This window comes from Lactuca sativa, chromosome 6 (assembly GCF_002870075.4).
Source record: "Lactuca sativa cultivar Salinas chromosome 6, Lsat_Salinas_v11, whole genome shotgun sequence".
Taxonomy (NCBI): Eukaryota; Viridiplantae; Streptophyta; class Magnoliopsida; order Asterales; family Asteraceae; genus Lactuca; species Lactuca sativa.
Window position 1 is genome coordinate 37,573,720 of NC_056628.2, and position 72,089 is coordinate 37,645,808.

At 38.6% G+C, this 72,089-nt stretch overlaps 3 protein-coding genes across 5 annotated transcripts; 2 read left to right on the forward strand and 1 right to left on the reverse strand.

Annotated features, from left to right (window-relative positions):
* The first annotated feature begins 1,788 nt into the window (after positions 1-1,788).
* On the forward strand, positions 1,789-2,830 carry LOC111894210 (zinc finger protein ZAT5). Its single transcript, XM_023890291.2, has one exon. The coding sequence runs from the start codon at positions 1,838-1,840 to the stop codon at positions 2,681-2,683; it is 846 nt and encodes a 281-aa protein (XP_023746059.1). The 5' UTR covers positions 1,789-1,837; the 3' UTR covers positions 2,684-2,830.
* A 30,094-nt stretch (positions 2,831-32,924) lies between these two features.
* LOC111894116 (uncharacterized) lies at positions 32,925-34,400 on the forward strand. Of its 2 annotated transcripts, none has more exons than XM_023890199.2 (6): positions 32,925-33,173; positions 33,433-33,524; positions 33,644-33,722; positions 33,801-33,895; positions 33,999-34,094; positions 34,170-34,400. In XM_023890199.2, exons 1-6 carry the CDS (start codon positions 32,996-32,998, stop codon positions 34,236-34,238), a joined length of 609 nt encoding a protein of 202 aa, XP_023745967.1. In that variant the 5' UTR covers positions 32,925-32,995; the 3' UTR covers positions 34,239-34,400. The 2 variants fall into 2 exon arrangements, with proteins under 2 accessions (XP_023745967.1, XP_023745968.1); XM_023890200.2 differs by having other exon boundaries at positions 33,999-34,084.
* On the reverse strand, positions 34,380-36,411 carry LOC111894115 (ras-related protein RABC2a). Of its 2 annotated transcripts, none has more exons than XM_023890198.3 (6): positions 35,968-36,411; positions 35,427-35,495; positions 35,144-35,209; positions 34,932-35,053; positions 34,712-34,840; positions 34,380-34,622 (listed from the first exon to the last, which is right to left on the reverse strand). In XM_023890198.3, exons 1-6 carry the CDS (start codon positions 36,095-36,097, stop codon positions 34,593-34,595), a joined length of 546 nt encoding a protein of 181 aa, XP_023745966.1. In that variant the 5' UTR covers positions 36,098-36,411; the 3' UTR covers positions 34,380-34,592. The 2 variants fall into 2 exon arrangements, with proteins under 2 accessions (XP_023745966.1, XP_023745965.1); XM_023890197.3 differs by having other exon boundaries at positions 34,380-34,638.
* Between the last annotated feature and the right edge of the window lie 35,678 nt (positions 36,412-72,089).

Consider the following 72,089-nt stretch of genomic DNA (forward strand, 5'->3'; position numbering starts at 1 on the left):
ACTGACATGGATGGAAATGTGCATACGTTCAAGGCACGACTGGTTGCGAAGGGCTTTACCTAAGTCCCACGGATTGACTATGATGAGACATTCTCACCAATGGCTAAGATAAAATCTATTAGAGTATTTCTCACCATAGCCGCTTTTCATGATTATAAAATTTGGCAAATGGATGTCAAAACCGTTTTTCTTAATGGAAAGTTGGTTAAGGGTGTTTACATGAGTCAGCATGAGCGTTTTGTTGATGCAAAGTTTCCCAATAGAGTGTGTAAGTTTGAGAAATCCATTTATGGATTGAAACAAAAATCTCTTAGGTGGAATCGTTGATTTCATGAGAAAGTCAACGAATTTGATTTCTCTAGAAGTGAGGATGAGTCCTGTATATATGTCAAAGCTAGTGGGAGTATAGTAACTTTTCTAGTGTTGTATGTTGATGACATACTACTTAAAGGAAACAACGTTCCAACCTTGCAAGAAGTAAAATCTTGGCTTGGAAAGTGTTTCGCTATGAAGGATCTAGGAGAGGCTGTCTATATTCTCGGGAAGGATTTTGAGAGATAAAAAGAGAAGACTAATTAGACTTAGTCGAAATACATACTTGGACAAGGTATTCAGAGCAATGCCAAATTGAGTAAGACTCAATACCCAAGTATAGATGAAGAGATAGTTGATACGAGTCGAGTCCCTTATGCTTAGAACATTGTTTAGTAACCTATGTTCTCCATCAAATAGGACATTGGATGATTTTAGGGTGAGGTGGTGGAGGATGGAAAATGGTTTTCCTTTTTTTTTGGCTTATAATATTAATCTAATATAGTCTAATACTAAAAAATATTAGAAAACAAGAATTTTGTTTGATATCGTAACTGTTTTAAACATGAACTTTTTAATAAATATTAAAAATATATATTGTTCAGTTATTAACATTGATTTTTTAAATTAGAAAAAAAATGTCTCCAACTAGAAAAACTAAATTGGCTTGTTAAAAGAAACGAAAATTAGGATAATGTTTTTAGAGTCAAATAGGATCTATCAATCTATTTATCATCAAACAAATGTCAGAATATCATTTGTAATGAAGAATCAGTTGTGGAAGAACATAATGAAGAAGAAACTGAATTGTATGTGCCAGAAAATATGGATTAAATTCATGAAGCTGTTGAAAAAATCTAGAGAATAAGAAGTTAAACCGTTAGTGTGAAAAGATAAGTCTTGTGTAGATGAAGACATAGTTATCTTCAATGGTAATGGTAATGATAAAGAAGCTCTTCTAGTGAACATCTATGATTCTAAAAACTAAAATATTTAGTGAATCAAGACTTGATGTTATGGTAGTGATTTTACGAGATATTTGTTAACAACTTTAAGTTTTAAATTTAATGGTAGCAAATTTAATTATTAATATTTTATAAGAAAAGTTTTCGGGCCTCATTTTGATTTCTATATCCAAAATGTGAGGGCCGGATATATATATATATATATATATATATATATATATATATATATATATATATATATATATATATATATATATATATATATATATATATATTACATGCATTGTTGCATAGCATTGACAAAATATGAAATAGAGCTGTCTTTGTATCATTGCAATTTTGCATAAACTTAATCATATACTACCAACATACGTATATTCATATTTTCAGTTGCTTTTTTTAATGGTAACTTCGAATGTTGGAAAGGCAAAGCTTGATCGGTGGACTTACTCACGGGGGCGGCTTCTCTTTCTTACACTTAACACTTTTTCTCTCTCATATATATACCTATATACTATACAGCGCATATACACATACATATAACTGTAACCCTCAACTATATGGCTTACTCAACCACCCCCATCCCTTCTGTTAAAGAAGGCTCACATATGGAAGCTCATCAAGATGATGATATCATGATCATGGAGGACATGAAAAGCCACATCAAGGGAAAACGCACAAAACGTAGGAGACCTGCCTCATCGGCCCTTACTCTAAGCATAGCCTGTACCACCTCCTCATCCTCCACCACCACTACTTCAACCACCACCGGTGCTCCAGCCAACCCTACGTTCTTCCACATGCCCACCACAACCTCCATTGATTTCACCAACATCCTTCACGACAATGACGAAGATGTCGCCAATTGCCTGATCCTTTTGGCTCACGGTCACAATCTACCAGCAGCACCGTCACCGGTAAACGCCGTGGTGTCGCCTCCATTATATGTTTATGAATGCAAAACATGCAACCGTAGTTTCACCTCCTTCCAAGCCCTTGGTGGCCATAGAGCCAGCCACAACAAACCCCACAAGGATGTTCATTGTCAGCCTTCCAAAAATAGAACATCTCTTTCGATCAGTCCAAACAAGAACGTAATATGTAGCCCTAGTGGTTTGATCAAAGGCCCCAAGGTTCACGAATGTTCGATATGTGGATCTGATTTTACATCCGGCCAGGCATTAGGTGGTCACATGAGGCGACATCGATCCATGTCTATGGCTACAACAACTTGTAGCACATCCAACGGTTGTCACGAATCTAAGAAGCACAAAACCCTACTATCGTTGGACTTAAATCTTCCTGCTCCTGTAGAAGATGATCACAAGGAAACCAAATTTGGCTTTAGCTCGAACAACCAAATCATTGTATTTTCGGCACCCTCTTTAGTTGATTGTCATTTCTAATCACACAATTAGGGTATGTTAACATCATTATTCATTATTAGATTCTTTCAAATTCTTATAATTTGTTCATGTTCATCATGATTGTAACATTAGATTCTCTGACGAAGTGGCAAATTAAAAATTAATGTATGAATTTATCTTTGTTTATCATGTTCTTACGTTATGATTCTTTTCTTAATCAACAATTGTTAAGTTCTCAAGTAACCAAAATACAATAATGGTCTTTGGAAATTGATCACGTAAACGTGTGATACTTTTTGGCTTTTTTGCTTTTTTTTTTTTTTCTTGATAATGGTTTTCGTGAATCAGATTCTGTAGTGCAGTCTAGTGGATATGGTATATGTTGGCAATAAAATGTTTTTAGAATTGTTTAAGTTGCTAAAATTAGTATGATAATTTAGGATTCAATTACCAAATCTATATTTTGATAAAAGAACAACAAAAATTTCATTCATAACTTTTGATTCTCAGACAACCTTGGGGAAAGGTCGTTGCAATGGCACGCGATTTTGGATTTTACAAAAAAAAATCATTAACGTTGTATTAAATAGCTTGTTATGAGTATTCTCAAACAAGATCTAAAAAATCAAATATATAAATATAAAAAAGTTAAGAGCGTGAATAATACTAGAAGAACATGGTTGAGGACAAAATACATACGTCTCCAAGTAACTAACTTTCAGCCATCAATAGTCGTGACAATTTTTTTGGATAGTAGAGACAAAAATTAAAATACATTCGTTGGAAATAACTAACCTTCAACCACCATCTATTTCTAGAAAATGAAAGAAAGATTAGCATCGTCCTTCAATGGATTATTAGCGATTACCACACTTACTTTTTCTTAGAAACAACGAAAATGCATTAAAAATTGATGACAACTTGATTTGGATTCTACAACTAAGTTGTCCAATGAATGTTGGAATTATGTTTCCTACTAGAAATATTGGAAGCCATGTTGATTTTTTGCCCGTTAAGTTTGTTATGTTGTTATCCATCTAATCCGTTAAGTCGGGTTTGTTAAAAGGAGTTATATCGGGTAGTTAGAAGGTGGTCTATAACCTCAGTTAGTTAACTTAGCTAGAATTAGTTAGCTGTTAGATGTTGGCCAATAGTTAGTTAGTTTGAGTATGTATAAAAGCTTTCTACTTTGTAGTCGTTTTCAAGATTCAATTCAATGAATATTTTTGTTCTTCTCTCTTTAATTTCACTCTCATATTATGGTATTATAACATTTTGTTCGTTATGCTTCCGCATCTATTAATTTTCTGATTCACGATCATTAATTTTCAAGTCTTTTTTATTGTTTGTTATTCATATTCTGTTTTTCTTCGATTTTTCATGATCTGATCATGCCAAATCCAGTTTCTCCAACCTCTACTCCTAGTTCTTCAGAAAATGGTGATCGATCATATGATGATCCATATTATATCAACCATTTTGATAATACTGGTGGACTGCTTGTTAGTCAAGTTCTCACATGGGACAATTATGCTTCCTGGTCATGTTCGATGACGATGGATTTATCCATCAAGAACAAACTCGATTTTGTTATTGGTGAGTTGTCACGATCTTCGCCTACTGAAGTTGATCGTTTGAAGTCCTAGAAGCGAAATAACAACATTGTTATTTCATGGATCTTAAATTCGATTTCAAAAGAGATCTATGCCTCTATCATATATTTAACTAATGCATCTGCCATTTGGAAGGAGCCTAAAGAACATTTTCATCAAAATAATGGCCCATACATTTTCCAAATTAAGCGTGATTTGATGAATCTCACTCAAGGAGATGACCTAGTGAGCACTTATTTTACCAAATTGAAGGTTTTATGGGAAGAGCTGTCTAATTTTAAAGTTCATTGCACCTTTGATTTTGTGTACTTATGATGGTGCGAAATATATTGATCATACTATGATGTTCTTGATGGGATTACAGGAGAAGTATGCTCAAGTTAGGGGACAAATTCTCCTAATGGATTCAATTCACACAGTTAATTGAATTTTCTCTCTATTGATCCAGGAAGAACGCCAAATAGAGATACACCAAAGATAAATAAGTATTCATTCTACCAACAATTCACCTATTGCTTTTAATTTTCAAAGAAATTTAGGTTCAAATGAAAAGTTTAGATCATTTTCCAAGAATCGATTACCTCCAGTTTGTTCTCACTACAAAAGAGCATTTCACACTGTTGACAAATTGTAACATTCGGATTCCCAGGTATCATAATTTACGTATTTGTTTTGAGATGAGAAGAGGGACTCGACGAGTTGACGCCTAAACTCGTCGAGTAGGATCGCGACTGATGACTCGGATTAATGAATAGACTTGACGAGTCCGCACTGTATGTAGAAACCCTAAATCTTTGGGCTTGTGCCCAATTTAAGGGTCCTTATTGCCTTCATTTGCGACCACTCATACCCTTGAGAGACACCATTGGAACTAGAGAGCATAGAGAGAGAGAGAGTGTGTGGGGGGGGGGGGGAGCTAATTTCTTCACCTTAGAGCATTCTTGCAAGGAAGGAGGGGGTTCAAGCTAGGCTGACTGAGGAGCTCAGATCTTCTATCACTTTTTCAAAGATTGATGTTTGAGGTATGAATCCATGCCTATTTTCGTTGCCCCTTCTTTAGTAGACCTCATGAATCTAGGGTTTCTTTGCCCCTTCTTTAGTTGGAATATGGAGCATGTAGAGTCCCATTGAGGAATAGACATTGGATCTGGACCTTAAGAGGTCCAGAGAGTCCCAACCATCTAGCTTTATGCAGTCCCATTGGGGTTTTGAGTCTAGGTTGTCATTTTAAGGGCTATTTTTTCAAATAGAGCTTGATGTGTGGTGCATGGACGTAAAGATTGAACCTTTACGTGACGTTTGGGTGCTAAAAGGCCAGATCTATAAGTTAGAGAAACAAATCTGACATCAGAAGGTCAAATGAGTGTTGCCATGGAGGAAACTCGTTGAGTCCATAAGAGGACTCGACAAGTCGGATCGGGTTGCCCCGCGATCCGTGATCATTAGTAACCCGTCGAGTGAAAGGTTAACTCGACGAGTCGAGTAGGGCCTTATGAGGATTCAGAGGACACACATGGACTCGCCGAGTCACTCGAGTGCACTCGACGAGTCTAGTCAAAATGGGACCGTTGACTGGAGTTGACTTCCGTTGACTTTTAGGGGTTGGTCAACAATTGGACATTTGGATCGTTGGAGGGGTAAAATGGTATTTTCCCTTTCTGAGAGACTAGAGGAAGGGATTAGTCTAGACTTTGAGAATCATTGTTAATTAGAGGTAAAATTACTTTATGTGATTAAGCGGAGGCAAGACCGGTACCTCGAGTTTGAGACCATCCAAGATTACCCGAGGTGAGTCTTCTTACTATACTTTACCTAGAGTGGTATCTATGTGCTGACCGGAGGGTCTTATGTGTATGTGTATGTTTGTGATTTATGTTCAATGTGTTATATGTATGCCATGTGTTATATGGACCGGGCCAGAGGGTCCTCAACCAGACCGGATCAGAGGGTCCAACGATTTAGACCGGACCAGAGGGTCCAACGAGCTACGGGACTGGAGGGTCTCGCTGAGACACATTGACTGGAGGGTCATACCGAGTTATAGTCTCGAGTAGCTTATGTGTTGTATGTGGTATTTTGAGGAACTCACTAAGCATTTATGCTTGCCAGGTATTCTTCATACGTAACCTGGATGCATAAACTAAGGAGTCATGGAATTAATAATGAATGTTTGTTAGTTGAATAATAAATCAAGTATTTGTAAAATACCGATGTTTACCCTGGAAAATCCTATATTTTCCCTAAGTGTAGGTTATTGAATTATCGGTTCCAAATCGTGGAATATAAGTATCTACCATACTTTTGTTGATTAAGTATTGTTCTGTTTTGAAAACCTTTATATGAAAACCTTCATATAGAAACCATTGTATGAAAACCATTGTATAGTAGTCTTATTACATAAATAAAACTAGTTGAAAACGTAGTGTCCTGTATCCTGAAAGTGTTGTTAGTACCCTCCTGTGATCACTCAGTACATACGAGTTATAGGAATCTAGATCGAACAAACAGTCGATTGGATGATTCTGCCCTAAGCCCACAACCAAACAAGGAACAAGGAATGAGGCAAAGATCACACATCGCACTGCAAGTCGGATGTTAATTTCATATTACCCTAATGTACATACTAAGTAATCACATAGTTACTAACCCTGTTGACTGTTTGTTAGGTATATTATTACGTGAACGAGTCGTTGTTTCCCCTGTGGATTCTTATAACCATACTATTGACGATCAACATGACGACGTACTCGGACGTCGCTAAAAATGATGGTTGTCACCCTCGGTTGACTGTAGCTAATAGTCAGGGTACGATATTGTCACTCCCATATAGATCTATACACAAAATCACACTCTCCCTCTAGGAGACTCTGGTTACAAGGCGTCTCACACTGTACTTCTCTCAACGAATTCACGAATAATACTAAGAAAACCCTTTTGTTATTAACATGAAACCCTATAAAATAATATCTTTTATTTTATAATTCATAAGTTTGTTCCTTTGTTCTGAAAACTGTGTTTGCAAAGTTTGCATCTTAACATGTTTATAAAACTGTCCGCAAAACTATGTTCATCATGTTTAGTAAGTTCTATGTTCGTTGTATACCAATGATAGGAAAATATAATAGACCAAATTATATTTTTAAACACAATATTTCGTGTGCTTTTACTTGTATTCCCCCTGAAAACATTAAAAAAACTCGGAAAATATAGGGGGTATGAACTCACTGTTTTTGTTGTGTGTAAACGTTGAACTGAAAGATCCTCAAGTTGTTGTACGTGGCTCTTAACGGAATCCTAATATCAAATAAATACATACACACACACACACACACACACACACACACACACATATATATATATATATATATATATATATATATATATATGTAATAAATTAGAGTTTTCGTTAGATAAAGTGTTAGAAAACACTTGCTTTCAGTTAAGGAATGTTACCGTGACTTGGTTAAATCGAGGAAATGGGTTTTTTTACCACTTAGAAGGTGTGTACGACCATGAATAGGGGTGTATGGCCGGACAAGGGTGTACAGACAGACAGGGGTGTACGACTGTGAACTCCTTTTTGAAGGGTCTACGGCCCTTTGAAGGTGTACGACCGTACACTCAAGAACAAGAGTGATGGAATCGGTGAATACGTGTCCTAGATGTTCCGAAATGAATCCCCAATGGTGTTTTTCGATGTTTATCGGAAGGTTTAGAGTGTTTGAGGGGTGTACGTTCAGGAGTTCTAGAGAGAGAATGAAAGAGTTTTCAGCCAAGAGTATTCAAATGAGGGTGGGGGTCCTGTATTTATAGGCTGGGGGTATCGTCGGTGGGTGGGGTCCACCTGACACGTGGACGGGTGTGCGGCCGTATTGTAGCACCTGGTTCCTGGTACGTAAAATTTATCTTAGTGTTTTTCTTTTTAGCCTTGGACTCGGCGAGTCGTAGGTCCGACTCGCCGAGTAGGGACGGGATCCGGAACACGTTTAAGTTGGCGACTCAGCGAGTCCATATTCTGGACTCGGCGAGTCACCGCTGTCTGATGAAACCCTAAAATTCAAGGGTTTACACCCTATTTAAACCCCTTTTTCCGCCCCAAGCTCGCCCCCATTCACCCTCAGAGCTCTATACCTCGTTCAAGCCTTGTTCCTTGTGAGTTTGAAGCAGTTGGTGTGTTTTCTTGAAGATTTGGAGTGGGAAGGAGAGTAGATCAAGAAGAAGAGGAGGAGGCCAGGCATCTTTGAGCTATCTCAGTGTTTTCCTTAAGGTATAACTCGATTTCCCCTCTGTTTTCATGCTTATAGTCCCTTTTAGCTCCATGGAATTCCTTCTTGAGCCTTTCCCCAAGCTTGTTTGTGCTTTGTGGGTTGTAATAAGTGGTTAGCCTCTAGATCTAGGTGAGATTGAGCTCCAGGAGCTTAGATCTACTGTCTTTATGGAGCCATATTGCATGAAAGCCCTAGATCTACTCTTTTGGTGCATTTTGAGCCCTAAAACCTTTATTGGTGATTATTTACACGTAAAGTTGGAAACTTTACGTGTTATTAATGCCCTAGAAACCCAGATCTATAAATGGCATGAGCTGGATCCAAGCAGAATCGCGTGTATAGTTTTTGCATGTGGCCGACTCGGCGAGTCGAGTCGCGAGTCCCCGAGTTTCCCCCTTTTTGCATTTGCGGGTTAGGAGTAGTGAGTTATTGGGTGTGACTCAGTGGGTCGGAAGCCAGACTCACTCATGAAGTCACTCGGCGAGTTCAAGGCAATCTTCTTGTCTCAAGAACAACTCTGCGAGTTGTTCATACAACTCGGCGAGTCACAGCTTAGAGTGTTCTTCGGATGAAGATGAACTCGGTGAGTTGTTCATACAACTCAGCGAGTAGGATGAAGGACTATTGGCCTTTGGTTAGAAGGAAAACCCCATCGAGTCAATGCCTAACTCGACAAGTAGAGACGGGCTCATGGTCAGACAAAGGGATAGGGACTCGGCGAGTTGGCAAGCCAACTCGGCGAGTCTGGTCAACTGGCAGTTGACTGTGACTTGACTCTTGATTTGTTAAGGGTAAATGGTAAATTTACCTTGAAGTCGGTTAGTAGTATTTGACTGAGTATTTTGTGGGAATTATAGCCGGAGGATTTCCGGGGCGGCAGCAGTAGCGGACAGTCAATTTGTCACACCCCAAAACCGGAACGGCAGAAACGTTCTGGGGTGGATGACGTCATGTCAAGTATCACAACACATGCATTATAGTAATCAAAGTACAACAAAACATTGCATTAATAGTAATAGTTTTACATGGTTACATTACAAAATACCAAAGTAATACAAGTAATACAGACAGATATATGTAAGTACAGCGAGGCACTAAACCATCTTCATCAACTGCTCCGGGGATGTACCTGTCTAATGCTAACCTGAGAATACAAGTTATTTGAAAAGCGAGTATCAGCATTTTTACAATGCTGGTGAGTTCATAAGTATTTAGTGTCATTTTGTCAAACAACTATATGAAGTAGTAGTTAAGTGTTTACTGTGTATTAGAGTTCTTTCCAGAAAATCCTATATTTTCTATAAATAAAGCAGCCTTCTACCAAGACTGGTCAGTGTTATGTGGTAAAAAGTAGTTTTCCCTAAATTGCTATCATTATCAAAATACTGAATTCGATTATTAAAGAAAGCAACAACATCAGGGAATAACATATACCTCAGCAGTGAGGACTGCTGACTAAGGCAAGGAATCATAGACTCTAGGAGAGTATCGAACGAACGACACGCCTGGTTTAGTCTAATCAAGTGGAGACACAGACCCCAGGCGGTACCAAATGAAAGGTACAACTGGTAAGGTCCAAAACAGTGAATACAAACCGCAGCCAGTATCAAATGAAAGATACGTCTAGCAAGGTCAAAAACAGTGACCACAGCGAATACAATGAATACAGTGGATTATGTGAATACAGTGGATACAGACCCCAGACAGCATCAAATGAGAGATATGTCTTGTAAGGTCAAAACAGAGGAGACAGACCCCAGACAGTATCAAATGAAAGATACGTCTCGTAAGGTCAAAACAGTGTGACTCCGAAATGAATTACCAGCATACAGTGTAAATTGCTGGCGAAATACCGTTACCTTAAGGCCAAAGAATTATAAGGTAACCTGGGATACTCGTAACCATACTGACTAGAGTTCCAGACGCCCTACAAGCGTCTATAAGATGTGACATTTGTCACCCGTTGGCTTGGTAGGCCGGGACTGTAGCTAGCAGTCTGGGTGCGGGGTTGTCAATCCCGTATAGATCTATACACACAATGTCCGCCCTCCCTACAGAAGATTCTGGTTACCGACTAGACGACGGAGAAGGCCGTGTCGTGAAGATGCATCCCAAATAGTGGGTAGAGACTTCCAGATAGTGGGTAGTGTGTAAGTGCTGAACAAGAGGTAGAGCCTCTTAACTGAACTGACTAGAGAATTCCTATATGTCCATGCTCATAATACATAATATATAACTAATGAGTCAAACGACCTTCGGATGGCCATCCGATCCCAACAGACCACATCTCAACGAAGAAAAGGAAATAGGGCAGAAGAGCCTTCCTAAGTCTTTCAATCATTACTTATATGTACCTATATAAGCACAGATATATATCTAACTACGACTGAGTGTGTATCAAGTAGAAGTGATCTTTGTGAAGTAGGCGTGTCTAACAAGTGAAGTAGGAGTGGTCGCAAGTGAAGTAAGAGTGTCGAACAAGTATAAGCGTATCACGAAGTAGAGACGACAATAAGTGAAATAAGAGCGTATCGAGTATAAGTGAAGTAGAGGCGATATCAAGTATAAGGGAGGTAGAAGTGTATCTCTAAGTAAGAGTATGAATAAATATAAGCGTCCATCAGGTATAAGCGACTACAAGTATAAGTGAAAGCGTTACAGAGTAGGAGTATAAAATAAGTATTAGCGAAGCAGCAGTATTTAACAAGTAAAAGTATACGCCGTAAAAGGGAAACTTTGATGAAAACCTTTATATCCGGAGAATATCACAATTTGTATTGTTTTGTAAAATATGTTTGAAAACCTTAGAAAATCTATCATGAACTAGTTTAGAATGAATTTAGATAAAACAGTATAAGTAAGAGTTTGAAACAATTGAAAACCATTATAGTGTCCTACTCGGTAAAAATAGTGTATAGTGGTAAAAACTTGTGCATGCGGGTTATCAATCACGTGTGATTGATATGATAACTGGCATGTTTAACTTGTATTCCCCCCTATAAAATGTAAAAACATTGAAAGGTTCATTCACGGGTATGAACTCACCTGGTGTAAGTAGGTCCGACGAAGGTGCCGTTTGGGCGTTCGGTGTCACGCAAGGACTCGAACACACACAATGACCTATTTAACATATGATAACATATGTTCACATACAATTAGTATATTTAATACTAATTAAACAAATATACGCACTCAAAGGAGCGGAAAACACTTTAGATAAGTGTTTGGGTGTCCCGGGTAGCGTCTAAAGGTGTGTATGGCTTAGGAATGGAGTTTACTCTCCGAGAGTAAACCCTTAACACTTAGTTTACGGCCCAGGGACTACTACCCATGAGTTTACGGCCGTAAACTTGTGGTGAGGGTGTCCTAGGTTGTTTTAATGCTTTTACTTGCTCATGGAATTATCCTAAGTCCAAAACCATAAAGTGTGAATGAGTTTAAAGCATGAAATGGCCCCTTTGAGGAGTTTACGGCCATAAGCAAGGGAGCTTACGGCCGTAAGCTCCTATACCCTCTTTCTTTTGGTGTTTTAAGGGCTTAGGTGGTAGTAGGTAAATTCCTAAGCATTTTTCCAAGTCAAATGGGGAGTTTAGGGCACCAAATAACCCCTTTGTGGGAGTTTACGACCCACGTACCCTTCCATGAGGGTTTTATGGCCGTAAACTCCTTATGGAGTTGTTTTAATTGCATTTAAGGTCCCTAGCTTGTTTTTGGTCAATTCTAGAATATAATCTAAGGCCATTGGTGTGTTTAAGGGCATTTTTAACACACAAAAATGGGTTTACTCCCCATTAAGAAGAGTTTACGGCCCAAGCATGTTCTTGGGCATTAAACTCTTGTTTATTCTTCCAAATGCTAGTTCAAGGTGTTCTAAACCCGATTCCATAAGCCTACAAGTCATATCTAAGCCTTAGGGACAATTTAGAGGGGTTTTGGGGCTTAAAAACCCCATTAATTGGTGTTCACGGCCCAAGAGTGTTCTTGGGCCGTAAACTCATGATTATGTCCCTATCTTATGTTTTGAACTCGAATTTGTACGCTAGATAAGTTATACAACGAGTTAGGATAGTTTACCTACTCGTTTGGGGCTCGAAACGGACGATTTTTGGCTCGAATTTAAGTTGTAGAGAGAGGGATATGGGAGAGTGTAAAAAGTCTCCAATGGACTCCACTCACCCTTATATAGGGGTTGGAGTTGGGGCTCAGTGGGATTCTACCCGATATTGTCGTTATACGGGGCTTTTGGTCGCACCCGATTTAGTGGTCGTAATAATAAAAACTAACTTTTTCTAAATTACTTTGGAAATGTAATTTAAGTGTTTTCATTTACCTTATTACGTAAAAAAATAAACAAATAAAACATTTATTTAATTAACGACCTCTTATTAACGGAACCTTTATACAGTGGAATATTCCGTTAACGGTAACAGGGTAATGTAACGGAATAAACTTTGGGTTGTCACATCATCCCCCCGTTAGAGGGAATTTCGTCCCGAAATTCAGGTCTAGGCGAGGAAGTAGGTATGAATGGCCAATTAGAGGTAATAGAGTACTTCCTATATGGTTTTCCTCGCATTCCCAAGTGAACTCTAGCCTGTGTTTGTCATTCCGACAGACCTTCACGTACGGGATGCAGATTCCGTCTCGTGTAGCTAGTGGGTTCCAACTAATGTATCTACAAGGTTAGGGTTCTCAATGGATTCTATCAAGATGAGTGAGGCACGAAGAGTGATGTCGGGAAATCACATATCAAGTCTAAGAAGTGGATCGATCAGGTGTGAATCTTGTGGTATATCCGAAGGTAGTAGCGGCCTGAATAGGGTTGGACCAAATCTCCATGAGAATTCTCATATGGTCCTAAGCTCTCGGAATGGTAGAGCTTTTCGGTACTCAGAACATAGTGTACTTCTATGGCAAGATCATCACTGGCGTGATCGCCATTCTGAAGTTCCCAACGTTCTCACTTGTACTGTGCGTGTAGTCCTTCAGGTTGGTTCTTAGGAATCTCGAGTGGTCTTTGGTTTCGTGTTTTCTGTCAACTGGCTGATAGAGACTTTCTACATCGTCGAGTGGGTTGCGTGACTATGGTTATCGGTTTGCTGTAGAGTGTCTATCTCAATCTTGTGCAAAAGGAATCTGCACTAACGAAGCTTGAGATGCGGAAACCCTGGAGGTCGGGAATATAAGGTTTCACCAGACGAGTGTTGGACTATCTCGGGAGGTGGTTCTACTATCTCTGCGTGAGATAGTATTCGTGGAACACCTAATAGTCCAATGAATCTCTAAGACTGTGGTTTATTCTAGCGTGGAAAGTGTATGCTCCTGCATAACCCTTCGACTAACACCAGGACTGGTGTCAAGTCTATAACCTCTTCGGGATCAGGGTCATGAGGCTTAACGCAACTACTTTCGCTCTTTGATCAAGTATTCTTGGCTGCGAAGGTTATCCTGTGGTTCTTGGTATTCTAGTGTTTACTTCGGAAAGTGTGATTCTTCGTCTACCGGGCGACGACGATTTCCTCCGTGTGAGAGGGTGGAGGATGATAAGCACCACTTGTCTATAACTGGGTGGACGAGGTGCCTGAGTAGTGCGAACATCTACTGCAACTACTCTTCCGAAGGTTCTGAGTTCTCTCGGTCTAGGTCAAATCTAGATGGTATAGGGTCTCATTACTCGGAACTTTACTAGCTCAACCCGTAGTGATTCTCTTGATTCCGGCTCCTATGTTATGGAATATGGTGAAGGGCTTTTCTAAGAGGTTCATGGTAGAGCTCATGCTTAGCCTAATTACAAATACCGGGTGTATGCAAGTAGTATATAATTGAGGTCGGCAGGATGTTCAGCTGACCCCAAACCCACAACCCAACGAGGAACAGGGAATAGGGAGGAAACACACACCTTAAATCTTTTTTATCTCAATTATATGCCACCTTTATGCATATACCTGGTTATAGTGGTCAGTCTCATGAGTTCTGTTCTCTGGGTTCACGAACCTGATGTGCGAGGTGCGAAGGGTCTTTCTAGGGATTCTTCTGAGTATGCTCCGGATGGTTGTCGTCTTCTGGAGTATCTGCAATGTCGTTCACTTCGGTGTTCATCTGACTACGAGGGGTCGGTCAACGGCGCACGGTACCCTCTCTTGGGTACTTTGGAAGGTTTGAGATAAGAGAGACGATTGACGGGTCGCATTAGGTTTGATTCATTTGTGTTAGGTTTAGGTTTGGGAGAACCTTTAATTGCCGACATGGCAATGGAGAAAGTTCTTTTTACACAGCACTAAGAATGTACACATGGTTGCACGAAGTCAAACCATGATCAATAGAGTCGTCAAAGTTGGCACACTTCGACATGATATATAATGAAGATCGATAGAGTCATGTGCCGAACAGGCGCACAAGTTCTACGCGTCTCGGGTTTCGTCCTATGTATCACTACCGCGGATACCTGGACCGATAGAGTCGACGCGGAACTATAGAGAGTTCTAAGTGTTTCCGAATAGAGTACCTTTTCATGAATGGATTCTCACAAGGCATTTCTATAATCGCCTCACATATACTAGTCATGTATATTTAAGGTGGAGAGGACTGTTGACTGAGTGACCCCGCCCTAAATCCACAACCAAACGAGGAACATGAAATGAGGCGGCATTCGCTCACTCTAGGTCTATCCATCTTAAATATACATGGTCGTAACGTATATGTTTAGCCATTATAGTTTTACCTAATGAATTTTAAATTTTATAATAGTGCTGCGACTTTTGCCTTACTGGGAAGAATCTACATTTGAATTAGTCTTTTATTGTTCTTAGTTTAGTTACCCGAGATCGAGAGACGTGCCAAAATCTGACGAGTTCCTTGATGCTTCTCTCTAAGCAGTAGAGTTAGGCTCCTCCTGTGTCTTTGTTGTTTCCTTCAGCTGGGCAATCCTTCTTGAAATGTCCCATTTCACCACATAGGTGACAAACTGGATTGGTCGCCGCATTAGTGATCGATGCAATACGCTCCACCGGAGTTCTGCATACACGAGCAGTATGCCCCTTCATGTTGCACCTAGCACATAAGAGTTCCCGGCAGGCACCATGATGATGGTAGCTGCACTTGCTGCAGTGGGGAAGGTCTCCTAGGTATGGTCTTCTTGAGGTCGGGAAGGAAGGATTGACAGGGGTATAGACTGCCTCAGCTCGTTGCCTTTCAGAAGGTCCTTGAGCCGAGGTACTTTCCTCCTCAATCTTGAGTTTTCTCTTTAGTGGGTTCGGTGAAGGTTTTTGGGTGACTGGGTATGGAAGTGTTGGTTGTTGCTGTCCATTTCCAGGATTGGAAATCCCGACAGGGCCCTTGCTAACATTGGCAGTGTTAGCATTCAGGTGAGCCATGACAGCTGCTACGGCTGCTAAGACTGCAACTTGGAATGTAGCTTCATCGAATAAGAGTGTAGGTTTCTTGCTTGTGGATTGGTTACGCTCCTTCGGTGGCATGGTTTTCCTACACGGAAAGGAATACAAGGTAATGAGAGACGATGGTTAACCCTGGACATTTCTGTCCTGAACGTATTAGGCATAAATTTTCCCGTGCCTCGGGTACTGGTCGTCTGAGTGTCGACCTACATCCCTATGATGTAGTCCTGGTAATCGAAGTGGGTGTATGCGTATCGGAAAAAGGCTATAAGATGCGAGTCGTTCCTACTAAGTTACCTTTATACTGGGAAAGGTTTCACTCTCCGTCCTGGAGAGATTTGAGAACAGTTCGGAACAAAACTGCAGAAAGAAAGGCTCACAAGGGCAGATGGCTAAAATTCTCTCAATAGAGATGCGGGGATCTGCCCTAATCGTGTATCTGGCAACGGGAAACGACGATTTACCTAACACATAGCGTGAGTAGTGTAACCACTAACTCACTAAATTGTATTATTTTATGGGTGTATTAGCGTGACGAACACGAGGAAAAGACACTTCTCGGGTTCCATGTACTGGCTCCCTCGGTCTGCCTCGTATCTTTGACTGGAATCGACGTTGGTTTCCTTCGGGTAGTTACCTAGGGTTCTTTTCTTGTGAAGACATATTGAATTTCTACCCCGCTTTCCTTCTGATTCCAACTCTGGGTGTCCTCACTTCATGATGGATGACTGGGAATCTCCAAAGTTTAGGTGAATCTCTCATCACTGTCCCTAAAAGAATATGGGCACTTGGTGCATTCAATAGTCTCGACCCAGTTCATTTATTTCCGAACAGGAAATCTTCTCAATGAACCTCCTCGGGGTCGGAATCAACTCTTCTGTCAAGCACTGAAGTGGGTAGGGTTTTCTACAGGGTTCGTGCGAGAATGGAAATGTCTAAAGAATCCTAAGAGATTATTAACATTTCACTGGATGATCCATATCGAGTCCTGCTACGATTACACAGGGTATACAAATCATATATAGCTTAGATCCGATTGGCCTTTGAATATGTGATGCTACTCTAGAACCACATCCCAACGAGGAAAAGGAAATAGAGCGAAACCACACATTCTTAGCCTATGGGATCCTTATTATATATAACCTTGGGAGTACACCCTCTGTAGTTGTAGGTATATCAATAAGGATCTTTTTAGTTATTCACGCAAGGTTGTTTATGGATTCTAAAATATCCCTATGGTGTTTTAATTCTTGTTTGATTCTTATCTTCTGAGTTTCATTCTGGGATTAGTGTGGATCTTTTAGTGTTCTAAAATACTCCTATAGTATTTTAACTTTGTGTTTGGCTCTAACATTCCTAGTTGGTAAGTTTCAGACCTGTTGTACACCACTATCACTCCCAAGCACACGTTCATCGCATCTCGGATAAATGTAGTTGATCAGGTTACATTTATCCCATCATTACGATTACATAACTGCCCAGGTTTGACGGTAATGCTCAACATCCAAAGACTTTTATTCTTGTTCTTCTTGTGATACTTTTGTTCAAGTGTTTAGATTTTGGATGTTATTATACTTTGGTAAAATATGGTTATCTTTTAAAGTATAATTCTTGGTCAGAGTGTTTTATCCCTTTGTGTTTATAGGTTGTATATCTTTTATGAATTGATATACTTAGCTCACTATAAACAATGCTCTCATACCAATCTGTCACACCCCAAAACCGGAATGGCGGAAACGTTCTGGGGTGGATGACGTCATGTCAAGTATCACAACACATGCATTATAGTAATCAAAGTACAAAAAAACATTGCATTAATAGTAATAGTTTTACATGGTTACATTACAAAACACCAAAGTAATACAAGTAATACAGACAGATATATGTAAGTACAGCGAGGCACTAAGCCATCTTCATCAACTGCTCCGGGGATGTACCTATCTAATGCTAACCTGAGAATACAAGTTATTTGAAAAGCGAGTATCAGCATTTTTACAATGCCGGTGTGTTCATAAGTATTTAGTGTCATTTTGTCAAACAACTATATGAAGTAGTAGTTAAGTGTTTACTGTGTATTAGAGTTCTTTCCAGAAAATCCTATATTTTCTATAAATAAAGCAGCCTTCTACCAAGACTGGTCAGTGTTATGTGGTAAAAAGTAGTTTTCCCTAAATTGCTATCATTATCAAAATACTGAATTTGATTATTAAAGAAAGCAACGACATCAGGGAATAACATATACCTCAGCAGTGAGGACTGCTGACTAAGGCAAGGAATCATAGAGTCTAGGAGAGTATCGAACGAACGACACGCCTGGTTTAGTCTAATCAAGTGGAGACACAGACCCCAGGCGGTACCAAATGAAAGGTACAACTGGTAAGGTCCAAAACAGTGAATACAAACCGCAGACAGTATCAAATGAAAGATACGTCTAGCAAGGTCAAAAACAATGACCACAATGAATACAATGAATACAGTGGATTCTGTGAATACAGTGGATACAGACCCCAGACAGCATCAAATGATAGATACGTCTTGTAAGGTCAAAACAGAGGAGACAAACCCCAGACAGTATCAAATGAAAGATACGTCTCATAAGGTCAAAACAGTGTGACTCCGAAATGAATTACCAGCATACAGTGTAAATTGCTGGCGAAATACCGTTACCTTAAGGCCAAAGAATTATAAGGTAACCCGGGATACTCGTAACCATACTGACTAGAGTTCCAGACGCCCTACAAGCGTCTATAAGATGTGACATTTGTCACCCGTTGGCTTGGTAGGCCGGGACTGTAGCTAGCAGTCTGGGTGCGGGGTTGTCAATCCCGTATAGATCTATACACACAATGTCCGCCCTCCCTAAAGAAGATTCTGGTTACCGACTAGACGACGGAGAAGGCCGTGTCGTGAAGATGCATCCCAAATAGTGGGTAGAGACTTCCAGATAATGGGTAGTGTGTAAGTGCTGAACTAGAGGTAGAGCCTCTTAACTGAACTAACTAGAGAATTCCTATATGTCTATGTTCATATACATAATATATAACTAATGAGTCAAACGACCTTCGGACGACCATCCGATCCCACCAGACCACATCTCAACGAAGAAAAGGAAATAGGGCAGACGAGCCTTCCTAAGTCTTTCAATCATTACTTATATGTACCTATATAAGCACATATATATATATCTAACTACGACTAAGTGTGTATCAAGTAGAAGTGATCTTTGTGAAGTAGGAGTGTCTAACAAGTGAAGTAGGAGTGGACGCAAGTGAAGTAAGAGTGTCGAACAAGTATAAGCGTATCACGAAGTAGAGACGACAATAAGTGAAGTAAGAGCGTATCAAGTATAAGTGAAGTAGAGGCGATATCAAGTATAAGTGAGGTAGAAGTGTATCTCTAAGTAAGAGTGTATAAGCGTCCATCAGGTATAAGCGACTACAAGTATAAGTGAAAGCATTACAGAGTAGGAGTATAAATAAGTATTAGCGAAGCAGCAGTATTTAACAAGTAAAAGTATACGTCGTAAAAGGGAAACTTTGATGAAAACCTTTATATCCGGAGAATATCACAATTTGTATTGTTTTGTAAAATATGTTTGAAAACCTTAGAAAATCTATCATGAACCAGTTTAGAATGAATTTAGATAAAACAGTATAAGTAAGAGTTTGAAACAATTGAAAACCATTATAGTGTCCTACTCGGTAAAAACAGTGTATAGTGGTAAAAACTTGTGCTTGCGGGTTATCAATCATGTGTGATTGATATGATAACTGGCATGTTTAACTTGTATTCCCCCCTATAAAATGTAAAAACATTGAAAGGTTCATTCAGGGGTATGAACTCACCTGGTGTAAGTAGGTCCGACGAAGGTGCCGTTTGGGCGTTCGGTGTCACGCAAGGACTCGAACACACACAATGACCTATTTAACATATGATAACATATGTTCACATACAATTAGTTTATTTAATACTAATTAAACAAATATACGCACTCAAAGGAGCGGAAAACACTTTAGATAAGTGTTTGGGTGTCCCGGGTAGCGTCTAAAGGTGTGTATGGCTTAGGAATGGAGTTTACTCTCCGAGAGTAAACCCTTAACACTTAGTTTACGGCCCAGGGACTACTCCCCATGAGTTTACGGCCGTAAACTCGTGGTGAGGGTGTCCTAGGTTGTTTTAAGGCTTCTACTTGCTCATGGAATTATCCTAAGTCCAAAACCATAAAGTGTGAATGAGTTTAAAGCATGAAATGGACCCTTTGAGGAGTTTACGGCCATAAGCAAGGGAGCTTTTGGCCGTAAGCTCCTATACCCTCTTTCTTTTGGTGTTTTTATGGCTTAAGTGGTAGTGGGTAAATTCCTAAGCATTTTTCCAAGTCAAATGGGGAGTTTATGGCACCAAATAACCCCTTTGTGGGAGTTTACGACCCAGGTACCCTTCCATGAGGGGTTTACGGCCGTAAACTCCTTATGGAGTTGTTTTAATTGCATTTAAGGTCCCTAGCTTGTTGTTGGTCAATTCTAGAATTTAATCTAAGGCCATTGGTGTGTTTAAGGGCATTTTTAACACACAAAAATGAGTTTACTCCCCATGAAGAGGAGTTTACGGACCAAGCATGTTCTTGGGAAGTAAACTCTTGTTTACTCTTCCAAATGCTAGTTCAAGGTGTTCTAAACCCGATTTCATAAGCCTACAAGTCATATCTAAGCCCTAGGGACAATTTGGAGGGGTTTTGGGGCTTAAAAACCCCATTAATTGGTGTTCACGGCCCAAGAGTGTTCTTGGGCCATAAACTCATGATTATGTCCCTATATTATGTTTTAAACTCGAATTTGTACGCTAGATAAGTTATACAACGAGTTAGGATAGTTTACCTACTCGTTTGGGGCTTGAAACGGACGATTTTTGGCTCGAATTTAAGTTGTAGAGAGAGGGAGAGGGGAGAGTGTAAAAAGTCTCCAATGGCCTCCACTCACCCTTATATAGGGGTTGGAGTTGGGGCTCAGTGGGATTCTACCCGATACTGTCGTTATACGGAGCTTTTGGTCGCACCCGATTTAGTGGTCGTAATAATAAAAACTAACTTTTTCTAAATTACTTTGGAAATGTAATTTAAGTGTTTTCATTTACCTTATTACGACTATAACGACATAAAAAAATAAACAAATAAAACATTTATTTAATTAACGACCTCTTATTAACGAAACCTTTATACAGTGGAATATTCCGTTAACGGTAACGGGGTAATGTAAGGGAATAAACTTTGGGTTGTCACACAATTCCTACACAGATCAGTAGCTATTTCGAGGTGAGTTACCTTCCAATAGCGGTGGGTCTATGGCCACAATGTCGGCCCACCAGTAGGAGTTGTATGATGGATGATTGTTTTTGTGATATCATCTAGGTTTGCTACTACCTGATACGTTATATGTTGGCATGATATGTTATATGTGATAGTAGTAGAGTTCGGTTGTTAGGACCGAAGGGTAGGTCAAACACCCCAGATATGTCTGACAGTATGTGATGATATGATATATGCTGGTATGATATGTTATATGTGATAGTGGTAGCAGGAGGGGAATAGTCCCCGAGGGTCGGTTGTTAGGACCGACGGGTAGGTCAGCATCCCAGAATGGCTTGACATGGGTAGGTCAGCGCCCCAGAATGGCTTGGCACGGGTAGGTCAGCACCCCAGAATGGCTTGACATGGGTAGGTCAGCACCCCAGAATAGCTTGACACGGGTAGGTTGGCACCCCAGAATGGCCGTACCGGGTAGGTCGGGCACCCCAGAATTGTCCGGCAGTATGTATGATATGTGATTGTATGGTATGTGGTATTTTTGGGGAACTCACTAAGCTTCGTGCTTACAGTTTTCAGTTTTGGTTTCAGGTACCTCTTCTTTGAAGGGGAAGGAGTTGGCGCGGTAGCGGTACATCACACACTTGCTTGTATTCCGCATTCTAATATTTTCCTGGGAAATTGTACTCTGGCACTTTTATGATTATGACAATGTTTTCCGTCGTGCAACATATTTTGTGAAATGAAATGATCATTGAATGATTTATTCCTAAATGTTTTGCTAAGTACATGTTTTAAAAACGAAATTTTTGGCTCGTATTTTTGGGATGTTACAAGTTGGTATCAGAGCCCTGGTTTGAGGGATTCGAACACACCTTCGAGGGTGTTTGAACTCAAATCGAGGGATTAAAAGATTTTGGAAAAAGAAAATGTTTTCTAAAAAGCTAGTAAAGGGTTCTAAAAAAGAACGAAGTGTGTGATGTGCGCGACCGGCCAAGCTCAAGTAAGTATTCCCCAAAGTACCCATACAAGCTTATGTTATGCTTATCAGTTTCAGTAGAACAGTATGCTAGAATAGGACTAAGGATCTAGGAGTGATGCCTTCTGTGCGTGCTTTATGTGCTTCAGTTTGTGAAAAGTTGCATGCTAGAATTGAGTAGACATCAGTAGGATGGCCTGTTTAGGTTATGCCTCATAGTGCGAGTTTAGCATTGTAAGCTAGTTCAGTTTTTCCCTACGAGGATAGAGTTGCTTGAGATTGTTTTCTTTATGTCCAAATGCTGTTTGCTTTGTGCTATGTGGGCTTTGAAGTGATGGGAGTTAGCTGTTAGATGAATACGTTAAAGTCACATGTGATCAGGGTTGAATAATCTCAGAGTGTTGGATTTGACCCTATTGCGTAGCTCTTGTTTGAGTCCTAACCGTGGTAGGGATGAGTCCCTTACTCGAAGGATTATCCGAGCCTCGTCACATGTGATTGTATTCAGGTAATAGCTAATTGGCATCACCAAGAGGCCTTTGGTACCTGAGGACTGGGTTGGGTGGAGTCAGATAGGGTAAGCCTAGGATAAGAGTAGCAGAGACCAGCGGTAGTGAAAGGGACCTGGTGGAGTCAAGGCAGTCCTTGGAGAAGGTACGGATAGATGTGGAAGGTAGTATGGGCCCGTACTACTTAAAGCAGAGGATCTGTACCCGAATCAAGGAATGCCAAGATAAGATCGGGGAACTTATAGTAGGTGTGATCCCTCCAGAGGTATTAGTATCGCTAACAATTGTTATTTATTTTGTATTTCAGAATGGTGGTACTGCGATCGAGGCCAGCAGTAGGCAGTACAGGAGAGGGATCGGGTTTGGGATCAGGTTCCGAGCCAGTAGATGAGGGGCTACGCGAGTTCATCGCGTCTGAGATCACCATAGGCATCCTTGAGTCGACCCCCATCATCTTCGGGTCGATGAAGGAAGGGATATTGGAGTTGATGGAGGATCGCCTCCGGGCATTCAGGAGCGACATGGCATCTGGCTAGTCGGGATCTCGCACGCTGTCCTTCAAGGACTTTCGGGGCAGTGGTGCGCCAGATTTTCATGGGGCGAAGGACCCCATAGTTGCCAGACGATGGATTGTAGACATTGAGTCTGCACAGTTGACTAGCTTCTGCCCTGAGGGGTCAAAGGTGAGTATGCAGCAGGATGTTTGAGAGATCAAGCTAGGGATTGGTGGGAGTCCGTCGGTGACTCGTTGGGAGCCTCGGCTGTCGAGGCTCTGACCTGGTCGGACTTCGTGACCAGGTTCAGGGCAGAGTTTGCGCCGGCTGTCGAGCTTCAGCAGCTGGCCGGGGAGTTCCTAGATATGAGGCAGACGATGGAGACTATGGCTGAGATCACCGCCAAGTTCCGGGGGAGGGCGTTGTTGGTGCCCCAGTACGCGGGTGATGAGGATATGAGGAGGACCCGCTATCATGATATGCGACGAGCTGATATTCGGGAGCATGTCAGTTTTTTAGCTTGCCCTACCCTGGACTCTATGATTGCCAGGGCGAGGGAGAGGGAGATAGACCTGGAGCACATTAGGAAGAGGAAGTCAGAGGAGGGACATATAGGAGGGGCTTCGGGGAAGAAGCCCAAGGGATCCGATGGTAGGCCGAAAGGCCAGTCAGGACCGAGCCGCTGCAGGAAATGCGGCAGACCTCATGAGGGGGCATGTAGACTGGGATCGTCAGGCTGCTTCAGGTGCGGCAAGTTGGGGCATATCAACAGGGATTGTTCCGCCCCTGCACCTATGATTCATACATCGGAGTTGTTGTGTTTTCACTGCAACCAGAGGGGCCACAAGAAGGCCAATTGCCCCCAGTTGACAGCATCAGCGCCGGTTAAGGCGCCGGCTCCAGCTACCCTGCAGATTACTGATGGCCGACAGGGCAAAGTAGAGGCTCCAGTGGTGAGGAGCCGGGCGTTTCAACTGACGGCAGAGGAGGCACGCGCCGCACCCGATGTGGTGACGGTTATGATTCTTTCCCTCTACTTTATTTTTATGATGTTATGTTATTGATATGTGCTCTATGTATATGCATTAGGATCGTTCCATGTGAAAGATATTCCTGTTCAGGTGTTGTTCGACTCGGGTGCCACCCGATCATTTGTTTCCCTTGCTCTTAGCAAGAGGTTTATTGAGTCTTCGGGTATGTTGGATTGCCCTTTAGAGGCAGAGATTGCCGATGATCGGTCGATGCGAGCATCAGCAGTGTTCAGGGATTGTGTTCTGAGGTTATTTGAGGAGCGCTATTTGGTGGATTTGGTTCCCATCCTGTTGCGGGGGAACAAGGTAATTATAGGCATGGATTGGTTGATCCCTAATGGGGCGGTGATAGATTGCGCACAGCAGCTAGTGCGGATCAGGACCCCGAGTGTGGGAGAGTTGGTGATTCACGGTGAGAGGCCACAGCGTGGGCCTGTAGTATGTTCAGCAGCGAGAGCTAGGTGCTACCTTCAGCAGGGATGCGCGGGGTATGTCGCGTATGTTATGGAGATACACGGGAGATGGGTAAGGCGACGGTGAGCGAGGTTCCAGTGGTGCGAGACTACGCTGATGTGTTCCTGGAGGAGCTTCCTGGAATACCTCCGGAGCGCCAGGTGGAGTTCAGGATCGATCTAGTTCCTGGTGCGGCTCCAATAGCCAAGGCACCCTATCGGTTGGCTCCTCCCGAGATGCAGGAGTTGTCTACGCAGCTGCAGGAGCTGCTAGACAAGGGGTTTATTCGACCGAGCAGTTCACCCTAGGGAGCCCGATCCTCTTTGTAAAGAAGAAGGACGGGTTGCACCAGATGTGTATAGATTACCGGGAGCTGAATAAGGTAACGGTGAAGAACCATTACCCACTCCCGAGGATTGATGACCTCTTTGATCAGTTGCAGGGTGCATCTTGGTTCTCCAAGATAGATTTGCGTTCAGGTTATCATCAGATGAGGGTCAGAGAGGAGGATGTGCAGAAGACTGCGTTTCGGACGCGTTACGGCCATTATGAGTTCGTGGTGATGCCGTTCGGGCTCACCAATGCTCCTGCCGCGTTCATGGACCTCATGAACCGTGTGTGTAGACCAATGTTGGATCGGTCTGTGATACTTTTCATTGATGACATCTTGGTTTATTCCAAGACACAGGAGGAACATGTGGAGCATCTGAGAGAGGTTTTGGAGACCCTGAGGAGGGAGAGCTTGTATGCCAAGTTCTCCAAATGTGAGTTTTGGTTGGGCACCTCGTCAACCAGAACGGGATTTCAGTAGACCCGGCCAAGGTGGAGGCCGTGATGAGGTGGGAGGTTCCGAAGTCTCCATCTGAGATTCGGAGTTTCCTAGGATTAGCAGGCTACTATCGGAGGTTAATTCAGGATTTCTCTAAGATAGTCGTACCCCTGACACGGTTGACTAGGAAAGTCGTGGTCTTTCGTTGGGGGCCTGAGCAGCAGGCAGCGTTCGAGATTCTGAGGCAGAGATTGTGCGAGGCGCCGATCTTAGCCCTGCCCGAGGGCGTAGAGGATTTTGTTGTATATTGTGATGCGTCGATCTCAGGCCTAGGCGTAATATTGATGCAGAGGGGGCATGTCATTGCTTATGCCTCGAGGCAGCTGAAGCCTCACGAGGCGAACTACCCGACGCATGATTTGCAGTTGGGGGCGGTGGTTTTCGCCCTCAAGATTTGGTGACATTACCTCTACGGGGTTCGATGTACCATTTACACGGACCACAAGAGTTTGAGGTACCTCATGGATTAGCCGAATCTGAACATGAGGCAGCGTCGGTGGTTGGACGTCGTGAAGGATTATGATTGCGAGATCCTTTACCACCAAGGGAAGGCCAATGTGGTGGCCGATGCGCTTAGCCGCAAGGCGGCGCCGATCAGAGATATTTGCATGATGATGACTGTGGTGACTCCCCTGTTGGAGCAGATTCGGGAGGCTCAACAGGAGGCCATGAAGGAGGAACATTGGAAGAGTGAGCGAATAGTGGGTCAAGTCACCTCCTTCGATTATGATAGCCGGGGGTTATTGACACTACACCGTAGGGTGTGGGTGTCGTATCATGGAGGCGTGCGCTAGATCTTGATGGAGGAAGCGCACAAATCCCGATTCTCTATTCATCCAGGGGCAACGAAGATGTATCGGGATCATCGCCTAGACTATTGGTGGCCCTGCATGAAGCGGGATGTGACGTGGTACGTCGAGCGGTGTTTGACCTGCAGGAAGGTCAAGGCCGAGCACCAGAGACCGCACGACAAGATGCAGCCGTTGGAAATCCCGTTGTGGAAATGGGAGGATATTACGATGGATTTTATCACAAAGCTTCCCGGACGGCGCGAGGAGTAGATTCGATTTGGGTCATCGTGGATCGATTGACCAAGAGTGCCCATTTTATTCCGATTCAGGAAAGCATCTCGGCCGAAAAGTTGGCCGATATTTACATCAGGGAGATAGTGGCGCGACACGGGGTGCCAGTGTCAGTGATATCGGATCGAGATGTGCGGTTCACTTCCAGGTTTTGGAAGAAGTTTCATGATGAGTTGGGCACTCGTCTGCACTTTAGCACCGCCTTTCACCCGTAGACGGATGGTCAGAGTGAATGGACCATCCAGACTTTGGAGGATATGTTGCGGGGATGCATGCTAGACTTCGGTGGTAGCTGGGATACCTATCTTCCCTTGGCTGAGTTCTCGTACAACAACAGTTACCACGCGAGTATTGACCGCCCTCCATTAGAGATGTTGTACGGACGGAGGTGCAGGACCCCGATATGTTGGGGTGAAGTTGGCCAGAGGGTCATGGGGAGCATCGAGGTGGTGCTCAAAACGACCGAGAAAATCCAGCAGGTTCGGAGCAGGATTCAGACTGCGCAGAGTCGGCAGAAAAGTTATGCCGACAGGCGTCGATCAAACCTAGAGTTCCAGGTCGGGGATATGGTTCTCCTGAAAGTATCGCCTTGGAAAGGCGTCATTCGATTCAGGAAGTGAGGCAAGTTGGGCCCGAGATACATTGGTCCGTTCAGGGTTGTAGCCCGGGTGGGCAAGGTGGCATATAAGATGGATCTGCCAGCCGAGCTCAGCCAGATCCACAGCACCTTCCATGTCTCCCAGCTGCGGAAGTGTCTCGTGGATGATTCAGCGGTGGTGCCATTAGAAAATATACAGGTTGATGACAACCTGAATTACATTGAGCGCCCAGTCGCGATCCTCGACGGAAGTCGAAGGATCTAAGGAACAAGAGGGTGGAGTTAGTGAAGGTGCAGTGGCAGCACCGAAAAGGGTCCGAGTGGATTTGGGAGCCGGTAGAAGAACTGATGGAGCATTACCCCGAGCTGTTTCAGGATCGAGCAGCAGACTTTGAGGACGAAGTCTAAAATAAGTGGGGGAGATTTGTAGCACCTGGTTCCTGGTACGTAAAATTTATCTTAGTGTTTTCCTTTTTAGCCTTGGACTCGGCGAGTCGTAGGTCCGACTCGCTGAGTAGGGACGGGATCCGAAACACGTTTAAGTTGGCGACTCGGCGAGTCCATATTCTGGACTCGGCGAGTTACCGCTGTCTGATGAAACCCTAAATTTCAAGGGTTTGCACCCTATTTAAACCCCTTTTTCCGCCCCAAGCTTGCCCCCATTCACCCTCAGAGCTCTATACCTCATTCAAGCCTTGTTCCTTGTGAGTTTGAAGCATTTGGTGTGTTTTCTTGAAGATTTGGAGTGGGAAGGAGAGTAGATCAAGAAGAAGAGGAGGAGGCCAGGCATCTTTGAGCTATCTCAGTGTTTTCCTTAAGGTATAACTCGATTTCCCCTCTGTTTTCATGCTTATAGTCCCTTTTAGCTCCATGGAAGTCCTTCTTGAGCCTTTCCCCAAGCTTGTTTGTGCTTTGTGGGTTGTAATAAGTGGTTAGCCTCTAGATCTAGGTGAGATTGAGCTCCAGGAGCTTAGATCTACTGTCTTTATGGAGCCATATTGCATGAAAGCCCTAGATCTACTCTTTTGGTGCATTTTGAGCCCTAAAACCTTTATTGGTGATTATTTACACGTAAAGTTGGAAACTTTACGTGTTATTAATGCCCTAGAAACCCAGATCTATGAATGGCATGAGCTGGATCCAAGCAGAATCACGTGTATAGTTTTTGCATGTGGCCGACTCGACGAGTCGTTCATCTGACTCGGCGAGTCGAGTCGCGAGTCCCCGAGTTTCCCCCTTTTCGCATTTGCGGGTTGGGAGTAGTGAGTCATTGGGTGTGACTTAGTGGGTCGGAAGCCAGACTCACTCATGAAGTCACTTGGCGAGTCAATGCCATGACTCGGCGAGTTCAAGGCAATCTTCTTGTCTCAAGAACAACTCGACGTGTTGTTCATACAACTCGACAAGTCACAGCTTAGAGTGTTCTTCGGATGAAGATGAACTCGCTGAGTTGTTCATACAACTCGGCGAGTAGGATGAAGGACTATTGACCTTTGGTTAGAAGGAAAAACCCGTCGAGTCAACGCCTAACTCGACGTGTAGAGACGGACTTATGGTCAGACAGGGACAGGGACTCGGCGAGTTGGCAAGCCAACTCGGCGAGTCAGGTCAACTGGCAGTTGACTTTGACTTTGACTCTTGGTTGATTAGGGATAAATGGTCATTTTACCCTGAAGTCGGTTAGCAGTTTTTGACTGAGTGTTTCGTGAGAATTTTAGCCGGAGGATTTCCGGGGCAGCAGCAACAGCAGATAGTCAGTTCCCGTACACATCAGCAGTTACATTGAGGTGAGTTACCTTCCAGTAGCGGTGGGTCTACAGCCACAATGTCGGCCCACCAGTAGGAGTTGTATGATAGATGATTGTCTCTGTGATACTCATCTAAGGTTGCTACTATCTGTAACATGTTTATGTGTTAGTATGACATGATTATGTGCTATGTGTTATGTGGTAGTAGTAGGGGGTGAAATAGTCCCCAGTATCCGGTCGAGAGGACCGAAGGGGTAGGTCGGGCACCCAGATATGCTCGGCAGTGTCCGGTCGTAAGGACCAAAGGGGAGACCAGCACCCAGATATGCTAGTCAGTATCCGGTCGAGAGGACCAAAGGGGTAGGTCGGGCACCCAGATATGCCCGGCAGTATATGTTTGTTATATGATTATTTGGTATGTGGTACAGTGGGGGAACTCACTAAGCTTCGTGCTTACAGTTTTCAGTTTTGGTTTCAGGTACCTCTTCTTCGAAGGGGAAGGAGCTGGCACGGTAGCGGCATATCACACACATGCTTTGTATTCCGCATTATGATATCACCTGGGGATTTGTACTCTGACACTTTTATGTTTTATAAAAATGTTTTCCAGACATGCAATATCTTTTGTGAAATGATATGATCGTTGAACGTTTTAGTTCTAATGTTTTGCTAAGTACATGTTTTAAAAATGAAATTTTTGGCTCGTATTTTTGGGATGTTACATGAAGAATGCATACTTGTAAATAAAACGTTGGTATAGACTCATGAATGAACTGACTCTTGCGTGATTCCCTGTACTTGGAATTGTAAGTAGTATCTCCTAACTATACCTATAATAGTTACTACAAATGTACGAGTATAACCGGAAGTATACCTTTGCTACCCAAAGGTGCTGAACTGACTAATGGAACCTTTATACCTATATATGTATACATGATATATATTTAATATTTAGACGATATTCGGACAAGCAACCGATGCCCTAAGGCCACATCCCAACGAGGAAAAAGAAATAAAGCGAGGTAACCGTCCTAAGTCCTTTAAACATTAGTTATATAACTATACATATGTAGGCATGCATTTGACAGTATAAAAGCGTAAAAGAAGTTTTGTAAAACCTTTGAAAAGTTTAATACTAAGAAACGATGACCTGATCTCAGTTTATAAAACGATTGAAAGTATTTTTTTTGATAAGACAGTTTAAGTATAAGGAAAACCTTTGTTTGAAAATACCTTTGTAACAGAGTTTGAAAGGAAACTTATAGTGTGTAAGATAGTTTGATAAGGAGTTTTTAAACATGTAAAAACGTTTAAGAAAGTCATTTGAAGGGATCTATTTGGTAAAACGGTTAACGCATAGTAAATCCATTGGCATGCTAGTTATTAATCACATGTGATTAATATAATAACTAAACACAATTCAACTTGTATTCCCCCCCCCCCCCATAAAGCATTTAAAAACATTTAAAAGGTTAATTAAGGGGGTATGATCTCACTTGATTGATTGGGAGAAAGCGAGATGATAGTCGAGCAGAACTTCGACTTGGAAAAGTTGATTTTCTCGGGAATCTCGGGAACGCAAAACCTTACTTCGGAACTTGAAGGTGAAAACCGGGGCTTTGGGAGGGATTCAGGAGCTTAAACGCAGAGTTTTAGCGCGAGAAAGAAGAGAACTGAGCAATGAAACTCGGAGCCCTTGAAATCTATTTATAGGGGCATATTTTGGGTGCCACGTCGTGGCAAGCCTGACAGCCTCGGATTTCGGGCCTCAAACTTGTAAAATCCGTAACTTTCGCGTACGAGCTCCGTTTTCGACGTTCCTTATATGCACGCGTAGCTGAAAATATGCTCTACAACTCTCGTTTAGACTTCATCGGCAAATTTTGACTTTATTTTTAATTATTTATTTTTAACGGGCCGAGACACGAAAAATCCATTAAAAATCCATAACTTCTTCATCCGATGTCCGTTTTCGTCAGAATTTTTACCGTTGCGCTAATATTGTTGAGACCTTCAATTCTCATTTAGGTTGTTTCGGCGAAAAGTCTCTCGATCTCTATTTCGAGTTTTTAGCTGTGTACTGCTATATCCGGATCTTGGAAAAATCATAACTTCCTCATACAAAGTCAGATTTGGACGTTCTTTTAACATACGTTTACGGTTTAATGTTATCTAAAACTTTCATTCAGATACTTAATGTTAAAAACTATTTTTCGCATTTTTCGTTTAATCGGTGTTGCCGGTTTTGTTGGGAATCTTAGAATGGTTATAACTTTTTCGTTATAACTCAGATTTTAGGGTTTTTTATATGTACAAAAACCTTGATGCAATTCCTACTACTTTATTTAACCCAAATAAGATTTTAGGAAAGTTAAATTTTGACCTAAATTTGACTGGTGTTACATTTTATTGTCTCAAAATATTGGGTTGTCACATAACTAGACGTTCGCACTGATCTTCATGCTGACGTTGATAGTGTCTTGAGATGCTGACATTGATATTTGCGCTGGCGCTGACGGTCAGCATATAGAGTGTTTGACTCACTAGATCATAAGGTGTGACCTTACACATGAGTTGTACATATATCATGGATTCTACTTTTATTAATGCCATGGCAGAACAACAAGAAAAAGGAAATAATATATTGGAACTTTTACTACACAAGCATATGTATGGTGGATGAATTCAATGGAAACTTCAAATGAATCCAACTAAAAATATTCTAAAAAACCATTTGAAAAGTTTGAACACTTCTTTTTTGCAATGGTATGATATGTTTCGTGGAACTTCATTGAGTGGGTTCGTTTGGAATTCTCAAACCCAACTAATTGAAGGAAATGATCAAGTGTCGGATCACTTAATTACCGTAAGTGTTCGAGGTGTTACATTTTACTTTGTTATATATTTATGTTATTATTCACAATTTTAATTGTATTTTGGGTTTGTTAAACAATCAAAGCCTGAGGTAGTTATATTGAAGACAAAAAGGTGTCCAATTACGATCAAATATTGGTGTTATTTGCTAAAGATAGAGCTTCGGGAGCACATGCTAAAACAACAAAAGAGAAAAATGTCCAATTAAGCAAGATTGTGGACATTAAAGTAGAAAGTATTACATAAGTTGATGAGTTATTAGCAAGTAATGATGCTACACTGAGGACCAACATATAGATGATGATGAAAATAAAATTCAAGTGGTATTTTCGACATGTTTTTCACTTGAAAGAAGTTCAAGTGTGAAAAGGTAAAATAGTAAAAAAAAAAAAAAGTTTTATATGAAGACGGAGATGAAGCTGAACGTAAAACTGAATCATTTGAAACAAAGATTATTAATGTTGTTGGTGACGTGACTAATATTATGAGGGAATGTAACATAATTTTTAAACGAGCTTACCTTCATCACTATACCGGTGATGAAATTTATCAAGAATTGCATTCAAGTAAGAAAGAGTAAAAAAATGTTGTATATGAAGATGGAGATGAAGCTAAACCTGAACTTGAATCATTTGAAACAAAACACAATTTTTTCCCTCTATTTCCTTCGAACTCGAGAACATGAAAGTAGTTATTGCTTTCCTTCCACTTATTTTCTCTTTCTTCAATATTTTAATTTTCTTTCTTTTCTTTACTTTATTAAAACTCGGGAACTAGGCATAAGAGTTAACAATATGACATTCTCTTACAAAAGTGTCACAACTTGTAATAACAATGTACTTTATAAGGTTAGCTACACCATACATTATAATGCATGTGAAATTGTTGAAGTCCTCATAAATGCCATGCTACATTGTATACTATTAATATTATCCCGTGTTTGTAAATAACTACGAATAAATAAACCCCATAAGATGTTTGCTCAAAACAAGTCATCGTAACAACACAATATTTGTTTGAGGATAGTTGAAGGACCTTTAATGCTTACCATGAATATAGAGGCTCTTTATTGCAATTTCCCAACAAATATATTCCCCTGTTCCCTTCCACCCTTTTCAAACTTCTCTTCAGCGCAAACCTTCTTTCTTTCTTCTGGGGTTTTAACATTCACCGGCGGAATATGGCGGTACCGGGAAGGCGCAACGGCATGATGGACGAAGACGACGAAGAAGACGGAATCCTCATCTTAGAAGAAGACGCGTTGCCGGAATCTGATTTCGAAGACACCCCTCCCCACCTCCGCGACCTCGCCGCCGCCGCCAAGCACGGCAACGTCGATGCACTTCGTCAAGCCCTTGGTATTTCATCATCTCATGCATATCTTTATGTTTTCCTTCACATGATTCAGATGCTTGATTAGGTTTCTTTTGGCGAATTGATAATCGATTGTTTGTTAAAGGTGGAGAATGTTATTATTCGATTATTTCTTTCCATGGTGCGATTGGGGAAAAGTTTATAACATGAAATTATTATCTTAAACAAATCTAATCGATATAGAATTTGAGTATTCTGCTCAAAACTAACATAATTTTCGATGTTCATCATCAACAAAAATAGATAATTTGGATGGAAGCATCGATGAACCAGTTGAAGATGGTGATACTGCTCTTCATCTCACCTGCCTCTATGGCCATTTATCTTGTGTTCAGGTGAGTTTCCATCTCTTCATATCTTCATATATTCACAACATCTCAACTCAAATCACCAATTTTGACACTATTTTTTACATGTTTGACTAATAATCATGAGTGTTATCTTGTTCATGTAGCTATTGTTGGAAAGAGGAGCTTCAGTAGAGGCTAAGGATGAAGATGGTGGGATTCCTCTTCATGATGCTTGTGCTGGAGGTAAGTTAAGAAAGAAATCCATAACCTTTGACCTTAACAGATTCATGCCTAAAATTTCTCCCGACTTTTTCATTTTAGGGTATTTGGAAATAGTTCAACTCTTGATTGGTAAAGCCGATTCTCCTGATTGTTTAAAGAGAATGCTTGAATCAGTTGATGTAGAAGGTGACACTGTAAGTGAATCATCATCAATTTCACAAATTAATCCTAGAAATATATCTTTTTGAATTTTTAATTTGATGTTTGTATAACAATGTGTAATGTGTAATGTTTTAGCCTCTTCATCATGCTGCTAGAGGTGAACATGAAGAAATTGTTGGATTGTTGCTTTCAATTGGGGCTTCACCTACCAAGACAAATGTGTATGGAAAGGTTTGCTTTTGAATTTGTTGTGTTTTGTGATTTTATGTTTTTTTATTTTAAAATAAATATATTGAAACTTAACAGAAACCAGGAGAGCTAGCTGAGGTGGATACAGGAGCTTGGAATGTTTTACACTCTGCAATGGCTACATAAAATGTAATGGTAACATTTTAAGTTATTGATTTGGTTTTTGGTAGATGGTATTTTTGTCTTTCATTCCCAAAAGATTGTATGATTAAGTGGATTTTTTTAGTAGAGTTATACTCGGGAATTTTATTTTCAAATTTGGGAAAATACCAAACACTAATTCCAGCATACCATGGATAGAGTATTTACAAAGCATTATGAAGATGACACAACAATAGGAATTTAAGGCAAACATCTTTACACAAAGCCTTATTACCCAAATGAAAATAATAGATTTTTACATTTATGTTTTTTTCTTCTATGAGCAACATCCACCATTAGAGTTGTTGTGTTCTGGTTTCTGTTTAATAATGTTTCTCTTCACCACTGTAGACCCTTCTTCCAAAAGCCCTGGAATCTCCATTATCTATCATAATAAATAATCATATAAAATGCTAAAACAATCCATTTTGTCAATATATAGAAATTAATGTTTTTACCTTTAATGCAAGCTCTTCAAAACATTGATGTACATTTTTCTGAGTTGTAGCACTACATTCAAAAAACAAACAACCAAGTTCTTTTGCAAGAACTTCACCTTCTTCCCTGGTTACAAATCTTTCAGAGTCCTGTATTAATCAAACAATTTTGAAAAAAATAATAATAATTAATGAACTCATTGAAGCATATTAAGTATTGAAAGAGAAAGAAAGAGGTTACTTTGTCGACTTTATTTCCAACTAGCATTTTGACACAATCTTGATTAGTGGAGTGAAGATTTACTTCATTAGCCCATATTTCAGACAAATTGGTGAACGTTTCTCTTTTTGTAACATCGTACACTATAATTTGATAAATAAGTTAGAAAAAAACGTTGCATGAATTTTTTTATGTTTATATATATAATATGAGAGTTCATGATGTAAATATACCAAGAATAATCCCTTGGGCACCTCTGTAGTAAGAGCTTGTCAATGTCCTGAATCTCTCTTGCCCAGCTGAGCAACAAACATAGAAAAAACAAATCATTACTCAAAATAATAAACATGTCTTTTATTATGAGTAGGTTAAAAAATTTCAATAAGCTCGATGAAATATTAGTGTGAATAGTTTTTTAAAAAGTTAACTCAGATTTTTTTTTTTAAAGAAATAACATAAACAAGAAAACACGTGCATTCAATAGAATAATTCTATTGATTTATTGTTGATGTTTACCTGTGTCCCAAATTGTAAGTTTTAATCTTTTCCCATCAACTGTAAGCTGCTTGATTTTGAAGTCAACACCTGTTCGATGATTGCGGATTAAAATTAGCATCAAATACAAACGAAAGAGGTTAATTTTGACTTTAGAGGTCAAAATTGTCACATTTCTAACTTGAGATCGATGTGATTCCTAACGTTTTGGAAGTTATTGTTTCTATTATTGTTGGGATCTTAGAAAAAGAAAGCAATTATTACTACTTTTGCTCAAGGAAATACTAGGTTTCACATCAAATTCAAGCTCTATTGTTCCACATTCGGAAGCATAGATCATAGATGAACCTACATTTTTGGTAATTTACCTTTGAAATACTTCTAATTAACAAAAAATCAACATATCGAATATCGAAGTGCTAATATATATACGAAAAGTAAATTTCTGAATATAAGCACCTAAGTTACGTTAATTCAGTAAAGGAAATAAGTGTTCGTGAATTTCAAAACAAAATTGGGAAAATCCCGTGAATCAATCATAGTAGAACTTGATTAAAATTACCGATTGTAGGAGCTAGATCGTCGACGGAGCCAGAAATGAAACTGACGAGCAGACTACTCTTGCCGACACCGGAATCTCCGATCAGTAAGATCTTAAACGACAGATCGTACTGACCTGAGGACGAACCCATTTTGATGATCCAAAATAAGCTTTAGTTCTCTAGATTTTTTGAATAAACGGTGCGTGTGATCAATTTCTGCAAAAGTGGGGTTAATTCAGAAGCAAAACACGTACATGAGACTTCAATGGCAGCAAATTTAGGAAGAAATCAAGAGCAAAAGTGGGAGTTATGAGTGTGGGAGATGGAATCTAGAGAGAGAAAACTTGGGGGGAGAAGAGGAGGAGCTGTTTCTATCTGGAGACTGGAAGTAAGATGCGAATCCAGTCATGAAGCGCACGTTTCAGTTTTTTTGGTCATTCCGTAAGTTTTATTTTATTTGAAAATCGAAATAATATATTGTTCTTCGAAATGTTCAAAAATAATTAAAACATCAATTAAATTTAGATAATATATTAATATGTATGGTTGGAACTTGGAAGTGAAGTTGTTTTCATACATTTTAAAACGATTTATCTTCTAGTGATTTTAATGCCATCAAACCATTTAATATCATGAATTTATTCAAAACAAGTTGAGTTCAACTTAAGTTATAATGCGGGTTTGAAGGTGTGGGAGTGCACACACAGATAAATTAAAGTAATCTCGAAAACAGGGGGTGTGGGGGCAACACCCTTATTGGGTTTCTAAGTGGCATATCCCATGGTGGTCGTCCTTGTTGCGGATTGCGGGACAATGTCCAGACCCGAAACTGGATCTATATGTAAAGTAAATACACGAAAGTTGAATTCCCGACAAAAACCTAATTGTCGAACCAGTTGAGAAAAGACGCTACTTTCCCTCCTATTTGTAACTGAAAAAAAGCTATTGTTTCTATATATCTTCAAGTTTTCGATTGTTACAAAGATATAATCTTCTCTTAACGTTACTATGCAGAATTGTTGTCTTAAAGAATACTAAACAAAGCAAGGTACTTCATGTTCGAATCTTAGATTTTGCATGAAATCCAGATTACATCTCTTTGTTTGAATCTTAGATTTTGCATGAAATCCAAATTACATGTTTTTCTTGTATTATCCCAAATTTGATTACAAAATACCCTAGGCAATAATGTTGAAATCACAAAATTTGGGAAATGTTCATTCACGATCCTTAAAATATTCAAGTTGTTATTGATCTTTTATCCTTATTTTTTAACAGAGCCCAACTACATTGTGGTGTACCAGGTAAGAAACTAGTCTCTCCATATAGGAGGTTCAATGTTCGAAACCTAGTGGTTTCAATTAGGATTTGGTCAGTAGATGGTACATGATGTACTATGGTGTATTAACATATCGCCCAAAGGACGAGCCCTTTTCCTTTATCCTTGCACGAGTTTTGGATCCTGATTGGATATTTATAAGATATAAGGGACTATAAGAGAAGTATGATGGGACACATGGTCATTATTAGTTTTCTTGTGAAAAAAGACGTGGGATGGTGACAATATACGCCGAAACTTGGGCATACATGAAAACATAGGGTTATGACATGACAAAGATGTTTAAGGTTACCACGTTAACAAGATTATATTGGGATATGTGATCAGATCAAGATTTAGAACAGAAAGAAGGAAATTGACTCCCAATTGAATACTAACTTAATCTCCACGCCCCATGTGTTTGTCATAATAAGGTTGAGACTTCATTCATAAGTTGGGGTCGAAACTGCAAGAAGGATTTAAATGAAATCCCTTTTCACCGCTTCTTCTTATATATAAGTCTCATGTACCATTTTAGGGCTTTCAATAACCAAGGTGCACTATGTGAATACCTTTCTAGAATGTCAACAATGACCAGTGTCGTGTCAAATGGATATCCATATTACTTCTAAGTTGTTGGACCACACTTGCTTCCACCCATAGCCTTTTATGACTGAAAACATAACATGCATAAATTTTTATTAGTGTTCTATGACTGACCCCCCCCCCCCCCCCCCACACACACATTGGCCTTAGGGTGGGTTAATCTAGATTGCTTAGATGGTGCAATTTTCCATTTTTTAGGATCATCCTCATTTCATCTGTTAATGATGTGTTAGGCGTGACTATGATCTATATAAGAATCACTTAAACCCTTCATATGATCCTTTAGTTCTTCACTTAGAAAACATGTCTTCACATTTAATATAAGAATGGTATCTCTACCATATATCTTGTAACATTTAGATCCATGAGGTACATAATTCCTTGAATTTATAGCTTTTGGAGGGGGGTTACGACATGTGATATGACGACCACGTCGTGAGTATTAGTTGACCAAGTTGACCATATTTTTGAGTCTCACAGCGTGAGGATAACCTGATGATTACACCCCTAATATTTTGGGTATTTAAATGAATGAGAGGCTAGGGTTGCACATCTTCAGCCTCTTTCACTCTCTAAGCCTTTTGGAAACCCTAAATTCAACCCTCTTTGAGATCCTTAGTGTTTTGCTTGTTTGAAGGAGAAGAAAGAAAGATAAGAAGCACCATTATGAAGGGAGCTACAAGGAAGCATCATTGTCATCATCTCTTCTCTTGTTTGGACCATTGTATATCAAGACTCAAGCTTTATTTCATTTCATGGCTAGATCTAGGTTTTTGGTCCCATTTCCTTATGTTATAACTTATTAGAGTGAAGAAGATTCATAAAGTTAGCAACTTTATCGATTCAATTATACTTGTGAGTCTTATATTATTCAGATCTGGAAGTTGGTAGAGTATTAAAAGCTTGCATGAGAACTTGAGGCCATATTTCTACTTTTTATCTAAAATGGTGTAGGGACATGCATCGTGTATGCATGTCCATAAAGCGAGCATTTCTATGGATAATTAGGGTCACCTTAAGCTTCTGAAAGAGTTGAAATTGAAGGTTGAATGGATTAAGAACGTTGAATCGATGGTTTGGGCTTCAGATCGTTCTCACGATGTGAGACATGAGGTCTCACGACGTGAGCAGGCAAAAACCCGTCTCTTGCTGAGTTGTCTGAGTCAAGAGCGAGTCTTTGGAATCAGAATAAGTGACTCTTACGACGTGACCATGGATTTGGTCACGACTAGAGACGCGATGTTGGGTTTTGGGCCTTGTTGGGCCACTACTTTTTGACTTTGGGTCTCTATGGGACTTTTAAGTATGGATTGATTTTGACTTTGACCAAGTTTGACCCAAGGGTATTTTAGGTAAATTGAGTGGTATTTGAGATTGGTCATTAGTTTGTGTTTAGGTGATCAGTCGAGCTGCCATTTGGAGCTTTATTTTGTCATAGTTTTTTTTCAGACTAAGGGGTGAGTTTTCCTCACTGTACTTGCAGGTCGAAGGCACCAAATCCGGCCCATTGATTTGATATCCTGTTATACACTATTTGATGATATTTGAGCATATGGTTTATTTATATGATCGTATAATAGCTGCGGATAGGTGTTAGACTAGTAGACCTGTAGGACTATCCATGTTTACTGGTTGTATGAGTATTTGGCTGATGAGTATGTTATTAACTGTTATATGTTGACATGTTATATTGGGGTTGAGACTACTGCTTTGTGTTGACAGTCAATAGACCATGCAATCCAACCGTAAGGTTATGGGCCAGGGGTAATCTAACCAGGAGGTTGTGGACCAATTATGTATTAGGCAATCCAACCGAAAGATTGTGAGTCGGGGCATTCCAGCTGGAAGGTTGTGGGCCAGGGGTAATCTAACCGGGAGGTTGTGGACCTGATACCTATTGCTTATATTGTTGTGTGTTGGTACTTTGAGGGAACTCACTAAGCTCTGGCTTACCATTTCAGTTGTTTTTTTCAGGTACTTTAGATGAGCATGGAAAGGCAAAGGCGTGATCGTGCACATCCTTCAGTTTTATGTTATTTGGATTTTGGGATACTCTGATTACATAAATACACTTTTGAAACAATGGTTTTGTAAACAATTATGGTTATGGGTTATTTTTGAAAAAGTTAAAAATTTTTGTGATTTTTGGTATGTTACAAATTGGTATCAGAGCCTTTGTTTGAGAGAATTAGAGGAGCATTCATGTGAATCCACACTCAAACTAAGGAACTGCAAAAGTTTTAAAACAGTTTTCAAAAGTGACCAAGGATGGATGTGATGTGTACGATCAGTCGGAGCTAGAAAGTATACTCCAAATTAGCACACTATTATTTGATATGACATTTATGATAAAACAACATGTTAGTGATAGGCTAGGGTTCTTTAGGAATTGCATGATAGAATTGTTTGTTATATGATGCCTAATAGCCTAGGGGTAATTCTTGTATGAAATTGACATCATTACTGTAGTTGTTTTGTGTATGCATCGAAGTTGTACATAACTAATATTTTATAGCATAAGAATTTTTGGTTTGGCCATATTTCCTGTTCCTTGTCTAGTTGTGGGATTAGGGTTGAATCAAGTATTCGACTGTCTATAGGATCCAGCGTTATGTATGATTAGCATACACGAGGGCTATAGGGTTGGTGGAAGTTTCATGAATGAGTATATGTGTGAGAAACCGGCCAGATGAGAAATGTTTAGCCACTCTCGAGAGGGTGAGGATAGGATGTATGCGTACCCTAGTTGTTGCAAATGTTTGGGCGGTTGTGATGATCCTTTGGGACAAATACGGGTAGGTGTGGAAGGTAGTATGGGCCCGTACTACTAAAAGCATAGGACCCGTACGCATCGCACGGAAGTCACAAACCCTGAGGGTTCGTCTATTTGGGATAGTAGTGATGTTATGAATTATGGAATTTCTGATATATTTTGGTTTATTTTCAGTATGGTATTCATGAGGAGATCATGTTTTGGATTTGGAGCGAGCGGCGAGGATGGGCCAGGGATGACTGACGATCCGATTCGGGAGGTCATCGCCTCTGAGGTGGCTGCTGCTGTCCGGAGATATATGTCAGAGACATTTGGGTGTCTATTAAGACCGCTATGATTAATCTCTTTGATGATCAATACACTGCTCTTACTAAGGTTGTCGTTGTTGCAGCTATCATAGATGTTGCTGATGTGGGGACTAGTTGGGGGGAGAGCCTTCCAATATCGGTATTTCGACAACATGAAGGCCCCAGAGTTCGATGGAGTTTAGGAACCGATCATGGCGATGAGTTGGTTATCTAATATGGAGGGTTGTTTATTCACAAGCTCTTTCCCTACAGACCATAAGGTCAAGTGCGCCCTGAACCTTCTTTAGTTAGGTGCGAAGGATTGATGGAGATTGGTGACCGGCTCGTATACTCTTAAGCAGAGGGTTGTTGTTACGTGGGGCCACACTTGTGGCAACCGAGGCAAGGTTCATGATGATGTTTTTCACTCTTCATCTAGTTTCCACAAATGTGGCAAAGAGGGGCGTTATGTCAAGGAATGTCGTCAGCAGGCCCCAGTACCGAGCGCCAGGATTTGTTATCATTGTAATCAGGTGGGCCATATGAAGGCCTAATGCCTATTGCTTGCTGCTAAGCCGGCGCGGGCTTCATCTCCAGCCACTCTGAGGATCACCGATGGACACCATGGTAGGGAGGAGTCCCCTAGGGCTCGAGGTCGTGCTTTCCATCTTACTATAGAGGAGGTCAGGGTGACGCCAGACGTCGTTACTAATATGTTTCTATTTATATTATGTCAAGTTATTTTATGATATGCTTATGTTTATGATTCTGTTAGGTACCTTCTTATTGAACTCTTTTCTTGCTCTTGTGCTTCTTGACTCGGGTGCGAGTCGATCTTTTGTATCCCAGATGTTTAGTGAGAGATTTGATATGTGCTCGTTGCGGGTTGCTATCGCTAACGAGTATGGGGTTTCTGCATCCATGGTTTATCAGGGTTGTCCCCTGGAGATTTATGGGGTACTTTACCTGATTGATTTGATTCCTAATTTCCTATCCCCATGGGGGATGCGTGTGTGATAGTAGGGATGGATTGGCTGAGTAGGCTTGGTGCTATGATAGACCGCGAGGGTCAGCGGGTGGTGGTTCGAACCCCAAGTAGGGGAGAACTGGTTATCTATGGAGAGGGTACTAGGATTGGGACAACTTTTTGTTCTGCTGCTAGGGATCGACAATATATTCAACATGGTTGTATAGGTTATGTTGCATATGTGGTTGATACTCGGGTTGGGAATGAGGCTTCGATTTTAGATGTACCAATTGTTAGAGAGTTTGCTGATGTATTACCGGAGGAGTTACCTGATGTGCCTCCCAAGAAGCAGGTTGAGTTCAGGATTGATTTAGTTCCAAGTGCGGCTCCAATTGGAAAAGCACCATACCAATTGGCACCGTATGAGATGGATGAGTTACCCTCAAGCTTCAAGAGCTGTTGGGCAAGCAGTTTATCAAACCAAGTAGTTCGTCGTAGGGAGCATTGATATTGTCCGTCAAGAAGGACGGTTCGCACCGGATGTGCATTGATTACCCGGAGCTGAACAAGTTGATGGTAAAGAACCGTTATCACCTTCCATGGATTGATGACCACTTTGATCCGTTTCAGGGTGAATCTTGGTTCTCCAAAATCGATTTGAGGTCAGGGTATCACCATGTGAGGGTTAGAGAGGAGGACGCAGATAAGACCGCTTTTCAGACTCATTATGGACATTACGAGTTTGTGTTGCTGTCGTTTTGGCTCACCAATGCGCCTACGACATTAATGAATTTGATGAATCGGGTGTGCAGACTAATGCTCGATCAATCAGTTGTTGTTTTCATTGATGATATTTTGGTATTCCAAGATCAGTGTGCAGCATAAGGAGCACCTTCGAGAGCTTCTAGTGGTTTTGAGGCGAGAACGGTTGTATGTCAAGTTCTCGAAGTGTGAGTTTTGTTTACGGTAGGCCCATTTCTTGGTGCATCTCATTAACTAACATGAGATTTTGGTTGATTAGGCCAGAACGAGTCCTTGATGCAGTGGGAGGCTCCGAAGTCTCCTTCGAAAAATCAGGAGTTTCTTGGGTTTGGTAGGGTACTATCGGAGATTTATTCAGTACTTGTCACACCCCTAAACCAAGGATGGCGGAAACGTCCGGGGGTGGAGGACTTCATGCGTAGTATCATAACAACAATGGCAATAGTGATGAAAGTAAACACAACCAACATATATATAATTGAATGAGTTACATCATTGTATGAATTACATGTTTCAAAATCAAATACAATATGTTGTCAAAATATGATAAGTTTGACGCCTCAATGCCCCATCCTCAAAAGTACTTTGTTACCTGTTTAGCGATTTCCTGAGAATACAAGTAGTTTGAGAAAGTGTCAACACAATGGTTGGTGAGTTCATAAGTTTTTGTATATAATTATGAAAAAAAAAGCTTGTCTCGTAATTATATAGTTATTCTAGAAAAATCCGATATTTTCCTTACAAAAGTTATGTGGTCCTAAATACCAGGACCAAAAATGAACAGCTATTTGTCATACTTAAAGATATAAAAGTGGTTTTAAATCGGCATAAAACCCTTTTTGATATGAAGGCGTGTAAGTATTTTTCCATACTTAAAGTAATTTCAGTGAGCTAAATAGACATAACTCGCTAATTTAAAGTTAGAACCCGTAAATCTTATGATTGTTAATACAACATGTGAGCTATTATAACCATACTTGACATAGACGGCGTCGTAATGCGACGTTCTTCAGGCGTCGCTGTTAAATGACACTTGTCACCACAGACCTGCCGGTCTAGCTGTTGCAAGCAGCTCTGGTGTGGGTTTGTCAAACCCAATATAGATCTATACACAACTATCACGTTCTCCCTACAAGAGACTCTGGTTACAATTTACAGGACTTTTTGACTTTGTTACTTTGGAAGTAACCCGAAGGGAATGACTCACAAATTTATTCATTAACAGATTTACGTGAACTAAACGAAAAACCTTTGGTAAATAAGTTTGAGAAGTAAATGATACATAAACTATACCTATTATAGTTTATCCAAAACGTTTGTAATGTATAAGAATTCTTTTATGAATGCTTTAATGCTATGAATCCATAAACTATGCTCATTATAGCTTAATATACGTGTTCTAAATGAATGAATAATCTTATCATGAATGACTATATTTCAGTTTATGATGATAAACTAACATGGAAACACATTCAATATTTGGAACTTATCGTTATACACTTTGCTCAACATAATACAAAGTGTTATGAAAGTTATAAGCTGTTAACAAATTTTCAACCTTTCTACACTGTTTTTGAAAATTCATAGAAAAATCATACGAAGCTGAAAACTAAATCCGTAAATTCTGAGAGTTCCCAAAATGTGTTTAGTTTACTCATAATTTTTATCATGATTTTTAATGACCTCCAACTTGTGTGAAAAAGTCCATAATCACAGACTGGTCCGGATTGGTGTTTGAAATGATAGGCAGTTTTGTAAAAATCACCATAAATTGTAGAAAAATCGCATGGAGATGTGAAAGTAGTCATTTTAAAGCTAAGAACTGGAACTACTTACACCTAAAACAGTATTGAAAACTAAAATGTTTAAGTTGTCCAAAACAGTCCGTGAATGGAGTTGTACTTTTCTGATGAAGGCTGTTAAAAAAGTGTAGTTATGTTCTTGGTGTTTTAACTTGTATTCCCCCCCCTAAAAACTTGAGAAAACATGAAAATATAGGGGTATGAACTCACCTTAAGTGTTTTCAGTAGATGATTGTTGAAGAATGGAGGTATTTAACTCAAGAACACTTGGAGATGCCTTGAAGATTTTTGAAAATCTAGCATCATAGTTATGGAGTTTGTATAAGCTATCAATGATTTGAGTAGGATGAAGTGTAAAAATCACAAGGAGGATGAATTACACTTACCAAGAGTGGAAGAACACTTGATGATCAGCCTTGGGATCTTGAATTAGAGAGAAAAGTTGGAGAGAAAATTGGAGTTGGATCTTTGGTGGAATGAGAGTGATTGAAAGAAAATGAGGAGATAGGTTGAATGACCAGCCCTAGAACGTGGGGATGGCTTGTGAGAGGGGTAAAAAGTACAAGGAAGTGACAAGGTATGGTGGGGAGGAGTGTGGGTTAATCATGGAGTGGGTATGGGGTTGCTTGTGTCATAAAATAAGGTAAAGTCAACACTCTACCTTTGTACTTTACCTACTCTTTTTTTGGATAAGGTTTTATCCTTAAAATATGATTAAATCATTAATTTAGGGGTCTTATATTTTAAAATAAAGTTTTGGGTGAAAATCATGTGTTAAAACAATTAAAAACGGGCTTAGAACGCGAATTTAATCGAAAACCGGGAGAAAAAGGCTTCCCAGCGAGACCTCTCGGTCCTAGGCCGAGGTTCGGTCCTTGCTGGTGCTGAGTCGGAAGCGAGAGGCGTGAGCCAGAAGCGAGAAGCGAAGGGCGAGGGTTCGGTCCGAAGAGAAGTCAGAACCGAAGGAACTGTAGTGAACAGTACCTTCGGTTCGGTTCTTCCTTTTAAGCGAGGTTCGGTTAGTAGTGAACAGTACATTCGGTTCGGTTCTTCCTTTTAAGCGAGGTTCGGTTAGTAGTGAACAGTACCTTCGGTTCGGTTCCTCTTCATCAGGAGGTTCGGTTCCTAAGAGGACTTTCGGGTCCTAAGAGGGGTTTCGTTTCCTGAGAGGGGTTTCGGTTCCTTAAGTCCGTTTTTCGCGTAGACTTCCGTTTTTGGGCTGTTTTCGCCAAATTCGAGGGTCGGGATGCCCCGAGTGATTATAGAAAGTTGGGAGAGATTTCGAGAGAGATTTGAGAGAGATTCCACATACTCAGAGAGATTTGGAGATTTGACATACTTGGAGAGATTTCACATACAAAGAGATATTTGGGAGAGATTTCATATTCTTAGAGAGATTTGGGAGAGATTTGACATACTTGGAGAGATTTCACATACAGAGAGATATTTGGGAGAGATTTCACATACAAAGAGATATTTGGGAGAGATTTCATATTCTTAGAGAGATTTGGGAGAGATTTGACATACTTGGAGAGATTTCACATACAGAGAGATATTTGGGAGAGATTTTTGATAAGAAGAGATAGAGTGAAAACGATTGAGAGCGTTTTTGTGTGTGATGAATGTGAGTGTCCGGCTTCGCAATGCAAGGTCCTTAGACCCCGTTATGCCATGTTTTAGGATCTTACACACTCCCTATGAGTATGCAACATTGTTTTATTGTTCTTGTTCATTGTTTAGCACTAAGGTTAAAGAAATTTAAACACACGAACTTTCCCAGTGATGTTTTCTCATTAAGATAGTAAGTTATGCAGAAATTACATAATACAAACCCTATTATACAAGGTTTAATTGAGTTGACCGGTTTGACTCGTTGACCTTGTCCGGCTTAGACTTGACCCGAATTTGACTATTGTCACAGTACTTCTCCAAGATTGCAACATCCCTCACTCGTCTGATGAGAAAGGGCGTGGAATTTTGTTAGGGGCCCGAGCAGCAGGTTGCGTTTGAGACGCTGAGACAGAAGTTGTGCGAGGCCCCAACGTTGACCCTTCCTTAGGGTGTGGAGGATTTTGTGGTATTTTGTGATGCATCCATCACCGGTTTGGAAGTAGTGCATATGCAATGTGGGAGAGTCATTTCCTATGCTTCTCGGCAGCTGAAGCCACATAAGGTCCGATATCTGACACATGACTTGGAGCTAGAAGCAGTGGTGTTTGCTCTCTAGATTTGGTGGCATTACTTGTATGGGGTCCAATGTACTATTTACACGGATCATAAGAGTTTGAGATATATCACGTATCAGCCGAATTTGAATATGAGATAGCGTAGGTGGCTTGACGTGGTCAAGGATTATGACTGTGTGATCCTGTATCACCCAGGGAAAGCCAATGTAGTCACTGATGCTTTGAGCTGCAAGACATCTAATTCAGCTGTTGGGAGTCTATGTATGAGAATATTGATTGATTCTCCGCTTCTTGATCTGATTAGGGAGGCTCATGCTAAGGGAGTCAAGAAAGAGAATTGGAAACATGAGAGAATCAGAGGTGAGGTTGACAAGTTTGCTACTGACAGTTGTAGTTTATTGACTCGGTATGGACGGGTTTGGGTGCCTGAATTTGGTTGGATCAGGCAGAATTTCATGGAGGAGGCGCACAAGTCTCTATTGTATCTGATCGAGATGCTAGGTTCATAACAAATTTCTGGCAGAAGTTCCCTGAGGAACTGGATATGAGGTTACATCTCAGTGCACCTTACCATCCGCAGACAGATAGACAAATTGAGCGGACCACCCGAACGCTCGAGGATATGTTGAGAGCCTATGCGATTGATTTTGGTGGGAGTTGGTACTCCTACCTTCCTCTAGCTGTGTTTTCTTACAACAACAACTATCATTCCAACATTTGTGCACCACCTTTCGAGCTTCTCAATGGGAGGAAGTGTCACACCCGAGTATGTTGGGGAAATTTTGGTCACTAGGTCATGGGAAGGACTGAGGTAGTCCTTAAGACGATAGAGCTCATCTAACAGATCAAATAGAGACTTCAGAAAACTCAGAGTCGGTAGAAGAGTTATGCTGACAAGTATCGATCCGATTTGGAGTTCCAGGTCGGGGACATGTTCTTACTGAAGGTATCACCCTGGAGGAGTGTAATACGCTTCAAGAAGAGGGGCAAGTTGGGGCCATGATATATTAGGCCATTTTGGGTGATAACCAGGGTTGGCAAGGTAATGTACATATTTGATTTGACTAAGGAGCTTAGCCAGATCCACAACACCTTCCATATGTCTCAGCTTCGGAAGTGTGTGGTTGATGATTCAGCGGTGGTTCCTTTGGATGATGTTCAAGTTGATGATCGCCTAAATTACATTGAGAGGCAAGTGGAGATCTTGCATCGAAAGTCGAAGGCTCTGCAAAACAAGGTGGTGGATCTTGTTAAGGTGCAGTGGCAACACCAAAAGGGTTCAGAGTGGACATGGGAACCCGATTCAGAGATGCAGGAGCATTACTCTGAGTTGTTCACAGTAACAGACTTTGAGGACGAAGTCTGATTCAAGTGGGGGAAAATTGTAACATCCAGATCCCTTAGGTACATAATTCTTTGAATTTATAGCTTTTGGAGGGGTGTCACAATGTGAGATATGATGGCCACGTCATAAGTATTAGTTGGCCACAATTTTGAGTCTCACGGCGTGAGGACAACCTGATGACTCAAAACCCTAATATTTCGGGTATTTAAAGGAATAAGAGGATAGGGTTTCACATCCTCAACCTCTTTCACCCTATAAGCCTTCTGGAAACCCTAAATTTGACCCTCTTTGAGATACTTAGTGTTTTTCTTGCTTGAAGGAGAAAAAAAAGAGAAGTAGCACCATTGTGAAGTGAGTTGCAAGGAAGCATCATTGTCATTAGCTCTTCTCTTGTTTGGACCATTGTAAGTGTCCAAACTCAAGCTTTATTTCATTTCACGGATAAATCTAGGTTTTTGGTCCCATTTCCTTATGTTATAGCTTGTTGGTGTGAAGAAGATCCATAAAGTTAGCAACTTTATGGATTCAATTGGTCTTTTGGGTTTTATATCATTCAGATCTAGAATGGTGTATGCATGTACACAAAGCAAGCATTTTTATGGACCATTAGGGTCCCCTTAAGCTTCTGAAAGAGTTGAAAGTGAAGGCTGGACGAATAAAGAATGTTAAATCGTTGGTTTAGGCTTCAGACTGTTCTTACGATGTTTGAAATAGGTCTCACGGAGTAAGTAGGCAAAAACCCATCCCTTGCTGAGTTGTCTGAGTCAGTAGCGAGTATTTGGAATCGGAACGAGTGACTCTCACGATGTGACCAGAAATTTGGTCATGACGTGAGACATGATGTTAGGTTTTGGGCCTTGTTGGGCAACTTGTTTCTGACTTTGGGCCTCTATGGGACTTTTGAGTATGGATTGATTTTGAATTTGACTAGGGTTTCACTAAGTTTGACCCAAGGGAATTTTAGGTAAATTGAGTGGTATTTGAGACCACTCATTATTTGGTGTTTAGGAGATCAGTCAAGCTGCCATTTGGAGCTATATTCTGCAAGAGATCTTTTTCAGACTGAGTGGTGAGTTTTCCCCACTGTACTTGCGGGTCGAAAGCACCAAAGCTGACCCATTGATTTGATATCATGTTATACACTATTTGATGATATGTTAAACATGTGGTAGATTTGTATGATCGTATGATAGTTGCGGATAGGCATTATACTGTTAAAATTGTAGGACTATCCGTGTTTACTAGTTATTTGAGTATTTAGCTGCTGAGTATGTTATTAATTGTTATATGTTGACATGTGTAACACTCAAAATTTTCAACCAATTTTTTTTGTTTTTCATTAAAAAAATCCAAAATCATAGTTTTAATACCATCTCATATCAAACATAACTGTCAAATACATAACACAAGAAAACAAAGTCATAATATCCCAAAATCCACATATATCCCATCAGCAGACGAATGTGTATAATCATGCCGGTGCGTTCCCACGATCCTGAGATGTACCTGAAACACATTTACACCAACACTGCAAGCACGAAGCTTAGTGAGTTCCCAAAAATACCACATACACAAAATAATTAGCCTCTCATGGTTGTATCACGATAAGGACCCTACGGTCATGTGTCTCAGTGAAGACCCTCCGGTCTCACGCCTCAGTATGGACCCTCTTGTCACAACTCAATATATACACAGAATCGTATAACAACATAAGTCAAAAAGACAGAATGCATAAAACATATATCTTAGTATAAGCAATTAAGACCCTCCAGTCAATACATGCATCATCACATAGGTAAGTATAGTGAGAAGACTCACCTCTCGTAGAAAAGCAAGTAACCTTGCACCCGAACTATCGGTCTAGACTCCTCCTAAACGTGCCACATATAATTATCGTTAATAATAATATCAATAACCCCAAATTGCTAGACTAAGCCTCTTAACTAAATCTCAGAAGGGTAAAAGACCATTTTGCCCCTCCTTGGTCAAAAGTCCTCAAATTGACCTAAACTCAAAAGTCAACGAAAGTCGACACCTAGCACGTATGTTGGGCATACAACCCTCTATGTTGGGTGTATAGCTGGCAAAGCATGCAGCGAGGATTCTCCACCCTACGCTGCGCATAGCTGGGAGTACGCACGACGTACTCCTCATTCTCCATTTTCTCACTTCTTTTGGTCTTAACCTGTTAAGACAAACATTCCAACCATGGATCTGGGCTAAATAAGACCTATTCCTTCATAAATTTACTGACTTTAAGCATCTGCATGGCTAGTCAAGACCCAATCTCAAAAACTCTGATTTTCTCACACAAAAGGTCATACAACTCATGCATGGAAAGATAAAAACATCCAAGCACTCATTTTTATGGACTAGAACACTCTAATACACGTAAAAGGGTAGAAGAATAGCTCTGGAGTTCACCAAACTCACAAAGTTCCAAACTTGGGACCTATAACCCTAAAAAGGACCCAAAACAAGAACTAGAACATACAATGAACAAGTTTTGAACTTGATAGCTCTGGAAGATGCACAAACTGAAGTAGAGCTCAGATCCACAAGCTAGAAGAAAAAGTTATCCTTCCTTGAAGGTTCCTTCTTCACCAAAAGCTTCACAAAAACACTCAAATGAGGCACAAGCACTCACACAAGCTATGGAAATGGGATTAAGGTTTGGAGGAGGTTGGAGGCTGATAATGGTGGCTAGAAATGAGGTCATCATGTTCTTTAAATAGGGACACAAGAAGATATTAGGGTTCCATTCTGAGCCTAGTACACCCAACGTACTAGGTGGCCTCCGCATCCATGATACGTTCATGAGTACGTTGAGCGTACACATACATACACCCTACGTACTCAAATGCCACCTTTTTCACAATAAGGGCTAAACTTGACACACACATAAAAGATTAAGGTTAAGAAGTTATGCCTCCTTTTTGGGGATGTTACAACATGTTATATTGGGGTTGAGACTACTACTTTGTGCTGACAGTCAATAGACCGGACAATCCAACCGTAAGGTTGTGGGTCAGGGGTAATCCAACCAGGAGGTTGTGGACCCGTTACGCATTGGGCAATCAACTGAAAGGTTGTGGGCCAAGGCATGCCAACTGAAAGGTTATAGGCCAGGGGTAATGCAACCGGGAGCTTGTAGATCCGATACATGTTGCTTATATTTTTTCTTGTTGGTACTTTGGGGGAACTCACTAAGCTTTGAATTACAATTTTTGTTATTTGTTTCAGGTACTTCAGATGACCATGGCAAGGTGAAGGCGTGATCGTGTACATCCTTCAGTTTTATGTTATTTGGATTTTGGGATACTCTGATTATTGAAATACACTTTCGAAATAATGGTTTGGTAAATATTTATGGTTTTGGGTTATTTTTGAAGAAGTTAAAATTTGTTGTGATTTTTGATATGTTACATATCTAGGAATTAACAAAACATGTGTATTTTTCTAGAAGGGAACATAAGAGTATCATAAAAATTTGTTCTCCCTCCATATGCATATCCACGTACTTCATCATCATAACCAGATCGTCAAACACATTAATATACATCTTGATGGATCATATATCTTTCAGTATGTACAAAATGTCCTCAGAAGGATCAATTGGTTCTCTAAACATTTATCGAGGTATACTTCTATTAGCTTAAACCCAGTTATTTGATGGCCGGTAGGTTAGCTAAGCTGTTGTCATCAACCAGGACCCTTATTAACGATCGTAGTTGATCGAAGACATGTTCGTCAAGATCAATCCTGATATCTTAGTGATTGGGATTGATTCAAAGATAGATAAGTATTTGTTTCCTTATTTGATGGAAGACTCTCTGTTTTGATAGGGATTGCATTTTAAAAGTCATATATATATATATATATATATATATATATATATATATATATATATATATATATATATATATATATATATATATATATATATATATATATATATATAGGGAGTGGTTCAAATGAGAACCAAAAAAGGTTAAGAACCCTAAGAACTATTTTGTAGATATTTTCATTAAGGACATTTTGGACAAATCAAACATTAATATTATATTAAGCAAAGTTTTTTCATTTCCTAATTCACAACTAGTTGCGACTTGTAGTGGGACCGCTGCCGAACCACCGTCTGACTGTTGTCGGGACCACCGTCAGAGTAGCAACAAATTTAGTAGCATTTTTCTGGGCGTATTAACAACTTAATATAACAAACATTGTAATTTTCATTTCTTTGTTGATACTTTTTAACACATACCATTTCATTTTTGTAGCAAAATGTACAAAATTTTCATAAAAAAATAAAATTATGTCTTGAAAAATTTAATTTTCTTTTTTCTAATTTGTAGATTTCTTTAAAAATATATCATGTATAAGATATATTCACAGTTTAAAATACGATATTCAAGTTTAATTAAAGTTTAAATTCACTAATACAAACTTTAATATTTTTGTGCATACATTTTTTCATATTTTAACACAAAAAGTATATAAAATATACAAATTAATACAGTTCGTGTTAACCACTTGGGTTGTGGTGACTTGGTAAGACATGTGGAAGATATGGTGGATAACCTATTGACCCATGTTCAAATCCTGGCACTACTCAGCCCTTGTGGCCATGGAGGTTCGCCTGCAGTGACTCTAGGGCATGAGGCAAAGTCTCATGTTTGCAGCGGAGGATTAGTCGGTGCGCGTAAGCTGGCCCGGAAACCCTCGTTAGGGAAGTTCCCTTTCCAAAAAAAAAATAATAATACAGTCCGTGTTTAGTTTAATACATAAAATTCATATCATAACATAATACAATCCAATATACATTAATTCGTATTTAAAAAAGTCAAACACAAACATTACCACCAACTACCACACGCCACCATCAACCACATGTGCCACCATCGCAATCATTGTTTCTTCAAATTCAGATCTGTATATAAAATCATTAATTGATAGCTTAAATACTATATTCATAATTTAATAAACCAATTAATTTACTTATTATAAGTTTAATGCAAAATAATTATAAAAACTAATGTATTCTTACATATTTATACAAGCCAAAAAATTAATATATTCACGAAAAAACTAATACAAAAAAGTTCACACATAAATAATTCGTATTTTAACATAAAATTCATTAAGTCACTGCTTATACAATCAATTCGTTGTTTAAATAGAAAATTCATAACTTAATGCCATTAATTAAGATTTTTAAACACAAAAATCACATTTTAATAAAAAAAATTCACAACTTAATATAATCAATTCACAATTTAAAGTAAAAATTTATAGGTTAATGCAATTAATTTATAGTATAAACATAAAAATCATAGCTTAATATATAAATTCACAACTTATTACAATAAATTCACAGTATAATGTTGAATAAGTATAAATTCACAACCATGTTATCAACTTAAAACAGTTAATACAGTCAACTCACAGTTTAATACACAAAATTCATAACTTAATGCAATAAATTCATAGTTTAATACACAAAATTCACACTTAATATAGTTAAGTTACAGTTTAATAGGAAGATCACAACTTAATGCTGTTAATTCACAGTTTAAAACACAAAAATCACAGTTTAATACACAAATCATTCATATTTTATCATAAAATCCATATAAGATTCACAACTTAATATTGTCTATTCATAGCTTAATACAGTTCATTCAAAGTTTAATCACAAAATTCATATAGTTGAAGTTTAAGAACCAGAATATATACACATCAGATATCTAGCAAAATAATATATTCACAACTTAACTTTAAGAAGATCACAACTTAATTCTGTAAATTCACAGTTTAAAACACAAAAATCACAATTTAATACACAAATCATTCATATTTTAACATAAAATCCATATAAGATCCACAACTTAATATTATCTATTCATAGCTTAATAAAGTTCATTCACAGTTTAATCACAAAATTCATATAGTTGAAGTTTAAGAACGAGAAGATATACCAATTAGATATGTAGCAAATAATAATATATTCACAACTTAAAACTTTAAGACCTCCACAAAAAAACTAGACAAATTAAGAGTAAACTATCATATCTAATAGAGATCTAAAACACATTAACGAAGATATGAAGTAAACCAACACATTAGAGCATGATCGGGAAAGAATTTGCTCAAAATAACAACAAAAAACTCATTTTGACAAGCTCTAGAAGAACAGAAATGAATGAAAATACTAAAAGCATGTACACAAAAGAAATAAAATGATTTTACCTGTAATATCCGCCAAATCTGGAACAAAAAACACGTGAAGCTTGTCAGTCCCGTAAGGAATCACCCTTGACAGATCGAAACCACAAAACTAACACTAGTGACAAGAGATTATAGTTATTAAAACTTAGATTCACTTAGATCTAACCAGATCTGGACATATCTAAACTATGAATACCATGAGAAACAAGAAAAAACCATCAGACTCTCATATCTAACCAGATCTGAACAAGAAGCGCCAAAAAAAGGCATCAAAATCATGAATCTGTCAACATGCCACCACACGTGACAAAAAGATGTAGTTGTTCGCTGGAGATCATATAGATCTAGATCTAGAGATGAAAACAAAAAACAAATTTCGTAGATCTAGATCTAGAAAAGAAGAAGACGAAACCCGATCTGAAGAAATTAGTTCCAGATCTAGACAAGAAGAAGATAAAACCAGATCTGAAGAACTCAGAACTAGAATCATGAGCACGAAGCACAAAAATGCACTGATATGAGACGTTGAGGTGGTGGTTCGACATCGGAGGAGGTTGACGTTGCTGGTGGTTGTTAGCGTCTTCAGCGGCGACGGAAAGGCGGTTCCAGATCTGAAGTTCCAGCGAAGAATGTAGGTGTTTTCGCAGGTGATCGGAGGTTGTGACAGAGGAAGAGGAGTGACTGTGGTGAAGCCGCCGTCGGCGATGATGGCGGTGGTTGTGGTGTTCATCAGAGGCCACTAAAAGAGATGAGAGAATAACTTTTTTGTTTTGAACAACTATGAACAATGGATCTGATCTAAGTTCATGGAATAAGTTTTTCAAAAAGACTATTATAACCTTATTAGTTTTTGTTATTTATTAAATATTAAAAAAATAAAAATATTAGAATAAACAAAAATAGCCTAGAAATATATGGTTCTTAGGGTTCTTAACCTTTAGAGGTTCTCATTTGAACATTTACATATATATATATATATATATATATATATATATATATATATATATATATATATATATATACATATATATATATATATATATATATATATATATATATATATATATATATATATGTGTGTGTGTGTGTATGTGTGTGTGTGTGTGTGTTATTATAAAGTTTATGTATTATGTAAGTCTTCATTGATTGAAACATTGTAACAATTTTTATGTGTAAAAATCAATAAGAGTGTTGAATCAATATAAGTTTATGATTCTTTCTCTTTACATTGAAGTTTTATATCATGTAGTTGTGTTTATATTAACTGAATCATCGTCAGTGGGACCAACAAGTGGTATAAGAGTGGAATTTAGAATTCTCTAAGTCGCTATGCTCTTCATTCATTCAATGACATCATCAAGTTCATCAAACCCACCTTCTTCAAGCTATACATTGTACGCCTCCATCCAGTGTCCACCCTTTTATAAGAATAACTTCTCTATGTGGTTAAGCAAAACCATAATATTTCTTGAAACCATGGATCACAACATGATCGATACACTAACTGATGGTCCTGTAAGCACAATGATCAATACATCAACTGAAATTTACATCCTAAATTGGGAGTGAGGAACGTGATGCGACAAAAGAGACACTAACATAATCAAATTAAATGGAATGGTTACTTGAGGTGGCAGAAATGCTGTCCATGTCAGATATCTTGATACCCAAAAAAATACAAAGCTCATATACTACTTGTTGGGGTATATGATCACAAACATTCACAATCCTGATTTGTGCACACCAACAACCATTGTGAAAAATGAATATGATCTAAACAATAGTCAACCAAGAATCGTCGATTGACACTATTCTAACGAAAAAACATAAACCATCAACCAAAATAAATACTAGTAAATGCACGAAGAAATAGGGATTTACATTCTTCCACTTTTATATATGTCACCACGAGAAGATATATTTTATTCCAACAAGAACCAACGCCAAGCAATTAAAAACACCAAACCTAAATGGTAATATTCCTGAGGTGTAATGCACTAATGCTACCAATCACTCGCTCGCCCGACATGATTACGAAGTGTTTCCTAAACTCACCAACTCCAAACAAGATGATAATATATGTCACCACGAGAAGAAGAGATCTTTTATTCCAACGTGAACCAAATCTTAGAAATTTAAAAAACACCAAACCTAAAAAGGTAACTTATTGCTAAGATGTAATACTACTCAATTACTCGTCCATCATGATTTTGAAGTGTTTCCTGAACCCACTAAATAAAACAATAAAGCTTTGATGGAAAAAAAAAAATCTCATCAATTAATCATTAAAACTGTAAGACTTTGAAAACTCAAAATTGCTACTAAAATCTTCAGAATCGTCGCAATTAACCTTCGGAGCTTCAACATAGTTATAATATAAAAAAGAAAACCATATTGTGACGATGAACATAAACTAGGCCATCAGAAAGCTTAAAAAACATAGCACCAAAAAACCGCCCCAATAAGGTAAGTGGGTAGATTGATCGGGTGGGTGGCCGGATCGGTGAACCTAAGGGCCAGATCAGTTAGTTTATTGATTCCACGCTGTGAATTTCTTATATAACCCCAACATAGTGACCGAATGCATGGGGATGACTAGTCTGCGGATTAACCCTATCGGTCCACCTGTTGCCCTCATCGGCCAAAGGGTAGACATTATCGTTCCATCATAGTTCATTGTTCACTCGCTCAAAATATGAATAAAATCATTAAATTTAACATACATTAAAATGTTTTAAAAAAATAAGTTGGTTTTTTAGGGAGTTTTGACTTATTTGACCATGCATCAAAGTATCAAAATTTACTTGATTTAGCAATTGAAGATCTGATCATACTAATTTAGCAGAATCTGAAGTGCATAATCTAATTTAGGATGCCATGCATGTATGGAAACCAGGTAACCGGCTACAGGAGGTCGTAAGTTGTAAAACGAGTCAAAATCCAGATTTTATGGTGCAATTTATCGTGATAAGATCTTCAGTGGCTAAATCAAATCAATTTTCATACTTCGATGATCAAATAAATCAAAACATTTTTTTAATAATGGATGTGAAAAAACATGTATGACTGATGTTTAAAAGTAAACTTTTTTTTAATAAAGTGGCATTCAGAGGATTGTGAGGGGCCTAAAAGGAAATGGGTAGTGCCAAAAACATTTAATACGACTCAAGGCTATCACCTCCTAATTTGACAAATGTACTTAACCTATTCAAGTCCCCAATCTAGTCTCTACGTCAACAAAATAAACACCACATGTGTGTCTGATTTGATATCACCTTATTATCGACCCATAAATACTATACACTATAATGGATAAATAGTAAATTAGTAATAGGAGGTGCTAGGAGGATGAGAACGAAAATGGAATTTGCATAAAATTAAATTTGAGTACGTTTAAATGTCATCTTCTCAATTTAACTAATTTGGAGGCTGAAGCTATTTAGTTCTTATCAACATGCAAATAAATAACCAGTTGTATGCCCTAATTAAAGTCATAACTTTATCGAGTTAAATATACACCAGTGACATAGCCATGGGGTGGCTAATCACTAGGTAGGGTTATTCATTATAGATATACAAACACCTGCTCTGTTAACTTTGGATATATATATATATATATATATATATATATATATATATATATATATATATATATATATATATATATATATATATATATATATATATATATATATATATATATATATATATAGAGAGAGAGAGAGAGAGAGAGAGAGAGAGAGAGAGAGAGAGAGAGAGAGAGAGAGAGAGAGAGAGAGAGAGAGAGAGAGGTGAGTTCAATTAAGAAAATAAAAAAGGTTGAGAATGGGGAAATCATTCTCAGCCACTCATTTTATTCAAGCATAAAAAGACACGGTGGCAAACTTGTAAATATGAAAACAACATTCAATCTCAAATACGTATCTGTAGTTCAAACCCATTCATCGTTCACCATCCAAATTTCTTCTCCAACTTTCAACAATCATTCAGATTTCTTCAATTAAACTATCATCAACATCATCCGGTGCTAATCAATCATTGATCTTCGTCAATAATCAACACGATTCAACAGTTAACAACAAAAATTCGTTTTTGGTTCTTTTAATTCAACCTTCAATTGTGCTTGAATACGATCAGATCTTCAACATTTATGATTAATTATACTCCAACGTTATTAGAACAACATCATCGATAATCAACAAAAATCCACTTCATATCATTCATTCAACATCGATTATCAAATAAAACTTGAAAACAGAGGTTAGAAAAATATCAAATCGTTTTTTTTTTTTTTTTTGAAAAATTTCATATAATTATGTATCAATCTACTCTTTTGTAAGATTTAAATGGTCAAAATATCATGTTTATAACATTTTTAAAAAAAGTTAAATTGTATGCACTCCAACTGTTTGATGAAATGCATGAACTAAATTACCACGTTATATTCATATATGAATATGTTTTCTCAGTATATGATTATTAAAACAAAAAAAAAAAACAAATATGCAAGTCTGTATGTTATTCATATGTGAATAACATATAAAAATTATATATATTTATGAAAATACCTTGTAATATTCATATGTGAATATACTGTGTAATATTCATAAGTGAATATATCATCTAATATTCACAAATGAATATACTATGTAATTTTCACATGTGATATACCATGTAATACTATGTAATATTCAGATATGAAAATATTATCTAATATTCATAAGTGAATATATCATCTAATATTCATAAGTGAATATACTATGTAATATTCATAAGTGAATGCATCGTCTAATATTTAAATATGAATATACTATGTTTATTATATGCTATATTCATATATAAATGATACTTAAATTGTAAAAAAAAGATTAATCACAGTTTTTATTCATAACTGAATAACGAATGTACTGTAGTAAAAACCTGATTCATTTTTATTCACTTATGAATAACGATAGTTGAAAATATATAAAAAAAAATTATTTTATCTTAAAACTATATCAATATGGATGTCTATTTGTAGAGAATAAAAAATCATGAATTTTGGTATATTGAAAATCATTTTTTGATAAAAATAGCTTATAAAAATAAAAAAAAAACGAAAAAACTATGTTATTGTATATATTAAGGTAATGATTAGCATAGTTTAAGGAAATATGTTATGTTGGAAAACACATGTGCATTCGTTTCCCGTTTCCGCCGGTACAATGGAGGATTTTGCGGCAAAAATAAATGATTGGCTGAGAATGATTCCCCCATTTTCAACTTTTTTTTCTCAATTGAACTCTCCCATATATATATATATATATATATATATATATATATATATATATATATATATATATATATATATATATATATATATATATATATATATATTTATATATCAGGGGCGGCTCAACCAATTTGGTGGCTCTAAGTGAACCAAAAATTTAAGGCCCTTTGGCTTTTACTATACTTGTTACATTTTCCTTTTCTTTTTTAAAGCCCCTACTGTGTATTTTCTTTTAGACATGATTATTAATTATTTATAATAGCAATGAAAAATCACCAATACAACTACTAATGAACAAAAACTAAACTTGAAGTAATGAAATATGGATTAATATATACTTGCCTATTTGAGAATAGAAGATAATGGGAGCTCAAAACCGGAACACTCAAATTCATTCCAACCCTGTCTATATTCTGTAATAAAAACAAATATAAAAGTGAAGGTTGTCGTTTTTTTTTTCTATTTAAACTTGCATTGTTTAATTAACAGAATCTATAATTTAAGGGAACTCAAACTTGCAAGATTATTTTAACTTTAATCTATACACAAATCAATGAACAAGCCACATAGAAATCAATCAATAACCAACATTTCTTAGCTCCAATACTTAAGGTGTGATGTAAAAAATAAAGGAACTCAAGTTACATGATATTATAATTAAAAAGTGAAACATAAAAATCAAGCAGCAAGTCAGCAACACAAAAACTAGGTGGAAATACTAACTCAAAAAAACAAAAATCAAACAAAAACAAAGAAATCGAGTATTAATCAATGAACAAAGAAAAATGGAAATCAGATAATGGTAAAAATCAACCCTAATAGATAATCAAATAATGGAAAAATCAAGTGAAAACACTGACTACGCATATCTTGAATCAGTTGAATGAATCATCAAAGATTTTTCAAAAATGGAGAATCAAATAAATTCATCAGAAAATCCAGGAATGGAAAGGGAAGAAGAAGAACGAAGGTATTTCAACAATTAGCAGTTCATGTAGGTTTTCACTCTCCAAGAACCGAGATTGGAGAATCCTAAATCGATAATCAGTTACTCGGCGACATTGAGAATGAAGAAGAAAGGAAGAAGAAAAGAAGTCATATCATGGCTTTTAATCTTTAAGGAGGGTGCGTGTTAGTAATCAACAGATGGAGTTGGAGAAAAGAAGTATACAAATTGAGGTATTTAGGTTAAATGGGGCCCTAAGCCCTACCTTAACTTAATAACAAATAGAGTCGGCCCTAATATATATATATATATATATATATATATATATATATATATATATATTATATATATATATATATAGAGAGAGAGAGAGAGAGAGAGAGAGAGAGAGAGAGAGAGAGATTCATCTAAGAACTAGTTTTAGTGTGTAAACAATTGAACAAGATATGTTTATAGATCAAGTGTAACCATCCAAAAATTAAGACCAAAAATTACTTTTTAATTATAATAAAACCATCATTCAAAACGAGTTCATAAAACCATAACTGAATCAGAGTATGACCAAAATGTCCAAATACATCAGAGTCAAATATTGTGCGGAACAATATGGTGTGTGCGATGCGATCACCCCGAGCTCGATCTTCCCCTTTGATCTGGAAGTACCTGAAATATAAACTAAAAACCGTAAGTACGAAGCTTAGTGATTTCCCTAAAACACCACTTACCATACATATCAACATATAATGGGCCCCACCCGACATCGAACCATGCTCAGAAAACCTCACGAGGACCCAAACAACTTTGGGTTCCTAAATCTCTCTGCATTTTGTAGATGATATGTGAAGAACAGTACGAATCGGAATTGTATATTGACAGTGGTTGTTTGCGTCACAGGACCGGAAGGAGAGAAGAGTTGAGGGAATTCCGATCACTGAAGGACGAAGGAAAAGTAAAGTATGGAAATAATGTCACAACAGAGATCAAAGGATATGGTATGATCATGAATGACAAATCCTCCATTCGCAAGGTAGCATACGTAGAAGGCCTGCAACATAACCTAATAAGTGTTTCTCAATTGGTTGCAGGTACAGGGCTGAAAGTATCATTCGATGATGAGGGATCAGAAATTATAGAGAAGAAAACAAAGGCAGTTCTTCTGAAATCCAAAAGAAAGGGAGAGATTTTTCCTTCGAATATAAAGCTGATCATCGGAAAGCCTTTAATATGCCTCCTTACGAAAGCATCTCCGAATGACAGTTGGTTATGGCACCGAAGGCTCTCACATCTCAACTTCAAGGAAATCAACAAACTCGTACTTGGCGATCTTGTGTGAGGACTTCCTCTTCTGAAGTTTGAGAAGGAACATCTCTGTGCTGCTTGCGAGTCGGGAAAGCAAATTCGGAAGAGTCAATCGACTATCATCAACACCAAAGTGATCGAGCCACTTGAACTATTACAAATAGATCTTTGAGGTCCTTCTACCATCGAAAGTATTGGTGGTAACAAATACATTCTAGTTATTGTTGATGACTTTTCCAGATTTACCTGGGTTTATTTTCTTAAACAGAAATCAGAAGCAACTTCCAAGCTTAAGGAATTTATCAAGCAGATCGAGTTTCAATTGTGAAAGCTGGTTCAGAACATTCGTAGTGATAACGGTTTGGAATTCAAAAACCAAGTGTTTGATGAATTCCTGATTGAAAAAGGAGTTGCTCATAACTTCTCTGCTCCTTATACTCCTCAGCATAACGGGGTCGTTGAAAGATGAAACTGATCTCTTTGCGAAGCTGCAAGGACTATGCTATCTTTTGCGAACCTTCCACTTTACTTCTGGGCTGAGGCTATCGAAACTGCTTGTTTCACTCATAATTAATCTCTCATCAATAAAAGATTTTCAATCATTCCTTATGAGATTTTAAATAAACAAAAACCTAATGTCAAGTTCTTTCATGTATTTGGTTCCAGGTGTTTTATCTTCAATTCTAAAGAGCAGCGGAACAAGTTCGATGTTTGGGGTACTCTCTTACTTCGAAGGCATATAGGATTCTGAACAAAAAGTGGAAAAAGATAGAAGAAACCTATTATGTCACGTTTGATGATAATTATATGAAGAAGTATCAGAAGGTTGATTGTCAATCTGAGGAGATTTTTCCCAAAACAAATTCGACGACGATTCCTCTTACAAATCTCTACGAGGAATTCATGAATTTGTTTGATGAGACAAAAAAGGAGATTTCTTCAGAATCAAAAGCATCAAATAACAAGGAAGATGAACTGAAGAAGATCATTGACGGTGCAACCAAACATATTGGAAATGAGCCACCCATTCTGAAGGATTCTAAAATTCCACATTCACCACAAAGCTACAAATGCACCTGTTCAGGGGGAGGGTTCCAATTCAAACTCAACATCCTATTCACCAGTTCAGGGGGAGAATGAAAACCCCAAAGTCACCAATGATACTCCAATCCAGGGGAGAACCCGATTCCGAACCTAGAGCCACATCCACTATTCCAGGGGGAGAATGAGAGTGAAAATAATGACTCAGATGCTCAGTCGGAATTCGAAGATGTAAATGCAGAATTGGATCCTTCCTATGATCCAAACTACCTTCCTTTGGCACGGTGAGCTAAATATCATCCCAAATTACAAGTGGCTGGTTCAACTTCTTCCGGTGTTCTCACTAGAGCTCAACTAAAGCGAATCATACCGCATTATTTTCCAAAGTTTTGCATGTTTAATTCGTTCATTTCCAAGATTGAGCCAAAAACAATTAAGATTGCTCTCGATCATTCCAATTGGGTGCAACCAATGCGAGAAGAGCTCAATGAGTTTGAGTGCAATAAAGTTTGGAGGCTGATTCCAACTCCGAAGGATGCATCAGTCGTAGGTATGAAATGGTTATTTCGCAATAAGATTGACAAAGAAGGTAAAGTAATCAGAAAAAAAAAAAGAACGATTGGTTGTGAAGGGATACTTCCAGGTGGAAGGCATAGAATATGAAGAAACGTTCGCACCAGTTGTGTGGCTAGAATCTGTTTGCATTTTCCTTGCCTATGTGGCTCAGAAAATTTTTGGCAGTCTATCAAATGGATGTCAAATGTGCGTTTCTGAATGGTGAATAGAAGAAACATTCAATGTGGAACAACCACTAGGTTTCATAAACGAGAAATATCCACATCATTGCTATATTCTGGATAAGGCTATGCATGGCTTAAAACAAGCTCCTCGTGCATGGTATGAAACCCTAACTCGATTCCTAAAACAATCCAAATTTAAACAAGGCTCGGTTGACCCAACCATATTTTGCAAGAAAGATGGTGACCATCTAATGATTTTCCAAATTTACATTGATGATATCATTTTCGGATCTACTAATCCTAGATTAACTGCTGAATTCTGAAAATTGATAGAAACCAAATTTGAGATGAGCTCAATAGGTCCAATTAACATTTTTCTTGGTTTAAATTTTAGACAGAGTCAAGAGGGTATATTCATCAACCAGGAGGCCTACACAAAGTCCTTGATCGTGAAATTCGGAATGGTGAGAGATTCAAAGGTTAAGGTTCCTATGGCATTCAGAATGAAGCTTACACCTTCTTTAGACAAGCCAGTTGCTGACATGACTCTCTATCGACAAATGATAGGTTCATTAATGTATCTAACAACTGGTCGTCCGGACATTATGTTTTTTGTTTGCAATTGTGTCAGATTTCAGGCAAATCCTCTCGAACCCCATATGATTGCTGTAAAGAACAGCTTCCAATACCCCAAACAAACATTCTCTCTTGGAATTTGGTACCCTTCCAACTCATGGTTCTTTATGCAAGCGTTCTCTGATGCTAATCTTGGTGGATGCGGTCTTGATCGCAAAAGTACAACTCGAGGATGTCAATATCTAGATGACAAACTCGTAAGTTGGCAATCAAAGAAGCAAACACGCGTTTCCTTGTCTGCCACTGAAGTTGAGTATATCGCAGCTGGCTCTTGTACCTATCAAGTGATATGGATTTAAAGTCAGATTAGAGATTACGGGATTAATATGAAAAGGATCCCCTTATACTGTGATTCTGAAAGTGCAATTCTCACTTGTCACAACCCAGTGCAACATTCCAAGACAAAACATATAGCACTGATGTATCATTTCATAAAGGATCACGTAGAGGACGACAATGTCGAAATACACTTTGTAAGATCTACTGATCAACTGGCTAATATCTTTACAAAAGCCTTGCCTGAACCATCCTTTAATCGAATCTTACAGGGCTTAGGAATGATAGAAGCAGATTTTGTTCTGAAATCCGCATAGTAAAGAAAAGCAGTGTTTTTTCTCCGAACCGCTCCGAGCCCTCGGAATGATTCAGAATCTATACTTCATGTTCTGAATGGTTGTGAGCCCCCGGAATGACTCAGAGTCCACTGTTCATTTGAAGGTTCGGACGTTTTGTATCCTATGTATATTAAGTCTCTTTCGACTAATTCGGAACTTACTGTTCATTTCTGTTTTTAAGTTTATTTTTTATCTTTGTCAGAAAAATCCAAAATTCCAAAAATATTTTCTTTATTTCTATTTTAATCTTTTCATAAAAATATAAAATTATCAAAAATATTTTTCTTTATTTTGTTTGTTATTTTCAACATGTATTTTAGAAGCATATACATTTTCATCATGCTCTCAATTCCGAACGATGGGGAAGGTTTTTAACTCTGAATCTTTGCACTAGTTAAGTGTCCCTAGAAGCATGTTGTTGCATGTTGTCCAAAGCATCTGAGACTCTATGTTTGAAGCCTTAATGAATCGATTGCACCAATCGTTTCTTTATAACTAGGCTATTAATTAACATAATTCATTGAGCTACCTTACTCTTCTCACAATGAGTTAAGAGTTAATTGTTTGGTCAGTACTATATAGCAGAGGTACATTTTATCTTCAGAACCACCTCCACCATTTATGCATCATTTTCACTTCCATTAATGTAACCCTCGAGACTCTCAGAAATTACCACTGAGGTTTATGGTTACACAACATTTGTGTTGATGATCTTAAATTCATTACCACCACGGATTGAGTGAAACCCAAAATCCGAAACCAGTTTCTGAATTGACGGTGAACAATTTATATGTTCTAGATTTTTCACCATGGAATTGACAAAACTCAGCCCTTGTGATTTGTACCTTGGAATCTCATTATTTTTATTTTTGCGCAATCTTAATTAAATGTTCTCGACCCAAGACTTTTCTTCCCAACAGATCCAATTTTTTATTTTTCTCGAGATTCCTATATTATCCAGCCAATTAAATCAATCCAAAGCTTACTTGTTGTTATGGCTATAATGGTCAGACAAGTACTTCTTCCATACTTTCGGACTTATATTGAGTTTCGAAATTTGGTTGAAGATAAAACCACCCTTAAGCCTATTTAAAAGACACCTTTCACTGTTTCTTAACAAACAGATGATCGTAATTTAACTGGATGCCACACAAGCACTTCCGAGTCTCTCTTGACTCCGAAGGAAGAGATCGTTTCCCGAGATCAAACTGTTTTTATGTTGATTTATAATTGACATCACAGATTCCCAGATATATCTTGTTTTATTTCTTTATCTTTGGCACACTCTTACACAAAAATCCTCATGATTTTTCAACTGTCTGGTTTCAAAATTCCGAACAATTGCTTTCAATTATGAAAACAGGATATGGCTACTTATTATGAACAAGTTGTGGAGATTGGTGCTTCGTTACGAATGTGCAGAACTAAAACGGCAGTTTCAAAGGGATAAGATTTCAATTTGGGCGCGCATATTTTCAAAAGTTCCTGACATCACGTTTGTCAGTTATGCCGCCTGACATACGTATAGTTGTCACGCCTTTTCAGGTGCTTTTTCAGGGAAACGGAACCGTCAACAGCCAAATTTCTCTCACCACTCATACCGTATAAAAGGGTAATCAACGCTTGATTTCCTTCACCACATTCGAAGTTTTTGAAATCTATAAGGCGTAAAGCCCTCTTTCTCTCTACACTGTTCATCATTTTCTCCACTAGTTTCCATGGCTAACTCCTCTGAAACTCCATCCATTTCTGAAAAAACTGCTTCATCGGTTATGCTGGACATCAAACCAAACCAAAACCTCATACTGGATCTCGATTCATCCAAGTACACTGTTTCTATCCAACCAATGATCATGTGGCTTTGTTACTCATCGTTTTCTCAAGCCTTAACGATGGTTGAGAGTGTCCCATTGGTCCATCTGTCCAAGGCACTCTCCACTGCAATCTACCAGCAGAATGATGCTATGATTACTTTCGATATTGATTCCCACAAAACTTCCATCTACAAGGCCCGATTTAGCAGGATGCTAGGGTTTTCTTCATCTGAGGATCTAGTTGATCCGAAATTGATTTCTTCATCTGTGATTCTGGAGATGTTCTACCAAATGGGGTATCTAGAACACCTCTCTCTCATGTCAAAGTTCAAGAAACACACCCTTCCTCTAATGCGGAATGGACTTTTCACTCTCCTGTTTAAGAGCTTCTTAGAACGTGTTACGGGTTCGGATAATGCTAACAAGATTTTCTACACTATCATCTACAGGTTATACTCTGGGATTAACCAGGATTATGGTTCAATCCTCTGGGATCAACTGGTTCAAAGCACCCTTTCAACTTCAAGGCATTCAGAGATTTCTTGTGTTCGCTTCTGGTCAGTCATTGTTAAGCGTGCAATTGTTCGCCATCAAATCCAAGTACCGGATAACTCTGTGATGGTTGCGATTCCAATGTTTCATACTTCCAACTTCATTGTGTCGGATCCTACCAAATTTGTCACAACCCCAAACCGGAACGGCGGAAACGTTCGGGGTGGAGGACGTCATGTTTAGTATCACAACACATGCATCATTGTAATCAAAGTAACAAACAACCATTGCATTAATATTAAAGTGTTTACAAAGTATATGATTCAAAAAAGATTGACTCTAAAAGTAAATAAACAAACAAGACATGAAGCTACTATACTTCATCTTCTGAGTCCTAGCGCGCGTACCTGTCTACTAGTTTCCTGAGAATACAAGTTATTTTGAAAGTGTAGATCAGCATTTAAGTTGGTGAGTTCATAAGTATTTTTAGTAATGAAAAGTAAACTGTAAGTTCTTTAGAAAAGTTCGCCTGTTCCTCCAGAAAATCCTATATTTTCTTATATTATGAGTGATAAGTGAAAATGACTCTATAATTCCTTCTATGAGTACTAAATGGATACAAGCTGTCACACCCCCAAACCAGAACGGCGGAAACGTTCGGGGGCGGAGGACGTCATGTCAAATATCATAACAATTGAATAGTAAAGAAAGTACACACCACCATAATATAAATATATTTGAAAAGTTTACATGATTGTATATGTTACATGTTTGCAAAAGAAATCAAATACAATATGGTGATCCAAAATATGTTACTAACGCCAGCGCGTTAGTCTTCAAAAGTAGTTGCTACCTGGTCTAGCGGTTTCCTGAGAATACAAGTTATTTCAAAGAAAAAGTGTCAACATTTAAGTTGGTGAGTTCATAAGTGGTGTTTTGAGAAAATGTATGCCATTCGAAAGTGCTTGTATGTTTTCCAGAAAATCCCTTATTTTCTATTAGATGTATGAAATGAGTTTGAAAGATTGTTGTATGTACTATATGTATTTGAACCAGGAAAATCCCTTATTTTCCTAAAAGTGAAATGCAGTCTCAAATGACTGTATTTGAACCAGGAAAATCCCTTATTTTCCTAAAAGTGAGGTGCAGTCTTATTGTTAAGTAAAACTAGTTGTGGAAGTGTTTTAACCTGAGTTTTGATCATGCCGATAATACCCTAGAATATAGTTATTACCCCTCGAGCATGATTGAGTTAAGTATTACTACGTGCATGAGTCATTGTTTCCGCGTGTTGTGAGTTCCTCATAACCATACTAGACGCAGTACCTAATGTTGACGTTTGTCACCCCAAATGACGGACTGTAGCTAACAGTCAGGGTGCGGAGTTGTCAGCCCCGTATAGATCTATACACACTTGTCACGCTCTCCCTCCAGGAGACTCTGGTTATAGGTGGGGACTTTCGTTTGGTACAAACAAAGCCATATGCCATCACATGATTGCTAACAACAAGTTCACGAGTAATATGATGAAAATCGTTCGTATGAAATGATTTCGTTTTCTACCGTGTTACAAAAACGTGATGAGTTGAGTTTTCTTGTAAAAGCATCATGTTATAGTTGAAATGGTTACTCTTGATATGATGTAGTATGCAAACGTATAAATAAAACCTATTTCTATTTATAAAACATATTGTATCCCAAGAGGGTAAAGTTGTGTTGTGAGGTGTATTGCATGATAATAACTTCATAAGATAGTTTAAAACAACAGTATGAAAAGTATAGCAAAAGATCGATGTTCCACACGATTTTAGTCGTGTGTTTACTTGTATTCCCCCCTTAAAAGTGTATAAAAGCATTTACAAAACATTTGAAAGTGTAGATTATTGGGGTATGAACTCACTTGATTGAAGTGGTTGATTTGAAGTAGTCGAGAGGAGAATCGAGCAGAACTTCGACAGGAAGAGTTGGAAACGCGGGAAAATATCGGGATTCTCGGGAATCTCGAGAACACAAAACCTTCCTTCGGGACTTGAAGGTGAAAACCGGGGCTTTGGGAGGGTCTCGGGGGCTTAAACGCAGAGTTTCGGCGCGAGAAAGAAAGGAACTGAACAATGGAACTCGGAGCCCTTGAAATATACTTATAGGGGCATTTTTGGGGTGTGCCACGTCGTGGCAAGTGATGGCCACGTCGTGGGGAGTCAAACCTATCCTCTTCCATTGATTGGACGCCCTCAGTCACTTTCCGGGTCGCGGCAAGCTTGTGCCACGTCGTGGGGCCTGACAGCCTCGGATTTTGGACCCCGAACTTGTAAAATCCATAACTTTCGCATACGAGCTCCGTTTTCGATGTTCTTTATATGCACGCGTAGCTAAAAATATGATCTACAACTCTCGTTTAGACTTCATCGGCAAATTTTGACTTTATTTTTAATTATTTATTTTTAACGGGCCGGGACACGAAAAGTCCGTTAAAATTCCATAACTTCTTCATCCGATGTCCGTTTTCGTCAGACTTTTCGCCGTCGCGCTACTAATGTTGAGACCTTCGATTCTCATTTAGGTTGTTTTGGTCAAAAGTATCTCGAGCTCTATTTCAAGTTTTTAGCTGTCTACTACTATACCCGAACCTTGGAAAAATCATAACTTCCTCATACGAAGTCAGATTTGGACGTTCTTTTTATGTACGCTCACGGTTTGATGTTATCTATAACTTTTATTTAGATACTTAAGGCTAAAAACTATTGTATTGAAACTTCGCGTTTTTCGTTTAATCGGTGTTGCCAGTTTTGTCAGGAATTTTAGAATGGTTATAACTTCCTCGTTATAACTTGGATTTTTGTGTTCTTTATATGTATGAAAACCTTGTTACAATATTTACCACTTAGTATAATCAATTACGGTTTTATAAAAGTTTAAATTTTGACCTGAATTTTGCTGTTGTTACACAAGCTATATACAATCCAGAGTAAACAGAAAATCAATTGTGTGAATCTGCTCTAAGTCCACAACCAAACAAGGAACAAGAAGTAAGGAGGAAACCACACATCCCATTGTTTGTTAGATCTTCATTGTATACAACCCTGGCGTATTCATTTGGTACTTACGGAGTTAACTGTAATAGTTCTTTATATTTGATGAAAACATTCTTTAAGAAAATCATATATTTCCTTTAGTAAAAATGGTAACCACAATAGTTCCTTCTATAATCACTTAGTTTATACTAGCTATATATAATCTAGTATCGAACGGACAGTTAAATGAGTGAATCTGCCCTAAGCCCACAACAAAACAAGGAACATGAAGTAAGGCGGAAAACACACATCCAACGGCCTATCGGATATTAATTATATATAACCCTGATGTATAAACTAAGGTATTATAGAATTAACCACTAAAGGTCCTTTAAGTTATACTGGTTTAATAAAAAGAATTAAACCTTTTACTGATAAGTTTCTTGTTTAGCCTACTAAATGTTCTATCTGAAAAGTATGTTTTTATACTAGAAAACACACACACACACACACACACATATATATATATATATATAGTTAAGATCGAATAGAGAGTAGACTGTGTGACTCTGCTCTAAGCCCACAACCATACAAGGAATAGGAAAAGAAGCGGAAAATACACATCCTACTGTCTGTCGGATCCAATTAATATATATCCCTGATGTATCCACTAAGGAATCATAAAGTTGGCATTATAGGCCCCCTTCTAACTGAATGTACTAACACTCGACTATTCTGTTTGTCTTTTGTAATGACGTATGTTTTCCCAAGTTCAAGACTATCTTTACTAGAAAATAGTTTGCATTACCTTTTATGTGAGAAGATCACTATATGAATGTAATGGGAAAATGAAAGGGTATATTAATGTTGTAAAAAGTAACTACTGAAGCACTAACTACCTTAAAACTAGTTTGTTATTTAAGGTTAAAATCTGAGGTGGTTATAACCATACTGATTCACGAATGATTAACACGACGACCTGTTGGCGTCGAAACTGATGTGACATTTGTCACCCCTTGGCCTGCCGGCCAAACTGTAGCGAACAGTCGGGATGAGGGATTGTCAGATCCATATAGATCTATACACAAAGTGCCCGCTCTCCCTCTAAGAGACTCTGGTTACAAAAAGCAACATAACAATTGAATTGCTAAGCCGTGAAGTAGTGGTTTCACATTATTGTTATCTTGTTCTTGTTATCGTATGTTCCTTCCTGTTCTTGTTATAGTATGTTCCTCCCTGTTCCAGTTATAGTATGTTTTGAACCCTTAAACTATACCTATTATGGCTTACTAGTATGTTTGTTTTGTACTGTCCCTGATTTGTAGAAAAGACTCGATTATCTACTGAATAATGCTTGTACTCTAAAAACGGAGTTTTATAAACAACAATGTAACATCTTTTTAAAAGAGTTTTTGAATAGATTGATCCTTAACAAAAACATAAGAAATCATTTAATGTGATGGTTATCACAGGTAAATATTTACACAATATCATTGTGTTCAACTTGTATTCCCCCCCCCCCCTAAAAGCATTTAAAACATTTAAAAGATTGGTTATATGGGTATTAACTCACCTTATATGGGTTATTCAATTGAAGATTCGTGTAAGGATGAGAAGTTCCACGAATGAAGTCACGAGGCACAAACGAGTCCTAAATGACAAATATTGATACATATATGTATATAATTAGTGTCTAGAACAACTAACATGAAGGGAAACAACCTTAGGAACTAGGAAACACTTTATATGATGTGTTATAATCACATATGATTGATCACAAGGAGTTCACGGACAAGATTTAGGAGTTCATGGCCACGGGAGGGTTTACAACCCAAGTTCCTTTGAAGGGTTTACGGCCCTATAAAGGGTTTACAACCGTAAACCCTTCAAGATCTTGAAGATCTTGAACAAAGTGGTTGTTTTATGGGTGGAAATCAATAGCTTCTAATGGAAAACAAGTAGATGAAAGAGCTACTTACAATTTGGAAGCTTTTAGGGTATTC

What these genes read in the sequence shown, in the direction of transcription:
- LOC111894210 (XM_023890291.2), top strand. Translation starts at nt 1,838, where the DNA reads ATGGCTTACTCAACCACCCCCATCCCTTCTGTTAAAGAAGGCTCACAT.
- LOC111894116 (XM_023890199.2), top strand. Translation starts at nt 32,996, where the DNA reads ATGGCGGTACCGGGAAGGCGCAACGGCATGATGGACGAAGACGACGAA. An exon ending in TCATGATGCTTGTGCTGGAG is followed by an intron (nt 33,723 to 33,800) that starts GTAAGTTAAGAA and finishes TTTTCATTTTAG; the next exon opens with GGTATTTGGAAATAGTTCAA. An exon ending in AGACAAATGTGTATGGAAAG is followed by an intron (nt 34,095 to 34,169) that starts GTTTGCTTTTGA and finishes GAAACTTAACAG; the next exon opens with AAACCAGGAGAGCTAGCTGA.
- LOC111894115 (XM_023890197.3), bottom strand. Translation starts at nt 36,097, where the DNA reads ATGGGTTCGTCCTCAGGTCAGTACGATCTGTCGTTTAAGATCTTACTG. An exon ending in ACTTACAATTTGGGACACAG is followed by an intron (nt 35,210 to 35,426) that starts GTAAACATCAAC and finishes TTTGTTGCTCAG; the next exon opens with CTGGGCAAGAGAGATTCAGG. An exon ending in TGCCCAAGGGATTATTCTTG is followed by an intron (nt 35,054 to 35,143) that starts GTATATTTACAT and finishes ATCAAATTATAG; the next exon opens with TGTACGATGTTACAAAAAGA.